The sequence below is a fragment of the Mercurialis annua genome, linkage group LG1-X, assembly GCF_937616625.2.
Source record: "Mercurialis annua linkage group LG1-X, ddMerAnnu1.2, whole genome shotgun sequence".
In the NCBI taxonomy this organism is placed as follows: domain Eukaryota; kingdom Viridiplantae; phylum Streptophyta; class Magnoliopsida; order Malpighiales; family Euphorbiaceae; genus Mercurialis; species Mercurialis annua.
This window is the reverse complement of record NC_065570.1, coordinates 47,938,327-48,003,138: the sequence shown is the minus strand read 5'-3', so window position 1 is coordinate 48,003,138 and position 64,812 is coordinate 47,938,327. Positions and strand designations below refer to the sequence as shown.

General features: G+C 36.5%; 3 protein-coding genes across 3 annotated transcripts; 1 reads left to right on the top strand and 2 right to left on the bottom strand.

Annotated features, from left to right (window-relative positions):
* Positions 1–17,712: 17,712 nt before the first annotated feature.
* Positions 17,713–19,151, bottom strand: LOC126666132 (F-box/kelch-repeat protein SKIP25). The gene has a single exon (XM_050359085.2). It carries the CDS (start codon positions 19,045–19,047, stop codon positions 17,866–17,868), a length of 1,182 nt encoding a protein of 393 aa, XP_050215042.1. The 5' UTR covers positions 19,048–19,151; the 3' UTR covers positions 17,713–17,865.
* Positions 19,152–41,712: 22,561 nt separating this feature from the next.
* On the top strand, positions 41,713–47,398 carry LOC126672084 (uncharacterized). The gene is made up of 3 exons (XM_050365989.1): positions 41,713–45,628; positions 45,692–46,598; positions 46,668–47,398. Exons 1-3 carry the CDS (start codon positions 41,713–41,715, stop codon positions 47,350–47,352), a joined length of 5,508 nt encoding a protein of 1,835 aa, XP_050221946.1. The 3' UTR covers positions 47,353–47,398.
* Positions 47,399–60,783: 13,385 nt separating this feature from the next.
* LOC126672024 (uncharacterized mitochondrial protein AtMg00820-like) lies at positions 60,784–61,101 on the bottom strand. The gene has a single exon (XM_050365914.1). The coding sequence runs from the start codon at positions 61,099–61,101 to the stop codon at positions 60,784–60,786; it is 318 nt and encodes a 105-aa protein (XP_050221871.1).
* Between the last annotated feature and the right edge of the window lie 3,711 nt (positions 61,102–64,812).

Below are 64,812 nucleotides of genomic sequence, written 5' to 3'. Positions count from 1 at the left end.
GAGAAGACAAGCTTTATAACCGACAGCGGCACATACTGCTACAAACAAATGCCATTCGGATTAAAAAATGCAGGAGAAACTTATCAGCGGTTAATGAACTTCGTGTTCAAAGACCAGATCGGTCGTAACATGGAAGTTTACGTCGACGACATCATCGTCAAGTCCAAAAAAGTAAAAGATCATGCGAAAGACCTGGAAGAAGTCTTCACAAAGCTTAAAAAATACAAACTCAAGCTAAATTTGGACAAATGCGCACTCGGGGTCCCAGCAGGAAAATTCCTCAGATATCTCATCTCCCATAAAGGTTTCGAAGTAAACCCGGAAAAAACAAAGGCAATTTTGGACATGAAGGCGCCAAAATCGGCTAAAGAAGTTCAGAAGCTAAACGGAAGAATCACGGCCCTCGGTCGATTCGTGTCTAACTCGGCCAAAAGATGTCTCCCGTTCTTCAAAACTTTAAGAAATGTGAAAAAATTTGAGTGGACCGAGGAATGTCAACAATCGTTCGAAGAACTCAAGAAATTCTTGAGTTCACCGCCATTACTTGGAAGACCTGAAACTGGAGAAGTGCTATACCTATACCTGAGCGTCACTAATGAAACAGTGGCATCGGTACTGGTAAAGGAAGAGCTGGCTGAGCAAAAACCGATATATTACACAAGCAAGGTGTTGAAAGGGCCCGAGCTCAGATATAGCAAAATCGAGAAATTTGCATTCGCATTGGTCTTAACAGTGGAAAAGCTAAAGAGGTACTTTCAGGCTCACACAGTAATAGTCCGAACAAACCAACCTCTGAGAAAAGCACTTGCAAGACCGGAAACATCAGGACGGCTATTCAACTTGTCGGTCATGGTAGGATCATATGATATCATATACGAACCACGAACAGCAATGAAAGCTCAGATCCTAGCCGATTTTGTAGCAGAAACAACAACACACGATCAACCTACCGAGGTAGACTAGGGTCTAGTCAGCTGGACGTTACAAGTCGATGGGGCATCAAACATGACCGGAGCAGGAGCGGGCATGATATTAAGAGGGCCACATAAGATAAAAATACAAAACTCGATCCATCTTAATTTTTCGACAACCAACAATGCAGCAGAATACGAAGCCCTGATAGGTGGATTAAGGATGGCAACGGTAGTCAAGACCGAGTACATCAAAATTCAGAGTGACTCTCAGCTGGTGGTTAATCAGGTACTTGGTCTGTACGAGGTAAAAGATCCAGAGATGAAAAAATACGTAGACCGAGTTAAAGAGCTGCTCGCAAAAATTACAGAAGAGGGCGGAAAATGGGAGTTAGAACAAATACCCAGAGAGGAAACACACAGAAGCAGATACATTGGCAAAAGCTGGAGCACCAAAAGAAACAATGCCGAGTATACCGTGCTCGGTTCAAAACTTCAGCAGTATCCAGAATCCCGAGGTAACGTTCCTCATCAACCCATTGGATCAGTGGATGGAACACATCATATCATACATTGAAAATGGAAGCCTGCCCGAAGATAACAAGGAAGCAAAGAAAGTAAAACACCGAGCAACACACTTCTCATACCGAGACGGCACACTATATAGAAAATCATTCTCACACCCCTGGTCCAGATGCCTCACAGTAGAAGAAGGGAAATATGTCTTAGCTGAGATACACGAAGGCATATGTGGCAGTCACATCTCACATCTAGCACTCTGTCGTAAAGCCGTCTTACAAGGTTATTATTGGCCAACACTAGCACAAGACGCAGCAAACTTGGTACAAAAATATGAGAAATGTCAGTACCACCAAAACGTACACCATCAGCCAACGGCCGAGCAAAATCCAATAATAAGTCCTTGGCCATTCAGCATGTGGGGAATAGACATCGTTGGACCTTTTCCAACGGCAAGTGGGCAGAGAAAATTCCTAATAGTAGCAGTTGACCACTTCTCGAAGTGGGTAGAAGCTGAAGCTGTCTCCACCATAACGGAAGCACGAGTGCGAAGCTTCGTCCGAAGAGAAATCATTTGTCGTTTCGGAATCCCGAAAATCATCATAACCGACAGTGGGAAGCAATTCGACAACAAAAACTTCAGAGATTTCTGCATCGAAAAAGGAATTGACCTAAGGTTCACCTCGGTCACCCACCCACAGAGCAACGGAATGACTGAAGTAACCAATCGAACCATTGTCAATGGTCTAAAGAAGCGCATGGACGAAGCAAAATGTCGATGGGCCGACGAGTTACATAGTGTGCTATGGTCATACAGAACCACGCCAAAAGCCGGCACAGGAAGAACACCATACAGTCTGACCTATGGGTGCAAAGCAATGGTACCAGTCGAAATGGGCATGCCTACCATCAGAGTACAATACTTCGACGAACAACAAAACGAAGAAAGCACCAGACTTTGCCTCGATTTACTAGAAGAGAGAAGAGAGCAAGCATTAATGCACATCGAAGCATACAAACAAAGGATGGCAACATATCATAACAAACGGGTCAAACCTCTAACATTTGAAGTAGGCGACCTAGTACTACGACGAGCTGATATAGCAAGGGGCAATGCAGGCGTCTCTAAGCTCGAAGCTAACTGGGAAGGACCCTACCAAGTAAAGAAAATAGGAAAAGGAGGAGCCTATTACTTAACCTATATGTCAGGACGAGACCTACCAAGAACCTGGAATGCCAGAGTTCTCAAAAGATTCTATCAGTAGACAACATTCAGGTTATCGAGTCTGTCAGGGGTTTTTTCACTTGCATTTAGGTCAAAGTCGGCTGTAGGCCCAAAATGCAAGTTTTTTCCCTATCAATAAAAGAAAAAACAAAAGAAACAAAGAGAGTCGAACCATAGCACAACAAAAGTTGAAGCTATTGCTTAAAACCGAGTTAAGCCATATCTTAACAAAATTTGAAGCTATCACTTAAAACCGAGTTAAGCCATAGCTTAACAGAATTTGAAGCTATTGCTTAAAACCGAGGTAAGCCATAGCTTAACAGAATTTGAAGCTATTGCTTAAAACCGAGTTAAGCCATAGCTTAACAAAATTTGAAGCTATTGCTTAAAACCGAGGTAAGCCATAGCTTAACAGAATTTGAAGCTATTGCTTAAAACCGAGTTAAGCCATAGCTTAACAAAATTTGAAGCTATTGCTTAAAACCGAGGTAAGCCATAGCTTAACAGAATTTGAAGCTATTGCTTAAAACCGAGTTAAGCCATAGCTTAACAAATTTGGAAGCTATTGCTTAAAACCGAGTTAATCCATAGCCTAATAAAATTCCAAGCTATTGCTTAAAATCGAGTTAAGCCATAGCTTAACGAAATTGGAGGCTATTGCTTAAAATCGACTTAAGCCATAGCTTAACAAAATTTGAAGCTATTGCTTAAAACCGACTTAAGCCACAGCTTAACACAATTAAAAGTAATAACTTAAAACCGAATACAGCAAAAGACAAATATAATAAACAATCCAAGCCGACATAAATCATGGATTCAAAATAAAACAAAGCACGATTCAACAAAAATCATACACACAGCAAGAAGGAGAAAAACCGATATATCACTTAATCAACATGTTTTTTACAAAAGAGACCAAATATTTAATCTATTACAGCATTGCTAACATGTTCGGGAACCGACAAAGCAGTCCCAGATGAAGTACCATCATTCTCACTCAGGCTAGCCTCCTCATAATGCCGAACCTCTAGAAGCAAAGTCGGAGACGAGGTAACTACACCATCAATCTCTTTCGGGGAGACAGCGCCAACCTCTTCAACCCCAGCCTCACCTACTCGCCCGGTCACAGCAACATCAACCTTCGCGATAATAACAGCATCGGTTTCCGGTGCCGGAATCTTCTCATCAACAGGAATGGCATCATCTTCAAGCTTTTTTCGCAGCTCGGCCGCAAAATCTTCGGCATTTCGCTCCTCAGCCTTCAAACCTTCAGCTTCTTCAGCAAGTTTCCGATCAGCTTGCAACTTTTGATACATACCATCCATATCGAGATACAAACACGATGGATCAACATCAGCTCGAAGAAGCGGCCCAACACGCTCTTTTAGATCATCTTCCATAGCATCGGTAAGACGAGCAAACTCCACCATCATATCATCACGCTGCGTCTCCACAATCTTAGTCGTATCATCGAGTATGTCATGTAGGCGCATATAACTCTGATGATGGCCATCAATAGTTTCCTGAAGAACAGCATTCTATTTGTTAAACGCCTCGGTCAACTGCACCCGTAGCTCCTCTTTCTCCTTATCAAAAACATCCTTGGCAAGAGCAAGCTCGGTCTTCTCCTTGTTCAGGATGGATATCTCTTCATTCAGCTTCTCAATCTTGGCATTAAACTTCTCAGTATTGCTCGCCAAGACGGACTCAACATTGGCCCTCTGAAGCTGCTCTTTCTCCAAATCGGCAAGAGACGTAGTCAACTTCTCACGATCCTCGGAAGCCTGAGCAGATAAATCATCTTGAAAGTCCCGGGCGCCCAAAAGATGGTTTATTAACTACACAAACCAACCAAAAACTTAGTAAAATAAATAAATCAAAAACAAAAAGGGAGAAGGGAAAAATAAGATGAAAGACGTACTTGGAAAGAAAGAGACACGCTGGTGTCAAGAAAATCCTTTGGCGATGTTACCTACAACGCCTCACGATCCTGAGGAAGGGATACCATCTTCCCTAGGAAAACCGAAGTCGACAGGGAATCAACGGTATCTTCCATCGACTTAGACTTCAAGTAGCGGGCAAGAAACCGAGGAGACAGTTTCACATCATCCGGTCCAACCGGGTTGACTCCCGAATCACCCAGCTTGGCTTTTTTATTCAGAGGAGACAACGTTTTCTCCATCCCGGGAACACCCAACCCCACGACAACTTCAGTACCACCGGGAAGGACTACTGCATCCTTTACATTAATAGCCGAGCAAGGCTCCTTCCCTTTATCCAAATTTTTTCTCTTCAGAGGTTTAGAAGGAGGAGGCACCGTAGCCAAGGGTTTAGCCTGGGTTATAGCCTGTGCCCTCGACACCACCTTCTCCACCGATTTAGGTTCACTTCCACCCTTAGCCGAAGACGGGTCCTTAGTAGCAACACCGCCACCTTTCCTCCGAGCAGCGTTAAAAGCACTCATGTTGAACACTAACAAACACAAAAAATCCATTAGCAAACCAAAAATAACAAACACATCAAAAATAAAGCAAAACAAAAAACCGAGAACAACCTTCCCTCTTCGGGTCAAACTTAACAATGGACAGTTTCAGTATAAGGGAGTAAGTATTTATTGGACCAGTCGTCTTCAAAACGTCCTGGAGAAGTCTATGGTTCTCAATCCCAGCAGCATCCCGCCTAAATAGAGTCACAGGAGAAGTACACAACCACCGCTTAGGCAGGTCGGCGAAGGCAGTAGGATGGTAAATCCGAAACCAATCTTCCCTAATCCTCTTAACCGAGGTAGACACTTTCTCTATAACATGCATAGGTTCCGACTTAAGAATTTTGAAAGAAGAAAAGTCATAAGCACCGCCAAATATAAGACCATAAATACTAGCAAAAAGTTCTACCGAGGAAGGAATTTTACGACGTCGGCATAGCCGACGAAGACATAAGAAATGCCTAATACCATTCGGGTGAAACTGGCTAAGAGGCATGTTATAAAATTTTAAGAAGGCCACTAAGTCGGATTGAAGAGGAATGCGAACACCCAAATGAAGGTGTTCTACGCTTACTACTATATAATCCGGTTCAGCCGGATGGTTTATGGTTAGACCAGGAGGGGACAGTTCAAACCGATACCCCTCACGCAAGTTTATTTGAGAAAGGAGATAATCTAAATATCCTTTGTTCAACTCGGCAAAGGCATTCTCCATCCTAATTCTCCGAGACTCAGCAGTTTTGCTACTCCTAGGTCTAATTCGTCTCGGTTTAACAAAAGAGGTTGCTTCCGAACAACCTACTTCCTCTACCTTACGAGGGACCTCAACGGATCGTCCCTTATCCGAGTCAGAAAGCTCGGCCTCCGATTTATTTCCCCCAGAGGTACACCCATCCGAGTTACCCTCCTCATCATCATAAATCTCCACAAAATCATTCTGGGAATCCTCCTCAGAAGACATTATTCAACAAAAACAATAAAAACACAAAATCAAATAATCAACTACCCACCTATACCAACCAAGAAGGAGAAAACTCAAGAACACGAAGGCTGATATAAAATGTTCGGCTGCCTCTCTTTTTGATTCCGACCCTTCGCTTGAGAAGCGTGCTAGAAGGGATGCTCCCCGTTCTCGCTTGGTTCTTAAGGGAGCAGCTGTGGATATGGATTGTTTTGTTCTGCCCAAGGGGCCCCCATTGGACGCTAGTCATGTGCATTCCTCCCTAAATCACTTCCTTGGTTGTCAGGTCCCAGCCTCTCCCTATGACAACATGTCTAGCAGGGATGTTGGTCCCTCTCTTTTCACCCAGATCCTTCGTGTTTTGGATGGCGTTCGCCGATTAGAGAGTGAGCATGCTCACTTGTCCTAGTGAGTTGATGATCATTCGGATCTTAATGCCCAATTAGAGGAGGCGTTTGGGGTCCTGATGAAATAAGACAAAATCTCACATGATGGAATAGGAAAAAACCTCACATGGCCACTTTGTACCAAATCCCACATTGCTACTTTATAAGGGAACTCACTCAACAAGTCTCTATATAAAGCCAAGCCAACCTATTACTAAAGCAAGTTAAGCTTTATTACCTCTTATATATAGTACTTTCTTATATTATATTGAGATGAGATAAATACTGACTTAAACTTCGGAGTGGATTTCGGACCAAGAGTCTGAAATCCTATCTTACCTTGTTTATCTTGTAGGACACAACTCGAAATTCACCTAAATATCAAGTTTGTCATAAAGCGACTAGGAAGACAAGACGGTCTCGGACTAGATCCATCATTTGGTGTCATCCGTGGGAAACAACTAACTTTCCTATAAATAAAGTTTTGATGTCTGGGTCCGTTTAGAGATCTACATCTTTTAGAAATCTTTAGAAAGCGGCAAGAGATTAGTAGATTTATTCGAGTACTTCCTTAAGTAAATCGTCTTATAGTAACATGATGTAGGAGATACGTCCAACGCATTAAATTTCAATAAAGAAGTATGAATATCATTTCATGTGAGACCAGTGATACATCTAGATTGTATAACGTTATTCACCTACATTTTTACGTTCGTCAATGGAAGATCGTGTATGGATATGGATACGCCTTACGCAAAACATAAATGCCCTGTAAAAAATTTATGGTATTCGCTTTTTAGAATTAAGTGTTAGAGGTGGTCATTTTGAGCACCACAAAATTATGATTCATGTTATATTATGAGTTGTTTTACGCTTGATCTACTATAAAGCACAGATCGACCAATTAGTTAGTAAACCAAATTCAAGATAATATTAGCTACCAACGGGCAATGTCTCGTACACAAGCGACACTCGATGAAAAAAAAGGAAAATTCTACAAATGGACAACGTCCCGTACACAAGCGACACTCGATGAAAAAAAAAGAAGGAAAATTCTACAAACGGACAACGTCCCGTACATAAGCGGCACTCGATGAAGAAAAAAGAAAATTCTAAAAAAGACAAAATTTATTGAAAAACCTTTCTCAAAAGGCAACGGCCAAAATTTATTAGAAAACATTTCTCAAAGGCAACGACAAAACTTATTGAGAAAGATTTCCCAAAAAAAAAATACAGCAAATGGGCCACGTTCCAAAATCAAGCGATAATTGATCCAGAAAAAGGAATAATGTCACAAACGGACCACGTCCTGAACTCAAGCATCAATCGATTAAGAAAAAGGCGTAATGCCACAAACGGGCCACATTCCAAACTAAAGTGACAAGCGATCATGAAAAGAACACATGCCATAAACAGGCCACGTCTCGAACTCAAGCGACACTAGATAAAGATAAAGACATTTGCCAAAAATGGGCAATGCCCCCAAATTTAAGAGACATCCCTGTAAAATAAAAAAGAACTGATAAAAAAACAGAAGAAGAAATAATGACAAAAGCTACATACGGGCACCGTCCAAACACAAGAGGAAACTCTAAAAAATATTAATGAAAAAACACATGCCACAAAAGTACCTCATGAATAGAAGAACCAGACATAAATATCTGCGCAATTCAGACTCCCTAGGTGGAGATTGAAACTCCTCGCTCAAGATTTGAGAACAAGATAGAGTAAGGCACATGCCCATAAAGATCGAATCTCTAAAATGATGAGAGATCTAGACATACAAAGAAATATCATATAAAGACCAGATCTCAAAGATGATGAAAGATCCGGACATGCAAAAAGATTATGTCATTGAAGACTGAATCTCCAAAGTAATAGGAGATCCAGACATGCAAGATTATATTGTATGAAAAAGTTGAAGACTGTATCTCCAAAATAATGAGAGATCCAGAAGTGCAAGTAAAATACTATATAAAGAAGTTGAAGACCGTATCTCCTCAATAATCAGAGATCCAGCCACACGCGAATAACGATGAAGAAGTTGAAGACCGAACCTCCAAAATAATGAGAGACTTGGACACATAAGAAGTCAAAGACCGTATCTCTTAGACAATGCGAGATCTGGATATAGAAAAAGATTATATGTCATTCTAGACCGAACGTCCGAAGTAATGAGAGATTCAGACACATAAGAAGTTGAAGACCGTATCTCTTAGACAATGAGAGATTTAGACATAGAAGAAGATTATTTGTCGTTGAAGACTAAAACTCAGAAGTAATGAGAGACTCGGACACATAAGAAGTTGAAGACTATATCTCTTAGAAAATGAGATATCCGGGACATAGAAGAAGATTACATGTCGTTGAAAAACGAACCTCCCAAGTGATGAGAGATTCAGACATGTGAAGTCAAAGACCGTATCTCCACAAGAATGAGTGATTTGGGCGTACAAGAACAATAATGAAGAAGTTGAAGACCAAACCTCCCAATTAATAGGAGATGAAGACATGTGAAGTCGAAAACCGTATCTCCATAAAGATGAAAGATTCAATCGTACTAGAACAACAACGAAGAAGTTGAAGAAAAAACCTCCTAAGCAATGAGAGATTAAGGTATATGAGAACAACAAGGAAGAAGAAGTTGAAGATCGAACCTCCCAAGTAATGAGAGATTCAGACATGTAAATTGGAAGACTATATTTCTATAATGATGAGAGATTTATAAGTACAAGTAAATTCTATATGAAGTTGAAGACCGTATCTCTAATGAGAGATCCGCCCATAAAAGGAAAATGTAAAGATATGGAAGACCGGACCTCCAAAATAAAGAAAGAATTGAGTATATACAAAGTTGAAGGCCATATATTTAAAATAATAGGAGATCCAGACATACGAAGAAATGATAAACCAGCGGCACGTCGTATCTCCAAAATTATGAGAGATCCGGATAAACAAGAAAATTATAAATGGAAGACTGAATCTCCGAGACAAAGTGAAATTTGAACAAGTATGTATCATAAATCAAACCAAACATAAATATTTGCATGATACGATATTGCGGGGGAATTAATGATGGAATAAGACAAAATCTCACATAATGAAATAGGACAAAACCTCACATGGCCACTTTGTACCAAAATCCCACATTGTTAGTTTATAAGGAAACTCACTTAACAAGTCTCTATATAAAGCTGAGCCAACCTACTATAGAAAGCTAAGTTTTATTACCTCTTATATATAGTACTTTCCTATATTATATTGAGATGAGATAAATACTGACATAAACTTCGGAGTGGATTTCAGACCAAGAGTCTGAAATCCTATCTAACCTTGTTTGTCTTGTAGGACACAAATCAGAATTCACGTAAATACCAAGTTTGTCACGAAACAACTCAGAAGACAAGACGATTTCAGACTAGATTCATCAGGTCCTAAACAAGATTCAAGATTTTCCCTGGAGTCAGGGGAGGAAATCACGTCCCTGAAGGCTGCCAACTAGCCTTCATGAGAGAACTGTTCTTGCTTCTTTCTTGGAGAAATAGCTCGGCCTTCACGACAAGCAAGTTGATGAGCTTTAAAAATCCGCCCATATCTAGGACGGCCATTTTATGGATATGGAGAAGGCGCTTAATAACTCCAACCTTGATAGGAGTAAGGCCGTTGCTGAGAAGGAGCGAATTGAGCTAGCTTTTCAGGCCATTGAGGGGCAGCTGAAGAAATCTACGGAGTTGGTTCCTCTAATGTTTCAACAATATCACCAAAATATTTGTTCATCCATTCTTTGGGCTCATCCAGGGATGAACGTGTCATTCCTGCAAGTTGATTTGGGTCAGTTTAAGAGCCAATATTTGTCAGCTCTTATCGAGTAGAGGCATCCCCTGTCTACTGGATCCTCCTCTTCTGCGGGAGTTATTGTTGCTGTCTCTTCTCGTCTCCCCGTGTCGGCTCCTATTTGTCCGCCTTCTTCCCATCCTCCAAAGGGCTCTTCCGTTTCTTCTGTTGGTCCTTTGGCCCGACTTCTGAAAGGTTCCACCGGCTCTCCCTCACAAGTTAAGAAGACATAGCTTGTGTTTCTTATTTGTTTTTTTTGTTTTATTACTATTATTATTTTTTAGATAAGGGATGGTGGCCCCTGTTTGTGCCGCACGTTTATCTCTTTTAACAAAATGATGGTTTTTCTTTTCTTTTACTTTTCTTTGCTGTTGTTTCTTGTATGACGTTTCTTTTTCTTCTTTTTGTACACATATTCTGTATAAGGTGCTTCTTCCATGCTTCACTTTTGCAAGTGATGGTTTTCCTCTTTATTTGAAGATCCAGAGTGATATAGACGGTTGGTGGATAAACTACTGTAAAGGCCAATGATGAGTAGCCACCATTGAAATAAATAGCCTCATATAAGGAAGCTTAGCAATAAGAGAAAAGGTTTCAAAGTAATCCACTCCATATGTCGGAGGATAACCTTTAGCCATAAGGCAAGCTTTTAACTTAGCAACAGAGCCATCAGGATTAACTTTAACAGCAAACACCCAAGACACTTGCCATGTGTGAGCGGAGCGGGGTTCGGGGGCCGCTCGCCCAAGTCTTATGGCTGACTTCTCGATCTGGAAATGGTTTGAAAAATGGAGTCGCCACCTAGTTCAACTAGGAAATGCCTTTTAACCGATTGGATAGCCTTACTCGCCTCCGGTAAGACTATCATGCATCGGACCAAAGACAAGGGTTCGTGGACCTCCCCGAGTCTCATGTTCTTGGCTTATCAGTTACCGGCTTTATTTTCTGGACATATTCGTTTTATATCTCATCTCAACAGTATATGCAATTCACAGGATATGAAAGCTGTAAATAAACAGTGATGAAAGAAGTAAACACGTTTGACGCGCATATGACTCGATCTGGACTGACATTTGAGGCAAGTAGCTGGTACTCCTAAGCATACATCTAACCTTAGAGGTTTCTAGCAAGTAGCATAAGTCTGGCTGGTCTGGATATTTTACATGCACAAAGCCTAAAACCGGATGTATAAGTGTGATTGATTGATTTTATTAGGTGATCTTGAAAAACCTATACAACCATTACTACTTTTTCATGTTAGTCCTACGATGTCTAAGTAATGGGCTGAATTTGCATTAATGGGCCAATTTTGAGAGATTAGTCCTTTAACCGGTTATTATTTGATTTGGATGCTTTTGGAAAGAAGTAAACAGTATCAGCATGCTCATGGGCAGTTGGATATACATACAAGGTTAGAGATACTTTTAAACCTCATTGACTTTGAGTGCCTGGCACTCGCGCGGATTTTGACTATCGGTCTGGTCAGAATGGGCTTTCGGTCAGATCACGAGAGTTGTGCGTCTCATCGATCCGGTTCTGCTGGTTCAATCCGGAGTCGATTCCGAGTTTGGGTTAGCCCGGAATCGGCTCTGAAAGTTGCTGGTTTGCTGGGCCTCAGACTCGTGGGCCCGGTTGGCTGGGCAGATTACAATAGCAGGCTTTGAGGCCCTAAAAACATCGGGTTAAGCCCATTTACTATTACATACATGTCATACAACTAAAACAATATTTCTGGAATCAAACTGAGCCTAATTCGGAGTCCGGATGAGCCCGAAAACGCGTCTGGAAGTTTGGATCGAAGTCTGGAAGATCTGGGAAGCAATCCTGGGGAGCTGAGGAGCCATGAACACGGCGCCAGTTTAACTTGGCGGCACCGGCAGTTCATTATGGCGGTGCAACCACTTTATCCCGGCGGCGCCGTCGGCTTCAGTGGCGGCGGCGGCGGTTCGTCGGCAGTTTCAGGGGTCGTTTTGTTTTGCTTCGTTCTCACTCGTTTTAACTCCGTTTTTCATGTAAAAGTAGTCAAAACAGCATAAAATCGAACAAGGAATCCAAAAAACACATAATCGAAGTGTTTAAAGCTCATATATGTAAAAATATTTTCTGGGCAGCAAGTACGATTTTATGGTTTTCATGGCAAAACTAGCTAAAATCTCCTAGAAACATGTATTCTAAGAGTTCTAAATTGATTGTTTTCTGGTATTGAACATTAAAATCAGATAATTACAATGATTAACATGCTTTTTCATCGAATTTTATGGTGGTTATTGAAAGCCTCGAATTAGTTGATTAAGGCTATTTAATGGCAAATAAGGAATCTTAAGCTAAACATGCATCCTAATGTTCACAAATACAACAATTATGACAATTATACATGCAAAATATGGCAAAATCAAAAGAACAATATTGAGGGTCTTCAGAAATACCGTTCTGAGTCCTTGGCTCGTTTTCTGGTGAAGTGGATGCGGAATCCAGCTTCGAATCTGTGCAGGGCTTGCGTTCTTGGAGAATCAACACGTGTTTAGTGTTTTCAGGACTGGATTTAGTGTGTGTGTGTGAGAGAGAGAGATGGCCGAATTCTACTTGTTATTTTTAGGGTTTGTGTGCCACCTGGTGTCTGATTTCTAGGGTTTGTCTGCCACCTTTAGCCAGGTTGGCTTAAGGCTGTATTTATAGGGATTAGGGTTGACCTAGGGTTTAGTTAGAGTCTTCTAGGTTTAAACTGTTAAATCATAAGTCATTAGGTATTAAGATTAGCATGAAACTCTATTTAATTAATTAAATTCTAATTTTGACTTGTTAGCTAAGTAAAAAGGTGCTAAAAGTCTATTTTGGTGCCTAAAAGTGCTAAAAAGGCTACTAAGGTCCTATGGGTTTGGTCAGGGTCAATTTCAGTCTGTCAAACTTGCAAATTGGCCCATAAACTTCTAAGATATGGCAATTAGTCCAATTTCTAGACTTAGATTACAATCTCTTTGGATTTTTATGGGCTATTCATGCCAAATTACATTTTAATCCTCCAAGTTTACAGCCATGCACAGATTACGCCTTCTTAGATTCCAGCAAGCCAATCAAAAGCTCGTCACCCGGACAGATTTCTCTGGAAATCATCATTGGACGCTTCAGTTCCTTATCACTTTTTACCTGTCCGAAAAATAGGTGTCTACATCATGATAAATAGTTTGATAATTAACATCTGTATTTTGACTTTTACATCAAATAGTCAATTGTTCCTGCAGCTAAATCAACTAAGGTCCAAGTACCATTAGTGTCCAAAGCATTCATCTCCTCAATCATAACTTTACGCCAGCCAGCGTGGGATAAAGCCTCTTTGACAGACTCAGGAACAGAAACAAAATCAAGAGACGCAATAAAAGAACAAGATGATGGTGATAAATGGTCATACCAAACAAAAGAAGACACAAGATAAGTACAAGTACGTTTACCTTTACGAAGAGCAATAGGAAGATCATCGCTCGGGGGCGGATTCGATGACGAAGATGCTGGTTCAGGACATGGAACTAGAGGATCCGGAGTAGGTGTAATAACATGATTAGACGGCTGTGTCCGACGAGAATATGTTTGAATTATTAGAGGCTTATCCGGAGCATGAGGAGGAGGTACAAAGCGCGATGTAACAATATAGATTAACAAATAATCCTCCCTTTGACTAGTAGGACCTGAAGATAAACAAAATGGAACATTTTTCAAGGAGGTGACATCAGCTGATATTAGGTACCTGCTAAGAGTATGACTATTCCACCTATATCCTTTTTGCACACGAGAATATCCAAGGAAAATGCACTTTAAAGATTTCGGATCAAGTTTCGATATCTAAGGATGAACATCTCTAACAAAACAAGTACAACCAAATATCCTAGGTTCAATAGGAAACAAAGTTTTATTAGGAAATAGAACTTGATAGGGAGTCTCACCAGATAATACCGTGAAAGGCATTCTATTGATAATACGTAGAAACAGTATCAGACCAAAAATATTTAAGAACCTGTGTTTGTAATAACAAAGCTTTAACCGTTTTAGGAAGATGTCTATTTTTTCTTTCTGCAACACCATTTTGGGATGGTGTGTCCACACAAAAAGTTTGGTGAAGATTATCTTGATTGAATATATAGTTTTGAAAGGTTTTTACCAGATATTCCTTAGCATTATCACGTCTCAAAATTTACACATGCATATTAAACTGAGTTCAAATTTCAACACAAAATTTTGAAAAATGAGAAAACAATTTCGAATGATTTTTCATCAAAGATGACCATGTCGTTCTAGAGAAATTGTCAACAAAGTGACAAAATATCCGATTCCTATTTTAGTTATAACTGGACTATGACCCCAAACATTAGAGTGTACTAATTCAAAAGGTGCACTAGCTCTCTCATTGATTCTTGGACTAGAACTAAGGCGGTGATGTTTTGCAAACTGACAAGACTCACAATCTAAATACGACATGCTGGAAAACTGAGGAAAAGTTTTCTTTAATAAAGGGAGGGAAGGATGACCAAACTGACAATGTGCTTCAAAAGGCATTACAATTCTGATGCAAGCAATAGACTTTGGTATTTCTGGGTTAAGGATATAGAGGCCTTCAGATTCATGTCCCTTACCAATAATCTTATTCTTCATAAGATCCTAAAACAAACAATAATCAGGAAAAGAAGTGACAAAACAATTCAAAGTATGAGTAAGTTTACTAACATACATCAAACTGAAAGATAATTGAGGTAAACTGAGAATAGATGATAAAGGTAATGATGAAGTGGGATTAATTTTTCTAAACCCAACAACACAAGCTTGTGACCCATCAGCTAAAGTAATAGAAGAACTAGACTGATGTGACTGAAATTTAGAGAAAAAACTAGATTACATGTCATATGATCTGTAGCACCTGAATCAATGACTCATTTTGAAGATGAGGAAACAAGACATGTATTAGATTTACTCGATTCAACAACAACATTAATTGGACTAGATTGAATGAGTCTGTCAGACTCATTTGCAGATATAGTAACCGTATTTGCAGAGGTTTTAACCATAGATGCGATAAGAATAAACTGAAATCTTTTAAGCTGTAACTTTCTGCAATCTCGCTTCATGTGACCCGAATTATAACAACAGTGACAGATCATAATTGTATTTTTTGTCATATTTCTCGCACTAAAAATAAAAAATAAAACTTTGAAATTGCAAAATTCAGAGATCAAACTAAATGGAAATTAACCCGTAAGAACCCTCACACCCGAGTATAAAAACTCACAACTGACCCAAAGTTCATGACCCAACAAAAAAATGCAACGTACTGCTGCCAAAAATATACGAACATACAATTGCTCTGAAAAACTCACTACTTCGTTAGGCAGAAATAATGCACTACTTCTTGAGGCAGCATTTTTTTTTATTTCTCACACACAACACTCAGAAATAATATTCTGATACCATGTTATGAAACACTTTAAGAACAATATGTTGTGTATAATGTTCAACAATTACAAGAATTTTTATACAAGTATAGAATCTCTATTCTAAGAAGGAAATCCTACTCTAAGAAATAATGAAACATAATCAATCATAATCAATTAACCTATAATTTAACTACTAATAGACTAATTAATTTTAATATATCCACATTCCTAATATGATTTAACAGAATTATATTAACGTGATTATTTAATTGATCCTGTTAATATTGGATTTAGACATACATTCAAAGAAATAAATATTTTAAAATGCTCAAAGTAGCAATTAGTACACATACAAGGTTTGAGATATTTCTAAACCTCATTCTAGAGTGTTCAGCTTTGAGTCCGTGCAAGCTGCGTTATTGGAGAATCAAAGCGTAGTTTAGTGTTTTAGGAATTTGATGCGATTTGTGTGTGTGTGTGTATGTGTGTGTGTGTGTGTGTGTGTGTGAGTGAGTGAATATTCGGCTAGGGTTTCTTTAGGGGATGTCAAATTCTTACTTCTAGGATTTTGTGTTTCTGGTCCGACCTTTGACTAAGCTGTGTTAATGGTCTATTTATAGAGGTTAGGGGTGATTTAGGATTAACTAGAGGTTCAAATAGTTTTAAATCACTATTTATCTCCTTAGGGTTTGTTTTAAAATTAAAAAAGTGTTAAGTGATGGATTTTTAGGATTAGGATTAGGTTTAAATTATTTATTTTACGTTTTTACATGTTAAATTCGTATTTACATTCGGTGGCTAAGTAAAATGTGCTCAAAGTTAGTTTTGGTGCCTAAAAGTATTAAAGAACGCTACTAAGACCATATAAATTTGGTTATGGTCAATTTCAATCTATGAAACTTGCAAATTGGCCTATAAACTTCTAATACATTGCAGTTAGTCCAATTGTTAGAATTAAACTACAATCTCTTTGGATTTTTATGGGCTATTTACGGCAATTGCGTTTTAATCCTTCAAGTTTGCAGATGTGCACAGATTACGTCTGATTGGATTCCAACAAACAAATCTGTAACTCGTCACACGAACGGATGTTTCCAGAAATCATCATTGGACACTTCAGTCTCTTACTCCCTCCGTCCCACAAAGATAGGCCGTTTGGACAAACACGGGAATTAAGAAAAAAGTAGTTAGATTAGTTAAAATTAGTTTATTTATGTACTTTTTCATTTTTAGCCTTTAATAATTTTTTAAATAAATCAATAATGTATTGATGACTAATTTTTGTATTAGTGTATTTTGCATTGGTATTAAAAAATGACATTTATTCCATATTGGAATATGGAGCAATTAATTAAATTGAAGATAATAGTGTACATTTATTAGGGGTAAGTAAGATTTTTAGGTTTAAAATTATTCATCAAAAATAAAAGGTGGCCTATAATTTAGACACTCAAAATAGAAAGGTGGTCTATCTTTGTGGGATAAAGGGAGTATTATCTTTTATTTGTCTGAAAAATAGGTGTCTGCATTAGACTTCACAAAAGCATTTTATCGATCAAATTTCTATCTATTTTGTTTTACAATTACGTAGTAGAGGGAAGAGATGTGATCTTAGCTTGAGTTATAATACGAGGCCAACCTTTTAAAGAGAGCGATATACATAGACCAGACGAGTAGGGATGTAACTTCGTAGTATCATATCCTTCTCAAAGGACTCATACATGACGTGATAAAATTGTTGGAATAATTTTTTCTTCCAATAGTAAAAAACTTTTCTAATTGTGTAAATAAATACACAAAAACTAAACAAATATTAATAAAAATTGATTAAGAACATGGTTAATAAAATACAAGTTTCATAAAGTTGAAGACAATTTAAAGTTTATTTTATATTAATCAATTACATGAATTTTTATCTTCCAATCTACTCCAATATACGAGTTTTAGGGAAAATTTAATTAATTAACAACAACATTAATAAAATAGTAATTAAATTAATACTTTAACAGAAACAAAACAACATTTTATCTGAAAAGGTTTAATCAATTTAATTTTCACTTAATTTGTATGAGAAACAATTAATGAAATAATTTTCAACTATGTAATTAACAAGAAATGTATATTAAGCTAAAGAGACACCGGAAAGTTAATCTCCGACTTACTCATCCTCGGTAATATATGAACAGTCACAGCCTCAAATCCATTCGGCGGATCCACCACCCATAGTTTCACCGGTTCCGCCGCAACATCCACCACCACAATCCCGCCACCACAAATAACACAAACTCTACCACCACCGGAACCAATTTGTTGTGCCCCTTTGAGATTATCCGATTCAATTACATTCTGCCAATCATCTCTAACCGGATCGTACTTTCTAAGTGCACCCTTTACTTCATCAACAACATACATTGTTTCTTCGTTCATCGCCGTCACCGGTCCTTTCCATCCGGCGAGCATTCCGTCCGGCATATCTTGCCACATGTTTTCTTCCGAATCGTAAATAATTCCTTCTTTTGCTGTATCTCCTTTCATATTAACCATACATAACTTCCCTCTCCAACCAACAGCGTCAATAGCATCTCTACTAAATTTCCCATCTTTTAGTCCTTCAACTTTTTCCCATTTTCCTTTTAGTCCTTCAACTTTTTCCCATTTCTCAACCGACTTTGCCACATCATCGAAAAATTCTGACCCGACTCCGCTAGCGACGTAGACTGTGTTATTATTGACAGTACCCGCAGCGCACCAGCGGCGCGGCGCCGTAAGCGGCGGCCCGAATGTCCATTTCCGCGATAACGGCTCAAAAATTAGAGGACGAGAAAGCGCGGGGGAGAAATTATCCGTCGTAGCAGCGAGTAAAACGAGACGGCCGGCGACGGAAACGGATTGAACCGGGAAGCGTCGGGAAATGAAAGAAGGATGACGTAGGATGAGGCGGAGAGGCGGATCTGCTGGCGGCGGAGGGAGAAGCTCCCATGATGAAGAGATGGGATCGAAACTGAAGAATTTGATTAGATTATTATCAGTTGATGATAAAATAGTGTAAAGTGAAAGAAACGGAGGGAACGACGGCGAATAAATTAACCGCCGCCATGAGTGGCAAACTGAGAAAAGTAGAGAAGGATTTACTAAGGAGAGACATATTTGAGCTATATGGTTAGGTAAACCTGGTAGCAGATCGACGGTGTTGTCATCGGTTTGTTGGTGCTCCGCCTTTTGGCGGTGGTTGTGGAGGTGGCCGGATAATCTTTGGCGTTTGGCGGTGTTTGTTGATGCGGTTTCAGACTGCTGGATAGGGTTTGCCATTCTAACGAAAGAAAAGAGAGGAGAGGAGCTTAGGTAATAAGGACAGTTTCTTGCTTTTTCTTGCAATTTTATATTTTGAATTCTTTAGTTTTTATTTTTATTTTTTTTGGCTAAAAAGATAAGAACTTTTAATGTAGTGGACAACTGGAGGATTTATGGCAGTGTCTTGAAATAAAATGCAAAAGCGGACAATTGGAGATTTGTGTCATAAAATATTCAAAATAACCCCGGTGCTCCCTCAAATTTCCTATATTTTTCTTTTGATTTGTGAGCTTTTTTTTAGCTTTTTTAAGACATACTCTCCTGTTCTAATCTGCTCGATTTTTTTTTCCACTGCACGCTATTTAAAATTTTACTTTTATGTTTTTTTATTAATTAAATATATCATACTCCCTCTGTCCCAAATTGATAGGCAGTTTAGGACAAATACAAGTCTTAAGAAATTGTACTTATCAAGATAAAATGAGTAAATTTATAAACAAATACCACACTTACCCTCATTTACTATAGTAGCAATGTTGTCTTTTAGCATCTTTTATGTTATTTTCAATGCAGTCAACTATAATTAATGAGGGTATATATGGCAATTAAACATTCAAGCAATAAATTACTGCCTATAATTTGGGACAAAGAAAATGCAAATAGTGCCTATCAATTTGGGACGGAGGGAGTATCTTTTTTTTTTTAAATCCATTAATTGTAGAAAATAAAAAAAAGTTAATATGAAAAATATTCTATAAATAAAAATTGTTAAATAAAATAGAACACTCAAAATAGAAACATTTTCAAATAGAAAGAGACTTTTATTTTCCAGCTACCGATATGCTAAAAAAATAAAATAATTCTCATTTTTACTTAAATTTATGCGTCATATCATTAAAAAAATATCATGATTGCATGTGTAACGATACACTTTTATGTAATACTAAAATGACGAATTATATCAATACATTTAAAAATAATATTTCGCTTTATTAGTAGCCGGTATCAGAAAAATAAATAAAAATATACGTTTGATATATTTTTAAGGCTAAACCCATCTAGAGGCTCTTGTACTATTATTTTGTTCTTCAGGTCCCTGTACTTGGCAAAATTCCGATTTTTAGATCCTTTTGAGGGACTGGAGGAACAAAAAAATTGTAAGTAAAGGGACTGGAAAAAACCAAAAAAGGACCTAAAAATCAAAAATTATGTAAGTAGAGGGACTTGAATAATAAAAAAATAGTATAGGGGCTTTTTGAACAAAAATGCTATAGTATAAGGGCCTCTAGATGGGTTTAGCCTATTTTTAAAAACCTGAGACACTGATACGAAATAAATATAAGTTCAGATATTAAAATATATGGTTTGGAAAATTAAGACACTATTTAAGTAATTTATCCCATAAAATAAAAACAAAACAGAAAAATGATTTTATATTGAAGATTTTCACTTTTTTTATTTATTAAAGGACAACGCTAAAATTTGCTGATAACTCACTATTGTTAGCTCTGCTTTTATCATCATTTCTTTGGATTCTGAAAAGGTATATGTCATTTCTTCCATTATAAGCTATGTATTGCTTTTGCTTTTGTTTGCTTGTCTGGATGCAAGATCTAAGAACAATATCTTTGTGAAATAGTACTATATTGCTAATCTATGATAGATTGTTGGTAGTAAAATGAGTTTTTTGTTTTTCTATTTTTTAATATATAAAAAAGGAAAAGAAGATATTTGAATTTGAAATTTATATACTTATATAATACTAAAATATTATTATCATAGTTGTTTTAAAAAATTGGTGGCTGATTCGATATTTAAAATCAATCAATTAAAAATTGATGTTTAGTTCGATTCAGTTGAAAGAAATTTTAAATTAATTTTACTCACTGCGTCATTATTAAATATAGTCAATCACATTACTTCACATTATTAAATAATAACAATAATATAATTTTATTTATTAGAACTCTTACATATCTAAATATGTTATAATGTGATTGTTTTTCTTTATAAATAGGGTGGTGAACACCAGTGATGGAGTTAAAATTTTAACATTAAAAGGGTCAAAATGCAATATGTATTGAACAAATGATCAATTCACCTCCTCAATTTGGCACGAAATATCAAATGAGCATTCTCGTCGCTTTTGGTACAAACAGATTCAAAACTTACGTCTCGTATTAAATCAGTCCTTTTTTCATTTTTGCCCACTCTCAACTCGCGTTTGAAACACACTCTTCTGATTAAAAGTCTAAAATAGTCCTTTTCACTTGCTGAGTTTAAGTCCAAGAGGCGAGACTTCATAATTTCTTAATGAACAAGATTCACTCTTGCTAAAATTAAAGATTGCATATGCAGATTGGGAAAGGCGAGTTGAGGTTCTTTAAGCTCAAACTTCTACCTCATCCCAAGAAATTGAGGGTTTCATTTCTTCCAATTCATATGTTACCGCTGAGGGATGTCGAATGAGAACTGAAGTAGAGAAGTTTCATCTTTAATTTTTTGGATACAAAATCTTTTCACTCGATGTTGATGGGCGAGCACATACTAGTTATTGGTGCAAAACTGCAACAGAAAAATCCTGAGATAGATCTCTCCGGTGTCAATCAGCTAGATCCCAAGGATTTAGCTAAATGACCAAGTTGGGAAATAAAAGGTTGATGCTCTAGCGAGGACTTCCTCTTTAGCGTAGATTATTTTCTTTATTAGGCGAGTCTACTTGTGATTTGCTTTGTAATTTTACGCTTTTTTATTAATCGAAGTACTTTTGTTATTTCACTTTTCCTTTCTTGTATTCCTGGGGCTAATCTAAACTCTAAGCTATTATGGTCTCCTCTTATTGTGACCACTCCCTTCTTTGTTGGGATTTTTATGGCTAGAGCCTTATGTTGGTTATAGTTGCTTAGTCGTGAAGAAAAGGCCTTCATAAGATGGCATTGTAATATCTTTCATATGTTAAATAGTGTGACAATCTTCTTGTTAATTTCTTTTTCTGGCCCTACCATTACGATTAAGGCCGCTGCTCTTAAATGGTTGATGGGTGGTTCATCGAGTCACGAAAGTGAAATGAAGACTTTTTGAAGTTTGGATAATGTTCATTCGAGCCTTTTGTAGGCTGCATTGATCATTAATTTCACCACGATTTCCTCATGTATCAAGACTCTTTCCATATTCTAGTTTCCAATTATTGTTGATACTACTAGAGCATCGTTGTCACGACCCATTTTCATAGATCGTGACCGGCGCTAGGGTATTGGAGTGGTAGCTTCAAAACCCGTATCTAGCCACGCGAATAACATACAAAACACATAACTGCATAAAACCAACGCTCGGGGGCAACCGAGACTTCAACCTAAGTCTATCAGTTATATAAACATTATATAAGTAATGCTCGGTTCAACTCTGAGTCTCCAACAACATGGCATAAATAATAATAATTCAAATTAATAGATATACCATGCCAATATAAATAAGCAACAGTCGGACCAATCCGACAAACCAACATATCTGTAAAAGTAATTAAAGATGATACTAGTAACAATACGGACTAAGAGTTGTAAAATAAGAAAAACCTTCTTTATTTAAAATCAAAAGTAGACCTCCACAGAATCAATGAAAGTTGGAGATCAATCAAATGTGCTTAAATCAAATAAACCTGGAAATGGGGAAAATAACAGGGTCAGATACTGGGATGAGTTCATATTACCATTTATATTTATTAAGTGAAAAACCTTTCAAACATTTATAAGGCATGGATAAGCATTAAAACCCCGAACCACAAATATCTAAATCCAATTGTTGTGCCGGTGATACGTATCTCCATAACCGAACCCCGACTGTCACTTAAATTATCATACCAGTGCGCACGCAGTCTCGATGATGCCCATCGAGTAGCTCGTTCCAATTCAGATCCATAATGTCAGAAAACAGCTCAAAAGTGTGTATACAATATATATAAAAAATATACAGTTTACTAAATAAAGCGGTAAATAGCAACATAACTCACTGCTTGCGAATCCCTCACAAAGCTCGGCAAGCACTAAACCTGGTCTGACTCCGACACACGAACAATCAACGAGTCTAGGCAAGCATAACCCAGAATTAAAACATATCCTAACTCTATGGAGTACTAGACACCACATAGGACTAGAACAACACCAAAATAAATGCCAACGCATAAGCCAAATAGTATAAATACACATACTCAAACCATAGCCAAAGTCATACAACAAGTTAAGTCCTATTGAGTTGCATTTGAAAACATAATCCGAAAAAACTTTTCGAACAACTTGATAAAACAAGTCAAAAATAAAAAATGGCACTTAGCCAAGTCAATCCAGACTTCCAAGCTTATCTCACATGTCGGGCGACACAAGTCTAACCAACCCAACATAACCAAGTTGTAAGCCAATGTTTAAAATTCAGAATCATTTAATAAATCAAAACCAAGTTTGAAAAGTAAAGGAACTCAATATCACTTAATTAACCAACATTTAATCAACACACATATAAGGTGTTTGATAAAAACCCATAATGATCCAATCATGCTTGAAATGACAATACGAGCCACAAAAATACCTTAGCAAACAAATTAACCATAAGCGTATCCATCATGTCCAAGTAATGCCAACAATCAAACTAAACATCAATCTCATACTAAAAAATAGAGCATGGCATAGCAGAACATTTCTTAGCTTAGTTTACACATAATTTCAACATGAAATGAACATCACAAACCAAGTACAACATTATCATAAAAATGTTATACAAAACAACCCTAACATTTAGATTAAGCTAAAACAGTTTATAGGTATTCATCAACATGCCAACTCAATTAACAATCACCAAACTTAAACTCCAAACAATAATAGATAGCTCAACATTTATAAATCGCAAAAACATGCAAAACGGCCATACTATGCTTGGACAAATCTAACTATCCAATCATTTGAAACGCGAAATAAAACCATAATCCAAACCACACATGAAATATGAATTTGACAACACAATTCGAATTCCAAGAAAAACAACCTAAGGCATACGAATCAAATGATATAAGGTACAACAATTTAATACATCAAATGTCGAATCTCATAAACTTTTAATCATGAATCTACAACATACAAATCAAACAATAATCTTATGAAAAATAAACTATGGGCATCCCTAACATTCAACCTTTATGAAATCCAAACAACAAATAACGAATCGAAATTAAAAGAGCATATCGATTACAAATATCCAACAAGTATTGACAATTGAATATGATATACTAATCATAAAACCAAATCAAAATAGCAGCTATAAATCTAACACATGCCACGACAATTGAAATCTCAAATCAAAATCCAAACGGTAACCATAACACCAACTATTCGAACCAAAAGAGAATGAAAGAGATTAATTACTTTAGCAATCCAAAAGAGCAAAGAAAACTCAGAATATATTGGATCTATTACTACAACAATAAAAATTCAAAGGACTAAATGAATACCCAAATGATTCAATCGCATAAACCAAGAATTGAAATGATGATATGAAGATTAGAACGCTTACCAAGTGTTTGAGGCACCAAGAAATGGTTGGGAATCATTTAGAAATGTTTAGAAATGAATATAGGGTTTGTGGAAACGAGTGGGGGCTGATTTGGTCGAGTAACAGAGGTTTTATAAGCAAACGGAGTGAACCGGCCCTACGTCCGGTTTTACTGGAAAGAAATGGTCATAGAACCGGTCCAGGTAAAAGTGAACCGACCCTATGTGTCACGACCCAATCTCATGGGCCGAGACCGGCGCTAGGAAATGGGAGTGGTTGCTCCGAAACCCGTAGCAACTCGTAGCAAGCCTAAAAACATAAAATAATTTTTCGCAAATATCACACATCAGGCATGACATACTCATACACGTGTCATGCTAAGAACATACTAGGTATACTTGTCCTCTAGCAATCACAAACATTAATAACGCAGAAAGCGTAAAACATTCATAACTTTAAAACGTTAAAGTTATATATACATAAAATCGTTTAATACAAACTAACATATAAACATCTATCTACTGCAGCTCTAAGAGTAAGTACTATTTCTTTACATACTTTTCAAAAATACAGACTTCTGGAAGTAGGATAGAAGTCCGTTGCTTCAAAAACGTCTTTCACATGAAAGGGAATCTGTGAGGGGTCAGTATATGGGGATATACTGAGTGAGTTCATATATCTACTAATAAGTATTCATATAAACACAAAATATTTTAATTTCATTCCATTCATATGTAGCCAAGTATAAGATCCGATTGAAACCCTAATCCTCGAACATGTTAAACATATGTATCCAAATCAAAACTCATCCAATAGTCCGACCCGGGAGTGTTCACACTCAACCACGTCAGTCGCGACAAATCTCTTAATTCCAATGGTGGGTCCAACCTACTAGATACGGGGCTCAGGTTACTCTAACCGAGTTCTCTCTCGTATCGCATTCGTATGTCCAACTTTGAAATTCGTATTCTTAATCGTATTCACAGCTGTATCAAATCAAAACTGGTGATCACACAGTCCTATTGCCGCTCAATAGGTAGCACGTTCCATCGGATCAATAATGGTTTCAAATCAAACGTATATGCAATACGTATAAAGAATTCGCATTACAAACATGCAAATCAAACATAAAGCAATATAAAATAATTGCTTGAGTAAATAGTTTAGAAGTAAACTTATATAAACTCACAGAAAACGCTTATCCAAAAATACGTCGAGGCTCAGAAACGTCAAGCTTCCCGAGCTCCTAGTCCAGCTTCTTCTTGCCTCGCGGATCTAAAATGATTTAAAACAATTGACTTTCGTCAGAATCCTTTTCTATGATTGACTATGGACTCGAGACACGACACACTACTCTTATTAATCGTCGTGCTTCTCACGTATATCCTGATAAACGGTTTCTAACTCGTTTATGGATCGAATATCTTTTCAAACTCAATTCACGTTTAACCTCATTAGGTTAACTATTCAAATTAATCGATAATCAATCGATTTCAATCTCGATATGCGAATGCAGAACGGGGTCTCAAAACAATACGATAGGGCAAAAGGATCCAGGTGCACATTCGTGCATTGGGGTGCACATTCGTGCATTGGGGTGCACATTCGTGCATGTCACGACCCAAATTATTGAGCCGAGACCGGCGCTAGGGAATGGGAGTGGTAGCTTCAAAACCCGTAGCAAGCCTAAAACCACTAATAATTTTTCGCATTTAAAAACATATTATTATATATATAGAATATTTTCAGAAAACTCTTTTAGATAACATACTTATATATATCAAAGTATTATATTAGAGTTTACATTCAAAATAAACTATTTGAAATTAAATCGCTATCCTTATACTGACACCTACTGACTACTGCAGCTCTAGGAACTCATACTTGTGCAAGTCCAATGACTTTTGGCACAATGGAGATGGCTTGTCTGATCCGACTTCTAATACCTGCAAACATCAGAGTGAGGGGTCAGTATTTGGGAAAATATTGAGTGAGTATGCAACTTATTATCGGTATTATCAAAATACACATCGCATACTCAAACATATATATATATATATTTATCTCGATATAATATGAAAATAACATAATATTCATAAATAGCAGATCCGACCGAAACCCTAATCTTAAACTCTGAACTTATCTCATTCCGAATACTCAAATTAAACTGATCCAAGTGGTCCGACCCGGGAGTGTTCACACTCAACCACGTCAGCCGCGACCAATCTCTTAATCTCAAAGTGTGAGTCCAACTCACTGGTGGGTCCAACCCACTAGATACGGGGCTCAGGTTACACCGTAACCGAGTTCTCACTCGTATCGCATTCATATCGTATGCGCATTTCATAATCTCATAGACAATCTAGACACGCTAGACTGACTCAAATATTGGTGATCACACAGCCTATTGACACCCAATAGGTAGTTGGTTTCTTCGGATCGCATGCTAGATACTCATATTCAAACAATGAATATAATGGCATTCATATAATCACATTCATCAAACATACCATCTAATTTAAGCAAATTATATAAATGCGACGTATTGATAATCATATTCATAATATATGAAAATAACTTTAATAATAATAATAATACGCGAAAGTAAATTGCCACTCACAGTGACCGCTATCCAAATATGCAATATTATAATCCCGCAAGCGTAAGCTCCATGCGTTGTCCGATCGCGTAGCCGCTCTAGCTAGACAGCTTGGTAGCTTGTCGGTACGTCAGTTACATAATCGAGTTACCTGTACGTTTAATCCATAAACGTAGGCTTAGCACTAAAACCCTAAGTTATAAACTTAGGTTATTCCAATTCGATCCTATTACGATTTGTAAACTTAAGAACTTTCAATCCCATTCTTACACTTGGTTAATACCCTTAGTGGTGTTCAACTAATCAACTAGGCCTTGCTTAATATACTTATTCCAAAAGCCTAGCTCAAAACGTCAAGTTTCATGTCCATTTCACGCTATCGGAAGCTATTTTTCGCTCACGGAAGTGCCCCGGAGATCGGGGTCGAAGTAGGGCACGTCGTGCCAGCTTGGCACATCGTGCCCTCCACTGGTGCACCCCTGTGGTGCACGTCGCGCACCAGCACGACGTGCTGAAGTGCAGCACGTCGTGCGCACTTCGGGAGCAACATTTTTTGACGTCTCCGGACCGTTTCCGATGCCCTAAAACACTCAAAATCCATATTAACATATACCCAATTCATTTAAACACAAAACGCATCAAGAATTCATACGAAAATGATGAAAAACGACACGTTTTCGGCGTTTCGATTCAAACGTGACGTTTTGTATCTAAACAGCCCATAACCTTCGATTTAACCACCCAAATCCGAAATCTTAACTTGAAATGAAGCTTAAGATTGATAGACCTTCCAATTCCGAAGAGTTTGCCGCGAAAATCGTCCGAAACGGACGCCGAACGGCGAAACGGCGGTGAAACGACGGTGAGGAACGATGAATGAATCGTTGTCTCTGGAGCCTTCTCTTTCTTTCTTACTCCTCTGATTTATTTCATACTCTAAGTCTTATATGTTATGGCCAATGTATCATTTTGATCCTTATCTTCTTTAACGAATACAATATGTTCTTTAAACTTTTCTTTTGTTCGATTTAGTCCATAACTAAATCAATTAACTCTTTAATCATAACTTATACGTATTATTTATATCTGATAAATAATACGAATCCCAATATTATTATTTTCCGTTAATGATATTTCAATTACTATTCTCGATATTTAATTGGCTAATTTGCACTTTGGTCCTTGAACTTTTCAAAAGTTGCAATTTAGCCCAAACGTACTCGCGTCCAAATTTTAAAAGGTCTCCAATTGACCCGAAACTTTTACCACTATTACTATAAAACATTTCGCGGACCTTGGCGAAATAATTATCTTTTTCGGGACTTGACTGGTTAAATTACCACTTTAGTCCCTGAACTCTAGTTTGGGACTTTTCTTGGCATTTTTCCTTTCAATTCAAATTCCAACTTTAGAATTGGAATATGATATTAAATTCCATATAATTACTTTAATTTCTTGGAAATTATTTTCCGATATCGCCATCCTGGCGAATCAGAACTGGACACGTGGTCCAATTAAATACTTAAATATTTTGGGGTGTTACAGTGCACACCCCATTGGTGCACGTTCGTGCACCTTGGTGTACGGTCGCGCACCTTGGTGGACGGTCGTGCACCATATGTAGGTGCACGTTCGTGCATCTCGTGTGAACGATCGTGCACGGCCCCGGAATCCGTTTTCCGGGGCTTTCTAACGTGCTATAGGCATAAAAACGCTCCTAACGCATCCAAAACGCTTAATCTAAACTCAAAACATCCAAATACGATTCTAAAACCATTTAAACGATAAAATCGTTTCGTGGCCTAAAATTTTAACTTGATATGTAATGAAATTAATCCATCCAAACGTTTACACGTCATACTTACCGTGATTTTCCACTGAAATACGATCGTTTCGAGTTATTAAACTTCGGAAACGGACGAGAAACGGAATCGAGCGATGAAAACGTAAAGGATCGTCAAAAATGAAATAAAGAAATTGATGTTTGATTTTGGAGGTTATATATCCTTCCTCATGAAGGATTCCTTATGTATATTGGTCAATTTGCAACTTGGTCCTTGAAACTTTTCAAAAGTTTCAATTTAGTCCAAAACCTATTCGCGTCCAAATTTTAAACAGTCTCCGATTGACTCGAGATTTTTTACCACAATTACTATAAAATATTTCGCGAACTTTGACGAATAAGTTCACGAAATAATTCTTATCTCGGGATTTATATTCTATTTTATATTAATTTTCGAAGTTATTTCTTTAAATTCCGCTAATCTGCTTAATAAAATTTATTTCAAATTGCCGATATAATTAAATTAAATTCTTCTTAATTTAATTTATCGGAATTAACGACAAGTGACACAACGTTATTATGTTAAAATATTTGAGGTATTACACTATCGCAGGTTCTACTGGGCAAAAGGTTGGTGAACCGGTATGCTCCCTACGTAGCAAAACAGAGCAAACCGGACCTCCGAACCGGTTCTACTTATTAGGACCGGTCGAGACCTAAAAACCAACTAAAATCATACCTGAACACGTCACAAAAGCCACCATATGATCTGTCAAAGTACACACAAGTTGTTAATCAACTAACACCAAACACGTGCACATGCCGAAGCAATAACACAACTAATGTCCAACATAAACCAAACTTTAACGGACAAACAAACCACTAAAATAAGTCATAAAAACACAAGGTATTACAATCTTTATGTGGTGCTTTGACGTGCTCATAATCTTCCATGTCAAAAATTACAGCTGGCATAAGAGATTGTCTTATGTTCAAAACCTATTTCCTCAGTTTTTTCCGATGGAAGAGTTGCTCGATCCTCCTTTATTGATCATGTGAAATGTTCCCATGATTATACTGGATCTCTCCTCGTCTTTTTTTGTCTATAAGCTTCTCATCTCTGTATCTTTTCTCCCTCTGGTGATTGTTGTTTTCGTTCTTTTTTATGACAAACCTTTTGAGTTTGCCTGCTTCAATCATTCTCTCCATTTCCATTTTGAGGTCTCGACATTTTTCCGTAGCATGCCGTGTACTTCATAGAATTTGTAGAATATCTTTATATCGCGTTCAAGTGCTCTATTCTTTGGGGTCCATTTCACATTTTGTGTGTTCTCTTTTATCAACATTAGGACCTCGGTCTTATTTGTGTTGAGTGGTGTGTAGTTTCTCTCATCTCCTTTACTATTAAACCTACTCTCTTATTTGTTGTATGGGGAAAATTGTCTACTATCATCCTGCCAGTGGCTCTTCTCTTCATGATTTGATTTTTGTTTTTCTTTAGGTTTCTCTTGCTTTGATTTCTTGGCATTCCCCTCCTTGCCCCATAGGTCTCTCCGACCTTCATCTAGCTCAAAATATTTCTAGCCGATTCCTATTAGGTTGAGAAGGATTTAGGCTTGTTTACTAGTAATTTGTCTATTAATTTCCCAAATCTGGTTCCTTCTCTAAGGTCTTAGATATCTATATCGACATTAAGATTGTCTATTTTCATAGCCTCTTTATTGAATCTTTTCACATAGCCCCGAGGAGTCTCTCCTTCCGCTTGTATGCATGCTCTAAGTATACTTGTAATTGTTTTAGAAAGTATATTGGTCAAGTATCTACTTATAAACTCATTAGATAGTGCAATGTAATTTCTAATGGAAGGAGCTGTTAATCTGTTGAATCATCATTGAGCAGTGCTTGTGAGAGTTGTGGGGAAGACTCGAGACATGCTAGCATTGGTTATGTTGAGCAATCTTATTATTTCATAAAATCCTGAAGCGTGATCTATGGCGTCCCCTTCTCTATTGAATGTTGGAAGAGTTGGTAATTCCATGTTAATTGAGATCGTCTCCTCTATTATCTCAACCTATAGGGGCTATCCATTCAATTTTAGATCATCTAGATCCAATTCCTCTGCCTTGATCTTTTTCAGGACTTCTGTAATTTTTCTTTTAGATCCTCTTCGACCACGTACATAGTCTTGCTTCTATGGGAGACTCAAAAGACTCTCCTTCATCTTCCTCCTTATTTTTCTTCTTTAGGTGGGATCTTTGTGATCCTTTCTCTGTTTGTTCTTCACAAGAATTTCTCTTCGTTGGCATGCTCCTATATGGTTCTCCTTTTCTTTTCTTGCATCATTTTGTTCTCCATTATTTCAGGTATTGTTCCCTAAATTTGCTCCATCTCCATTATTTCGGACGTCATTCCCTTGATTTTCTGGGTTTCTTCCTTCTTAGTTATTTATTCCAGGAGTTTCCAAGTTTTTCCTATGGCGATTAAGGGGTAGAGTCACAAACTCTGCTCTTTATAAATTGATATTTTCTATTGGGTTAATTCCATATAAAATCACCATCTTTACACGTCTTTTTTCATTTTAATCACATTCTTTAAAAGGTACCATATAAATTCACCACCATTTATTTTTTGCAATTCTATCACCGATGTGAAAATTCTGTGTATTTTTATTGACTTGACAACTGGAATTGACAAGAAAATAGAAAGAGGAAGGAGTTTTTTTGTTTTAACTAGGGCATTAGTAAGATTAGGACATTTATTTGGGAGGAGAAAGACACTGAATTTTGTCATTGGTGGATAGATTTGAAAAAAAATGAAAGATGGTGAATTTATATAAAATCTTTTAAAGGACGTGATTAAATGAAAGAACATATAAAGGTGGTGATGTTTATATGGAATTAACCTTATTCTATATAAACTTTCTTCGCATTTTTTTTACTACTTTGGCAATTATATCTAGATTAGCTTGGAATTTCATTAACATTTTTGCTAATGATTGGTGGTAGATTTTTGGGATGACCACTGTGGGGTCTAATCTTCCTCAATCATCGAGTGGAAGAAAAGCAATGGGATTCAACACTCGAGTGCGCTGAATTTGAAAATCATGAATTAAGTTGGTAGTTTGAGGATTGCTACCAGAACCTCCTTCCTCTAAGGTTACTCCGGTGATCTGCGATGTCTCATCTGCTGGTGGAATCAGCCCTAAGTTATTTGTCTCCGCTAGTTGTTAGTTCTTAGGGCTAATCCCCTCAGAAATCATCCTTCAATGATAATTTATTTTGTTCGTAGAAAGCTCCTTTGAAATAAAGTTTTTTTTTTAAAGCTTTTCCACAAATGGCTTCAATTGCTGGAGTAGGAAGAACAAGTTAACCTGCAAAACAGAGGTTAGAACGCTGATCAGACATTTTGTCGAATAAGCACTATGATTCTTAAGTCAATCTTTTGTGTGTATAAATTTGTTGAGTAATTGCAATGTCGTCGATTTAGGCAATACCTCAATATCCTTATATAGTCGTGGTGAACATGCCTAGTGGAGTCTAGATAGGAAAAAGATTCAACTAGGGATGTTATTATGAATAGGAATATGTTAACAAATAGGGATATGATTCCTAAATAGGAATACGTACCTAAATAGGAATATGATTTTGAATAGAAATATATTTCTTAGTCGTCTTCTAGAAGGTTCAAATTTTCTAGATGAATTCAGGACCTCATGGATTATCGGTATTGTATTTGGATTAAAAAATTTAAATTGATATTTCAGAATATCTATGCTTACCAAGTTTTGTTGGACTCGGTTGTCTTTACGGGGCAAACTCATAGGGGCTCCAGTTCCATGAGACATGTCTCCCTTTTTACGAGTTTTGAAGAGTCTATCCGCGAGTGGATCCCTTGTCTTTAACTTATTAATGTTAGGCGAGTCCTAAAAGTCCACTTCAGTGAGCGGATTTTAATGAGACTCGGTTTATTATATTATTATGTAGAATCGGGTTTCTATCAATTATTATTAAAAAAATATTATTAATAAATTTAAGATTATTAAAAAACAAAAATCACTACTTTATTATATAAGATTAAGCATGATAATTTTTATAAATGAGCTCAATTTGTTTAGATAAGCTAATATTTTTAATATTTATATCGTTTAAATTGCCGGTCAGTTTAGGGAAAAAATACAAATCAATGATTGATTTATCACTTGTTATAAGTAGAAAAGATCATTAATATGTTCATCTCAAATTAATATATTATTTAGGATACACACAAATATTAGTAAATTTAATTATTTAAATAAATTGAATTAATTTATAAAATACATCACACTTATTTTTATTTATAAATTAGATAATATTTTTACGTCTTAATTAAGCGACTATTTTGTTTTCTTATTTAATATAAAACTATAACGAAAAAAGATTATATTTGTCCCTAATGTTTGAAGTTATAAGGATCACCTATGCCCTCGTGGTTTGTAAATGTGCAAAATGATCACTTACGTTTTTAAATAGATCCTTTAGACCACTAATATTTTTTTTAAAAGATTCGTGTATTGCCCCCAACGGTGTTCAGTATGAGAGTATAAAAAAAAACCCCATTTAAAAGCGTTAGTAATCTATTTACATTTTTTCAAACCATAAATGCATAGGTGATCCTTTACCAAAACGTCAGGGGATATATATGTCCATATTTCGACTATAATTAGTAAAAATGTATAAATATATGATTGTTTAATTAATAATTGTGTATCTTTTTTTATTTGACAACTGTAAAGAAATACTCTAACATAAAATCTCAAATAATATAGCAACTAGATGAAGCCAAAATATTATAACTAGTAATTGTAATTTTTTTTGCCAAACGATAGACATTATTGATAGAAGTAACCGATTACACCTAACGTTGAAGTACATCGTAGATCGAAATTATAAAAATGAAAACAACTGAAACCTATAATCGATATACAAGAAGAAACTTTACAGCAATATAAATTTAAAGAAACAAATTTCACAGGTGACTAAAACAGGATAAATCAAGTATTAAGAATTTTAGACACCAATCACACCCTCATAACTTGTATTAACCACCGATTCCACTTCTAGTTACACTTCAAACGAGGGCAAAAAACCTTGAATCTTTAAAAACGTGAAGATGAAACTTGAACAAACGCTGATAAGTTTTGAACGAGGCAAGAATTTATACAAAGAAAACGGAAAACTAAAAAAAACACCCCAAAAACACACAAATTTTTCAGAAATAGAGCAGTTTATTAAAAAAAAACAACAAAAACATAAACAGAAACGAGCTAAGAGACGGTCATTTCCGGGTAAATTCCAAAAATCACTGTCTCCTATGCTCGAAATCGAAGAGAACCGAACTACTGCTCGCAAGAATTGTTTTTTCTCTCCCCCTCTCTAAGTTAGAGAGAAGGCAGATCACCTTTTTTAATTGTAATTATTACAAATTTATAGATTATGAACATATAACCATGAACCAACTTATAGAAATGAACAAAAGGATCAATTTGAAAAGGTTAATTATAGCAAAATGGGTAGATAAAACTCAAAATCATATTAGATATTCCCTCCGCTATTCGCACCCTGATCGATGATATACACGCTCGATTATGCAATGGAATTTTTTTAAAAAAATACCCTTCATATTATTCCATTCATCATATTGGCACTTAATAATTTCAAATTCCAATTATTATCCTCATAATTTTAAAAGTTAAAATATCATATAAATGTTTAAATAAAAGAACTTTATTTTTATTTTTAACCATTTCTGTTTTTCCATCACTAGCGGCAACCATCACCGTCAAACTGTAAATCCATCACCACCAAATTATGGATCCATAATCACCGCACTACAATTCCATATTTCACTACGACGACGAACGACAAACAAACAAACCGTTGTTCCTTCACCAACGAATGATGAAGTCGAACTCAAATAGGTTCGTTTGAATTGAACAACAAACCTAGCTGTTGCTAACATTGATTTCAACTGTTACAGGTGTTCTTCCCTCGTGGCTGGAGGAAAGGTTTTAGTTAGGTTTAATTAGGGATAACTAGAATTAGCTAGATTTTAATTAGAATTAAATAAAATTTTAACTAGAATTAATTAGGGTTTATTAAAATTAATTAGGGATAGTTAGGTATCAGTCCCTTTTTTTGACAAAAAGTGAATTTAATACGGTTTGACAAAGGTTAAAATTCCTTTAACAAAATTTTATAGAAATAATCTTTTAAATAGTTCGTGCCAACTTGAGGGGTTAATTGACCCTTTTTTCATATAGAAACAGTAGTGTTTAGTTTTTTCCCCTTCCATGCAACTGCTTGGGGTCCCTCGTGTTAGGATGGATGAAGGGCGGCTGCCTCTTTAATGGCTAACATTGAATATGCAAACCTAATTTGTTAGTGTTTCAATTAATTTTCTAATTTTTGGTTTGATTGATTGATTTATGTAGTCCATGCATTTGTAGATGAAGTGGGATCCAACATGCTAACGTTTCTTTATTTTACCGATACTATTATACAATAATATTAAATGAAGGCTTAATTTCTTAAAAAACCCTTATTTTATACTTTTTTTTCGTTTATACCCTGATTTTGTAAAAACATCATTTGTATCTAATTTTGGGTTTTTATATTTCATCCATACGCAAAAATATTAAATTGTACTATTTTTTTATAGAAAAGAATTTAAAACATACTTTTTCTATTTTAAAAAGTACAAACAAATCCTTAAATTTAAAAAATAATCAAATATATCCAAATAATTAATTAATTTTTTTAATTTTATAATATAATAAAATAAATTAAAAAAATTAAAAAAAATCTAGAACCAACGAGGAGCCGCCGCCGCTCCTTCTCCAGCAGTTCCTGAAATAATTTAAAAAAAAACTAATAAAAATTGTTATTATTTTTAATTTTTTTAAACAGATGGCATTTTTGTACTATTAATAACATTAATATCTAATTAGTATATAGGTTAAAAATGAAGAATTATTTTAAACTCTTTTTTAAATGAAAAGAGTATAATTTAATATTTTTGGGTAGAGATGAAACATAAAAACTCAAAATTGGATACAAATGGTGTTTTTATAAGGTCAGAATATAAACGAAAAAAAATACAAGGCAGAGAATTTTTAAAAAATTAAGCCTTAAATGAATTTATACATTATTTAATTTTTTTTCAATTTAATCATAAATTTTAAACTATGCCAATTGTACGTAAAAAATGGTATAATTTCTCCAGACTTATGTTTATCAAAATCCTTAGCCAAACGCATAAATGGGGCAGTCTCATATTTTGAATTTTGTCCACATTCTTGTGTGCTCCTTATGAATTTAGCTTATTATGAACTAGTTAGTTATAAAATTCCATATACATTTATTGATTATAAGTTTTTTTAAATATTGATTATAAAATTTATTTAAAAATCTTTTATTATTTTTTCCATTAAATGGCGATTTCTTTAAAAAACACTCGTTCTGTTCTATATCTAAAAACTCTAACATATAGTTGTTTCACATGGTTTAGAAAATGAATAACGATAATTGATGGAGTCTGCCTTCTCAATGGAGATGAAACATGAAAAAGGGAGTAGACGACTTATCGGACGGTGGTTGCCGATCAGCGCTCCGATACTGAAGTCAGAATTGAGATTAAGAGAGTATTGTATTGAATCTAGTTCTAAAATATCTAAGAGGAAGGTGAATTAGTTTTAATGACTAACTAAAAATAAGTTTGAGAAAAGATTAGAGAAGGTAAAGGTTTAGGAGAAGAATACAAAGCAATTTTAGAGTGGTTCGGATAAAAACACTATCCTACATCTACTACTCAATCAATGATTAAGATTTCCACTAAATAAAACTTGATTACAAGTTATAAAAATGGTGCTTTAAAATTTAACACCCAACTTGGAGATTTTCCAAAGATAAACCCCTAGCTTACAAGAACTTAATTTTTTCAAGGCTAAATCAAATAACCATAAAAGGAAACCAATAAAAAGCAATCAATGATTAACACAACTGATGCACAATAAAGAGGAATTGACAAAAGTAATGAATTTTTGTAGAAAGCTTTTACTTTTTGCTATATTTGTTCTATCTTTCCTAAGGGGAAAGAGATAGAACTCATATATAAGGGCTTCTTGCCAATGTCGATAAGTCCCATAGGTCCAATGATGAATAATTCCGTTATTTTGTGTTTGAAGAACTCAAAATCAGCTTTGCAAAACCCGACAGATGATTGTCTAAATCAGACAGACGATCGTCTGTCTCCAACGGCTAAAAGGAATTCAAAAACTTGCTGGAATGGACGGTCGTCTTTCTCATATAGACGATCGACTAATAGGTAGACGGTCGTCTACTTTATCGTCTAACCCCCCGTCTATCCTTTGCACTTTTCTAAATTGTTGCAGCTCAAAATAGTGACAGACGATCGTCTGTTACTTAAAAAAAACATAAAAACACTTTGTAAACTGTCTATAAACTGCATATAAACTTGGAGCAATATTAGAAACGATTATACGCCAATTGATTGTTTATATCAAAATTAAAAATGTTAAGACGTATAGTCTAACAAGTTCTATATAGGCATATCTTAAGTTTTTTATATAGTGAGCATGATGAATATCTTTTAAAGTTGAAATATGAAAAGAATTTTATTTAGTTGTATTAATCTAAATAGAAAAAGGATTCTTATTCAACAAGAGTTCCATTTAGGAATGTTTTCCTAAATGGTATTATCCTTTCAGATAGGAATATATTTTCAAATAGAAAAGTGATTGCGCGAAATCTGATATGATTTACTAAGATTTACCGAATCCTATGGGATTTGGCCTTTTGATGAATTCAGGCGAATCTTTTTGGATTGTCTTTATTTATGGTGAGTCCTCCATAATTCGGACGCAGCTAGCTTGGGACGAGTCCTTGAATTAGCTCTAGCAAGCGGAACCTATATATCTTGATTTATTATATTACTCTCGAGTATAATTTTTATCAATAATAAATAATTTTTGCTGATCCAGCTAACAATTAATCTAGAGTATAAAAAGAAACATGTAGTTATCAGTAATTATGTTAGGAAGTTTAGGAAAATACTAGTCTAATTGATATGTTCACTCTAAATTTATCAAACTTTTTTATATTTTGATGTATATTAAAAAATTAATTTATATTTCAAATTAACATAAATTAAAAATTTATGTTTAAAATTACTAAAATTAAAAATTAATTTTATAATAATACAATACACTGAAATTTGTGGTTTTCTTTATAATTAACCTAATTAACTATAGTAAAATGCACTAAACAAATTTAAAGATATAAAGTTAATATTTGATCAAATAAAATTATTATGGTATTTGTTATAAATTAACTCATTTTAATCATTTATTAAGAATTATATTATTTTTATTATTTAATGCATAAAATTAAAAATCAAATACCTGAAAAGTTTAAATGCAAACAAAACAAAATTATCATTACTTCCCTAATAGACTAATTGATTCTGAATGTATTCAAACTATCAATTTTTGTTCATTTTGGTATTTAGATTTTAATTTTTTCATTTTAATTACTAAATTTTAATTTTATTTTAAATGAGATTTTTCCAGCCAAATTGCATACATGGCAGCCATATCTTGACATGTGGCAATTTGATATTACTAGTTTTATCTTAAAAACTTGTCACATATGTGTAATTTCATGTTGTAGGAAGTTACTAGGATAAATTATACACACATGATAAATTTTCAAGTAAAACCTAAAAAGATTTGGCTGCCACATGCATTTTTGCCGGAAAAACTACTCTTTAAAAAAAATAAAGTTTAATAGCTAAAATAAAAAAATGAAGGATTAATCACTAAAAATGCCAAAAAAAATAAAGGATTAATCACTAAAAAATTCAAATAAAGTAATATAAGAGATTTATTTGAATTTTTTGCCACTAATTCGGACAATGTGTACAACTGAAAGTAAAAATTGACAAATGGGTAAAATTGAAAATTTTGAAATGGCCATAAATGAAAAAAATCGTAAATATGAGGGATTTTTGAGTAATTAAGCCAAAAATTAAAGTTTGATAATCAAATGAAAAAAAAATCCCGATATTTGAATACATAATCAATTACCCTCTTTAATATTTAAGTTGACGAGTAATTTTTTTCTTTCCGAAAAAACATACTTTTCAGGAAGTATATAATTTAATAATTACAAATCAAGTGAGTCCTACATTAATTATTAATTTAAAATAAAAGAGAGTATTAATTATTATTATTATTATTATTATTATTATTATAATAGAAGGTGCTTTTTTATGCTAGAATAATGGAAGAGTGTGCTTATTTTGTCTAATTATATTTTATTGAAATATTACTAAATGTTGTTTCATTATGCGAGCATAAAATATCTCTCATCAATGCAAGGATCGTTATCAGAAGTCATAAAATATCTCTCACCTCCATACATTTTGCTCAAACAACATGTTAATATGACAAGGTTCAACACCTCAAACACTAATTCTTTTAAGATATTTAAAAGGCTGTGATAGCTGAAAATTACCAACTTTACATATGACAAAATAAGAAAATAAAATAACAACTTATATAAGAATAGAAAAGTATTGTATGTATTATGTCCTTTTTACTCATTTTATTCCCCAACTTTCATCTATTTGACATTCCAACTTTAATTTATTTATAGAACATAATTTTTATGGAAATTAATTAACTCTCTATTTTATATAATTAATGAATTTTAAATTTTTAGAATAAATTGTTTTTTAAAATTTTAAGAAAATAACTTTTTTTACCTTTTCAAAAAAGAGAAGATAAAAAAATAAAAAAAAAGTTAAAATTAAAGTATTAGTTAAAAAAATTTAAAAATTTAAAAACTTATAAATTTAATTTTTATTTTTACTTTTTTATATGAAAAAAAAAAAATCAACTCTAAAAATAGAAACACTTAATATATAATTTTTAAACTACAAATAAAAAAGGCTTAAACGCACTAAAAATCACAATCTTTCGCGTGTTTTTGGTATTTAACATAGTCTTTTGATTTTGGCATAATATTTAACATGAACTTTCCATTTTTTTTTTGCAATTAACACCATATGCGTTTTCCTTTAAAAAAAATAGTGTCATTTTACATCCAAAACGGCGCCGTTTTAATCTAAAACTGTGTCAGTGTCTTTAATTGTAAAATTTTGAAAGTTCATGTATTTTTTTCCCAAAATTAAAAGATTATGTTAAATACCAAAAACACGCACAAGTTGGTGATTTTTGGTGCATTTAAGCCAATAAAAAATATGTTGTCAATTATTTTTCTAAAAAAATTGCATATAATTTTAAACTCTTATACTTATGAGGGTTTTTTTGTTAAAAATTATAAGTTTGATTTTTTTATGCTTTCACCTATTTGAACCCTATGTTTTCTAGTTTAATCCATTTGATCCTTCTTTTACGAGTTTTATGGCTTGTATAGCTAGGTGGCAGCACAATCAGCATTTTTTGCCATATTAACGCATGCGTGCCTCACTCTCCTTTTCAGAGGTTAAACAAGCAAAATCTACAACACGATAAGAGGTGGAACCTTAGCCATGTCAGCAACAACCACCATGTCCCGAGCATCACCAGCAACCACATCCGTCAGGCTCTGATCATCAGCATCAATTCAACATTCCCAGTCCTTAGCAATTGTCCCATCACTTTGGTTAACCATCGTGCAACCAAACCTGTCAACCCTAGCTTGAACCCTAACCCTCCATGTATGGATACAATCATCCCTGATGCCAGACTTTTTGCAGAGAATTTGTACGATCGTCATGATTCGAAGATGGAGAATTCAAGACTGATTTATTTTGAGAATTTCCACAAAACTTGGAGGTTTCGAGACTTGGAAAAAGTATTCGCGAGATATGGAGTTATTGATAAGGTTTCTTTGGCAACTAGGCTTACCAAACGTAATTGTAGTTTTGAATTTCTCAGACTAGACTCAATTAAACCTATGTCATGGATTCTCATAGGACAAGACTCACTACAACGGCCCTGAATATGGACCCAGAGACTGATCTATTCAGGTCCCTGACCCAGTACGCAGCTATAACAGCTGAAGATATCAAGATAACACCGAAATCCCTTAAGATCAGGGATAGAGGCGAATCTCAAAGAGATAACTGAGACAAATAGAGAAACAATCCTATTACGATACAAAGACTATACAATATATATATAGACGAAGCCTAAGCCAGGTGGAGGATATATTCACTTCTCATCATTACTTTCACTGATACCTCACCAGAGACTGACTTAGGCATCGGAGGGTGTTCGAGCCAACACCGGCTCGAATCCTTCTAACCTGTTGATCTTAGCAGGGGGGAGCTCAGCGACAATAGTGACAAAGACGATCATCAAGACCATCATTTGGCGCCGTCTGTGGGAACGACATTCGTTTCTAATATAAGTTTTAATCTTGGTTTTGAAGACGGAATGGAGGGAAGAGAAGAACCACCACCGCCGGGAGTGGTCGTGACAACAACAGGCTTACCAGCAAGCAGTGGTCCGATCATCCCACCCCTGATACCCGAAGGAGGAATCAGAATTAGCGTTCCGATCTCCAGTGGGACCATACCAGCAACCACGGGGGTCGCGTACGACATCACACCACCACCCATGATGAGAAACGTTCAGGGCATACACCCACTGAGGAACACAACCTCGCCGTAGGGATATTATACTCCGCAATACCAGCCACATATGACCTATCAGCAACAGGCAGGAGGATGGTATCCAGGTTACTATCCGTGGAGTCAACCTAACCAACCAGGGTATCCGCGACCCGTCCAGCCTATTCCTTTCCCGTCTCTGGACACAGAAGGGACAGTGACGTCAGCGGCGCAGATACCCCCATACGTACCCCAGGGGGTGCCTATGCCACCCCTCTATCATGAGGCAGTAATGAAGAGCATCAATGACTTCCAGGACCACCTGATAGGACTAGCAAGAGATCAGGAGAAATTCGCAGAAAAGCAGTCCCAGGGAGTTGACGTAGGGACCAGACGTGGAAAGGACCCCCCAGTCAACAAGGAAAAAGAAAGAGGAAGCGCACCGAGAAGAGGACAATCGGAGCCCATACTACAAAAGGAGAAGGAGCAGCTAGACAAGGGACCAGGAGCAGTCCCACTCCTGGGAGATAAGACGCCCCAGGAGAAGGTCGCAGAAGCAGCGGTGCGGAATAGCGGTCGAATTCATGTAATCGAAGACGACAAATCAAAAGGAACCAAGATGCCAGGGAAGCACAGCAAAGACGCAGAAAGCCATTCATCCAACAAGAGGAGGGGAGCAGAAGAAAGGAGCAACATTGACGAGAAAATTAAGAACGCCATGAAGAAATATCAGAAAGAAGGCAAGGGAGCAGAGGAAGAGCGAGAGGACGAAGATTCCCCACTTAACTCAGAGATACAGTCGGTAAGGTTCCCTTCGAGGTTTAAACTACCAATTTTTGAGCCCTTTGATGGAACAGGAGATCCGAAAAGCCACATCTCAAAGTTCAAAACGATCATGATGCTACAAGATGTGACTGATCCCATGCTCTGTAGAGTGTTCCCTGCGACGTTAAAAGCATCGGCGCAAAAATGGTACTCATGTCTTAAGGCAGGGTCAATAAGTTCCTTCTCCGACTTAGCATCGGCATTCAAAGCAAGGTTCAGGACAAATATCCCCATGCAGAAGAGTTCCAGCGACTTGAGGAAGTGCAAGCAAGGAGAGCAGGAGACCCTCAAAAATTTCGTAGAAAGATTCAACAAGGAAGCAGTGCAAATCGAAAACCTGAACCATGACACAGCCATCGAAGCAATGAAGATGGGAACAAAGTTTGAAGAACTCCGTGACAAGATCCTGATGAAAAAGCCAACCACTTTTCAAGACTTAATGCTGATCGCTCATAAATATGTAGAACTAGACGAAGCCAGACGAACCCTCACGAAACAACATGAGCACACCAAGCAGGATAGTTCCAGATATCGAGGGAAGAAGGAGGAAGAACGGCCACGGACTCAGCGATACGGCGCAGGGCACAGACCCTACGACTTCACCCCGTTGAATAAAGCCCCAGTGTACATACTCGGCTGGATGAAACAGAATCGAGTGATGTTCAACACACCCCGGAAGATGGACCCGGACATCCAGAGAGACAAGAGCAAATACTGTCGCTTCCATGAGGGCTATGGCCACGACACGGACAGATGTTGGGACCTCAAAAGAGAAATAGAGCAGCTAATCCAGTCTGGACTCTTGAAGAAGTTTGTCAACGACAGACCAGGAGACAAAAGAAAAGGGGAGTCAACAGAAAAGGAGGAACAAAACAAGAAGCAGAAAGAGGTCGCAGGCGTAGTAAACGTGATAGAAGGAGGAGAGCCCTACAGCAATAATCAAAAAAAGAAAAGAAACAGAAGAGGGGCGGCCACGGTGTTCACAATTGAAAGAGAAGTAATCCCAGAGATATCGTTCGGACCAGACGATGGACATCACGTGAAGGGACCACACAATGACGCGTTGGTGATAGAAGCCATAATCAGGAATCACCTAGTAAAACGGATACTAGTAGATGAAGGCAGTTCCGTGAACTTATTAACCTTGGAGGCATTCAAAGAGATGAAAGGCTCAACAACAGACCTGCGGAAGTCCTCAGTCCCACTAGTAGGCCTGGGAGGAGCACCAATACGTCCAGAAGGGACAGTAAGTTTATATGTAGAATTGGGAAATAGAAGTGAAGGGCCAGTCAAAAAGATGCATGCTCAGTTTAATGTGGTAGACCTTCCACTGGCCTACAACAGCATACTGGGCAGACCATTCTTGTACCAGACAGGAGCAGTAACTAGCATCAGGCTGCTAACCCTGAAAATGCCAACACCATCTGGGATAGTAGTGGTCAGAGGAGACCAGGAGATGGCCAAGGAATGCTGCTTGGTAACAACAAAGGAAGATGAAAGTTTGACTATTGAGGCGTTCCCAGGAGACGTAGTAGAAGAGGAGGAGTCACAAGGAGCAGAACCAGTAGGCGTCATGAAAGAGCTTCACCTAACTGAGACCAAGATGGTCAAAGTAGGCACAGAAGTACCAGAAAAGGTAGCACATGAAATAACAGAGATACTGGAAAAGAACGTGGAATCTTTCGCTACGGAACCAACGGAGATCGTGGGAATCAATCCCAAAGTAGCGTCGCACAAACTGAACGTGATCCCAGGCAGTGTACCCAAAGTCCAGAAGAAGAGGAGGTTCACTGAGGAGAGGCAGAAGATAATCGCAGACGAAGTAAACATTTTGGAGGCAGCAGATTTTATCCGCGAAGTTTTCTACCCTGAATGGGTGGCAAACGTCGTCCTAGTAAAGAAGGCAAACGGGAAGTACAGGATGTGTGTCGATTTCACAGACTTGAACAAGGCCTGCCCAAAGGACAGCTATCCGCTCCCCAACATAGACCAGTTAGTGGACTCAACAGCTTGTTATCTCCTATATAGCTTCGTAGACGCAGCGCAGGGGTATCATCAAATACCGATGGAGGAGAAGGATCAAGAGAAAACATCATTCGTCACAGACCGAGGGACATACTGTTACAAAGTCATGCCGTTTGGATTAAAGAACGCAGGAGCCACCTATCAACGTCTGGTCAACTTCATGTTCCAAGACCAGCTGGGGAGGAATGTAGAAGCCTACGTGGACGACATAATTGTGAAGAGCCTAACAGCAGAGGAACACGCCCAAGACTTAGAAGAAACCTTCAAAGTCCTGAACAAGTTCGGAATGAAACTCAACCCGGCAAAATGTGCTTTCGGTGTTAAAGCAGGAAAATTCCTAGGCTATCTGATCAGCCAACGAGGAATAGAAGCAAACCCAGAAAAGATCCAAGCAGTGATAGATATGAAGGCCCCCCAGAGTGTGAGGGACGTACAGAAGTTGAATGGCAGAGTCACGGCACTGGGACGTTTCATTTCTTCCTCAGCCAAAAAATGCCTGCCGTTTTTCAAACAACTCCGGAACATGAAAAAATTCAAATGGGATGAAGACTGTCAAGTCGCATTCGAAGAATTAAAGGCATTCTTGACCAACCCGCCCCTACTGAGTAGGCCCGTAGCCGGGGAGACCCTGTACCTGTACTTATCGGTAGGGAGAGAGACCATCGCCTCAGTACTGGTACGGGAGGAAGAGGAGGAGCAGTGGCCGATATACTATATAAGCAGAACGCTAAAAGGGGCAGAGCTCAATTACCCAACCATAGACAAACTTGCACTTGCCGTCGTCGTAACCACCAAAAAGCTCAAGCCGTATTTCCAAGGGCACACAGTCATAGTGCGCACAAACCAGCCTTTGAGGAAAGCATTGCACCGACCTGAGACTTCAGGACGATTGGTCAGTTGGTCAGTACAACTAGGAGAGCACGACATCAGGTACGAGCCAAGGACAACTTTGAAAGCCCAGGCACTTGCGGACTTCGTGGCAGAGATGACAGAGAAACCATGTGACTCAGCAACCGAGGAGTTGACATGGAACCTATTCGTAGACGGAGCCTCTAGTGACCAAGGAGCAGGAGCAGGTGTAGTCCTATTAGGACCTCACAAAATCACAATTGAGTATGCAGTACACCTAAGCTTCAAGGCTACCAACAATGTGGCAGGTACAAATATGTTTTATTCATTTCTCAGACAAATATTTCTGCCATATGCTAACAATGTAGCAGAATATGAGGCCCTCTTAACAGGACTCGAAATCGCGACTGAAGTAAAGGCAGAAAAGCTAAAAATCCATAGTGATTCCCAACTAGTCACTAGCCAGGTGTTGGGACAATTCCAAACCAAGGACCAAAACATGGCGAAATACATGGCAAGAGCAAAGGAACAACTCAAGAAGATCGAAAAAAATGGAGGACAGTGGGAAATCATACCCATCCCCAGAGAAGAGAACACTAGAGCAGACGCAATAGCCAAGGCAGCCGCAGTGAAAAGCCAGCTATATGTATCACTCCAAATGAAGGAGGAGCGGTTAACACCAACGGTAGAGGAGCAGCAGGTGTTACCAGTCGCAGTCCTAGATCCATGGATGCAACCCATAGTGGCATATTTAGCGGACAGAGTCCTACCTGAAGGACGTACCGAAGCGGCTAAGCTAGTTCGAATTTCCTCCGCCTATTCACTAATAGAAGGAGCACTGTACCGGACCTCAGCCACACACCCATGGTCTAAGTGCATATCACTAGAAGAAGGAAGCTACGTCCTTCGGGAAATCCATGAAGGAGAATGCGGAGCTCACGAGGGCGCAGTAACCTTATACAGAAAAGCGATGTTACAGGGATTTTATTGGCCCACGATGAAAAAAGACGCTGAAGAAATGGTCAAGAAGTGCGATAAATGCCAGAGATTTGGGTCGCTCATCAGAACCCCAGCCGCTCACCAGTCAACTATTGGAAGCCCTTGGCCCTTCATGATCTGGGGAGTAGACATACTGGGACCTTTTGTCCCAGCGAGAGGACAAGTAAAGTTTATAGTAGTCGCAGTCGACCATTTCACCAAGTGGATAGAGGTACAACCCATGAGCACCATAACAAGTAAGAAAATCCAGAAGTGGTTATCAAACGAAGTCATGAGCAGGTATTTGGTATTTTTCATTTTTTCCTTTAAGTCAAAAGCAAAACAGAACCACACATTAACATGTCACAGGTTCGGCACTCCACATGCCCTAGTCACAGACAACGGGAAGCAATTCGACTGCGCCAGCTTCAGAGATTTTTGCGCTGAACTAGGAATTCTCTTAAAATTCTCCTCAGTAGCTCACCCGCAAACCAACGGACTAACAGAGGTCACCAACCGCACCATCCTTTCTGGAATAAAGAAGAGGCTAGGAGACTTAAAAGGGAGATGGGTTGATGAGCTTTATCATGTGGTCTGGGCCTATCGAACTACCCCCAGGAAAGCAACAGGGGAAACCCCATTTCGCCTCACATATGGCACCGAAGCCGTTCTCCCAGTAGAACTGGGAATGCCAACCTTACGAGTCCAGGTCTTAGACGAAGATCGCAATGAAGAGTCCCTAAGGCTTTGCCTGGACCTCCTCGAAGAGAGAAGACAGCAGGTAGCAATCCGAGCTGAGGCATATCGCAGACAGATGACCAAGTATCACAACGCCCGAGTCAAAGAAAGAAAATTCGAAGAAGGAGACTTAGTCCTGAAAAAGGCAGAAATTGGAAGAGGAGCCGCCGGAGTTGGAAAGTTAGAGGCCAACTGGGACGGTCCATATCGCGTAGTAGCAGTAGTCGGCAAGGGCGCATACAAAATAGCTCACCTAGATGGGACTCCATTACCTCGCACTTGGAATATTGAAAATCTGAAGCTATACCTTCAGTAAAAGATGTAACCACCATTCATTAATAAAGTTACTTCTTTTCTTCTCACTTTATTTAAATTTATTCATTTATGTCAGCCATATGAGTATAACCAGTAGTATGACGAAGACACAGGACGCAGCCACACATGTATAAAAAAAAAAAAGAAGAAAAGAGAGAGAGGAACGCAATCGAAGCATATGACACAACAAGACGACTCTGCAACCAGTCGCCAACACTTGAAATACGAAAATACAAATTGTTCAGTTAACCAAAAGAAGGGAGTCTACTATAAAGACTCCCCAACTACGTACAAAAGCTACCTAACAAGTAGCAAGAAAAACGAAACGGCCAAACACACGGCCTACACATCTTCCTCTGGCAGGGTCGCTCCCTCCTTTGGACCAACCGCATCTCCTACGGGAAGCAAAATGTCAATTGGGTCCACGTCACCCGGCCCTTGGTCTGAGGCACTAACTTCAGCTTCAGGGGTCAACTCAGTAGATGGCGCAATCACCTCAGTCCCAGCAAGAATTTCAGAAGAAGGCGTCACTTCCTTCTTCTCAGCACCCGTGACATTCTCCTCGGACCCAATCGCATCAATAGCCCCATCATTAACTGCATCCGACGGAAGAATAGGAGAAACACTACGCCCGGCTTTCTTCGCAGCCACCTTGGCCGCAACACGCTGACCCAGCGCGCGGAGATCAATGGACAGAAACTTACTTATATCATACTCTGGGTAGTCTGCACGAACAATCTTAATAACGGTAGAGCAGAAATCAGTCAAACACCCACTTACGTACACATTAGCATCCTGTTTGCTACTTCTCTGCTCCTGCAACAACTTGTCATAGGAGAGCCTCAATTCCATCAAAGCATTCTCACGATCAGAGACCTTTTTCTCCATAATTTTCAGGCGATCAGCAGCCGTCTGACTCAGCTTGGATAACCTGACCTTCTCCGCAGCCGCAGTAGCCCGAAGGGAAGCCATTTCCTTTTCATGCTTGTGGCTCAAGGACACCATCTCATCCCGGTGACGACGCATCAAAGCATTCCCTTGCAAAAGCTAACAGAACACGAAACAAATAAACAAAAAAAGAAGAAAAGAAGAAAGAAAAGACAAGGAGGGGAGCATTATTTCAAACCTGAAGTAAAGCGATGTCAACCCGGTCGCAGGCATCATTCTCCGAGAGATTGGTCCAGGACTCCATATCTTGAGGGAATTGGACAAACTGCGAGAAAAGAGACGCAATACCAGGAGAGGTCACAGTCACACTGTCCACGTTTCGCTCCAACCACTCCCTGGGACTGGGGCAAGCATCTAGGTTCATTTTCAGTCGCTTGGCAGAGCCCTGTTTGGCTTTGTCACGACCATCACGGTTCTTTTTAGCAGAAGGGGCAGCCAAGGTAGCATCCATGTTTTTCTCCAACTTCACCACAGGCTTAGGAGGGAGAGAAGTAGACGCTGGAACAACACCAGTAATCACAGGGACATCTTCATCAAAGGACAATTTCAACGAATCCAGATAGTTCTCACCCATATCTGCAGTTGCCGAAAAACAAACAAATCAAAAAATCATGAATCAACATCAAGTCAAAGAAAACGAGACAAATTAAAGCATACCATGAGAGGCAGTCAGATCTACGTAAGATCCAGTAGGAGAATTATGGCAAGATTGAGATAGGGTACCCTCACTCTCTAGAGGACCCTCAGTCACAGCACGAAGGGGCAACTCAAGATGAGGAAACTCTCGCAGAAGGTATTTATCTACTAAATCACAACAATCGTACATACAACTTTTGGCGTCATCAATAAGAGAATCTACTACCTCCAACTCAGTAGCAGAAAGGGGAGAGAAAGCCAACGAGGCTGCATCATCAACCCACTCAGTAGGAAAATCAACAAAAGCTTCATCATGACTGACAACAAAAAATGACCGTTGCCAACGCTTAGTGATCTTAGGGAGACCTTCAACTACCCTCTTACCCCTATGAGCAACTAAACGAACGTAAAACTCATTGTTGCGACGAGACACGAAGAACAGTTGGCTAAGGAGACCTAGAGAAGGGACTAAGCCCCGTTCGTGAGACAACTCAACGAAGCAACAAAGGGTCCTAATGGCGTTAGGGTGGATTTGAACCAGAGGAACTTGATAGTCCACAATAAAGGCTTTGATCAGAGGATCCAAAGGAAAACGCAAGCCACAACGCAATTGCTCTTTATAAACAATAACCTTGCCGTCACCGACGAAGGTGTTAGCAGCAACTCGAGAACCGCAGACAGAAAGGGAATAGCTAAGAGGAATACCATACTCTTCACGAAATTCAGCCAAAATCTCTTTATCAACATTGGAGGTAAAAGTATCAAGAGAATTCCTATATTCTACAGCCGTACCAGACGAGGGAAGAGAGACAGAAGACCTAGTCCGAGGCATTGAATCAATTACACTACTAATAAAGCAGATAATAGAGATTTACCTGATAAAAGGAGGGAGAAAACACCCAAAGATTGAAGGAAATGAAGCCGAAGCAAGAGCAGATCAGAGGAGGAAGAAGGAGCAGTTAAGCCGAAGTAAGAGCAGATCAGAGGAGAAAGAAGGAGCAGTTAAAAGAAAACAAAAATGAAATTTGAAAAAGCATTTAAAGAAGCAACTAGAGAACCGTTAAGCGGTTACCTGCGTGAAACGTGGCGACAGGCGGAAGTCCAGGGGATTTCAAATGATTACAATTTTGAAATTTTAAAAATTAAACCAGCTCCATAAACGCCCAAGTAAAAACAACGGGCTGGGCCTAGGTAATTTTTTCTAAAGCAAGCACGCTGACAACCAAGCCCGACAAAGTAACGGCCCCAACAAGCAGTCGCACAAACAAGCATAAATACTTGGTCAAACTGTTTTCCGGGAGGGGCTAATGATGGATAAAGGACCAGAACAAAGGACAAGACTCACTACAACGGCCCTGAATATGGACCCAGAGACTGATCTATTCAGGTCCCTGACCCAGTACGCAGCTATAACAGCTGAAGATATCAAGATAACACCGAAATCCCTTAAGATCAGGGATAGAGGCGAATCTCAAAGAGATAACTGAGACAAATAGAGAAACAATCCTATTACGATACAAAGACTATACAATATATATATAGACGAAGCCTAAGCCAGGTGGAGGATATATTCACTTCTCATCATTACTTTCACTGATACCTCACCAGAGACTGACTTAGGCATCGGAGGGTGTTCGAGCCAACACCGGCTCGAATCCTTCTAACCTGTTGATCTTAGCAGGGGGGAGCTCAGCGACAATAGTGACAAAGACGATCATCAAGACCATCATTTGGCAACTAGGCTTACCAAACGTAATTGTAGTTTTGAATTTCTCAGACTAGACTCAATTAAACCTATGTCATGGATTCTCAGTCAATTGAATATGGTGGTAATTAGAAAGTTAGAACTTAGAGCTTTCTTTTCTAAGTTTCCTAAAAATAAGTTGATTAACAATCCTAGACCAGAGAGGAAAATTTTACTACCAATAATAATAAGCTCACCTTCCTTCAAAGATGAGAGAACGTTTAAGGAAGTGGCTTCTAGAGGATTGTTGTATCTGGAGAAGTCGAGAGCTCCAGTCAAAAATCAGCACCAAATACTAGGGATTTGGAATGATAACGTGGCTTTGGCAAATATGAAATGGATGCTGAGATTTATTGTGGAAAGGGTAAATGACATACATTCTATTCTTCAATTGAATAAATTTCAGTCTGAAAGGAATATTAGCGTTGAGAATGTATCGTTGATGGGAGGCAACTTAGTTCTTCTTACGTTTATTTCGATTATTGAGGCGGAGGACTTCATTGCGAATGTTGGACCAACCCTCTATGATTATTTTCACTCATTTTATAACCATGCTTATTTGCATTTGGTTTGGGTGATATTTTCGGGTATTCCTATTCCACTTTGGTCTTCAAATGTGTTTAATGAAGTTGGTGATTCCGTTGGTAAAGCTATTTTAGTTCATCCGACGGTGGATTGTGGGATCGCATGGATATGGGCCTTGTGCTAATCTCAACTACATGTTGTTTTATAAATCATTTGGCTGATTTAAAATTTGGAAATGAAACCGTTTCGGTTTTTTTTGTTGAATCAATCTTACCAGTTCAGTTTGATGGAATTAGAGAAGCTTCTGGTTCAGTAGACTCTAGAGAGGAAGTGGATTCTATCAAGGTAAGGACAAGTTCCGCAAAAAATGATACCTCTTATATGGGAGGTACTAACATCTTGAGCTCATTCAATACAATGGTTGCAAACTCGATTGAAGAGGAAGACAAGAATGTTAGTTTTGGCGAGCAACGCTTAGGGGGTGTTGTGATCTCAAGGTATCAAACGAATATTGCTCCAACATTTCAGATGGACAATATGAACCAGATTTTAGTTGAGCACCGTTCGATGGTGAATCGTTGAATAAAGAAGGCCGCGACTCAGGATCAACAACATGACGTTATTCAAACAGAAGTAGTTTAAAATTGTTCACCATTGTTGTGCCAAAATGGGGAGGAACAAACTAACAAATCAGAGAAGAAGGGAACAACTCTGCCCAGAATATTCAGTAGTTGCCCATGGTGTTTTCTTTGTTGAATGAAGCAAGTAGCATTTCACAAGAACAACAGATTACAGTTCATTTCCTAGTTCAGGATAAATCCTCCTATCGACCTCTAAAGAAGATCGATCCATTGTGAAGTATACTATCTTTCTCTAATTCACAAGTGGAAGACGAGAATGAATTTTCATATGCAGACATTGCAAATATGAGTCGTTTGAATGACAGAAATAAGGCTATTTCATCAACTCCGGAAGATGAAGCTAGCAAGACTTGGCAGATCAGACATGACTTGGGCATTTTTGATAAAAAGCCAAAATCAGCAATGTTCCAAAAGTTGTCTAAGAAATTGGCACTGAAATCTAACAGACAATAACTTTTTTTATTTCAAGGTTTTTTAAGTTTCTATGTCTACGCCTTTGTGTTTCTCGGAATTGTAAAGGTTGTTTTCTTTCAATAGGAAACATAATTTATTAAAAACACGGTGTCTACTCTTAACTTGTCGTTTATTGGTTTAATTGAGTCTAAGGAGGAAATTGTGGATGACTATCTTATTAAAAATCTTTGGCTTAACTTGGATTATAAGTTTGTTTTTGTTCCTTCTATTGGTGCTTCGGGTGGTTTGATGCTCATTTGGAATTTAGAGCTTCTTTAAAATGTTGTTATTTCCAAGAGTCCTCATTATATTGTTATGGATTTTTTGTATGATTATAACCCTTGCCGTCACATCTTGATTTATACTAGCAATGTGGCCGCAGAGAGTGCTGTTTTTTTAGAGAGATTTAAGATGTTTTCTGGGTTTGATTGGCATTATCTTTATTAGCGGTAATTTTAATGAAACTCCATTTCTAGAGGAAAGATTGAATGGCTTGGGTTTTACCCCATCCATGTTGGCTCTTCGTGATTTTATTAAGAATGAAGAGATGTTAGATTTTCTGCTTCAAGGAAGGGGTTTTACATGGCAAAACTCTTTTTTCTAGATCTTGTATCAAAAGTTGCTTGATTTCTATAACTGCTAGTTCGCTTTGGCCGAATATGTATTTATCTGTTTTTCCCAGAGGACAATCTGATCATGTTCCTATTTGCTTTTGTTTTGCATATAAAGTTGATTGAGATCCTAAACCATTTCACTTGATTGATACTTGATGGGACTAGTGGCGGAGCCACATACATGATAAGTGGGTCATTTGCCCCTCTTTTTTCAAAAATTGCTAGAACTATGTAATGTTAGTTTTTATTTGTATTTGTTACCTAGAAAATATTATATATTGACCCCTTAATTTTAATAAATCTTAAATTTTACATTTATATAAGAAAGTAGTATATTTTTCCCCTCTTAATTTTAATTTCTAGCTACGCTCCTAGGTGGGACCATGAGGATTTTAGCAATTTTGTGGCTGCCAACTAGAGTACAGTCTACTTGAATTCTACTAATCTCATTCAAAGGTTAAAGGATTTGAGGCATCATATTAAGGTCTTGATTTAGAGGTGTTTGGTGATAAAAAAAAAACAAAGAGCTTTCAGAATAGATTCTTATAAAAGAAGAAGCAGGGGACTCAGGGTTGATTTTAGATGTCAAGGAAAAGGAGATGTCGAAGTTGAAAGAAGAGCTTTGGGCGGCAGAGAAGAATATGAAATCTCTATGGATTCAGAAATCTAAGCTTAAATGGAATGTGGCATGCGAGAAAAATACTAAGTTTTTCATAGTATGACCTTTTTTTTATTACAGAAACGATCATATTTCTTTTATTCAAATAAAGGATGAAGTCTTTTTTGAGCCAAAAGACACCATGTTTCATATCTGAGAATTTTATAGAACTTTGTATAATCGAGGAGATAGAGTTGAGTATGATATCCTTGGGTTAGATTCCAAGAGACTGACGAATTCTCTGGAAGATTCTCTAGTGTTCACTTTTGCAAAGTCCGAGATTTTTTATGCTCTCTCCTCGTGTGGTGAGAGAAAGGCCCTGGTCCTAACAGCTTTAACTTCTATTATTGTAGGAGAGCTTGGCCTTTTATGAAGGATGTTTTATTGAGTTTTTTTTGCCAATTTTCACATATTTAATACCTTATTTAAAGGTATTAATACATCCTTTATGTTTCTGGTCCTGAAAGTGGAAGGCTCAGACAACATTACAGATTATCGTCCTATTAGTCTAGCAAATGGTTTTTTTTCAACTTCTTTCTAAGGATCTTTCTTGGAGATTAGCACATTTACTTACTAATGTGGTTTTTGATAATTAGCATGCTTTCCTAAAAGGTAGAAGTATTCAGGAATGTCTGATGATAGCTAATGAGTATGTTCATTTAGCTAACAGAAAAAGGAAAAATTGCTTGTTTTAAAGCTTGACTAAGCTTGACTTCCATAAGGCTTTTGACAACATCGGTTGGGAGTACTTATTCTCTATGATGAAATCTATGAATTTGCTTGCGAAGTAGATGGATTGGATGTCCTGTTGCTCATCTTCAGCAACCACGTCTATCCTTGTTAATCATAGTTCGGTTGATCTAATTGGCTTAAAAAGAGGTGTGCATCAGGGTGACCCTATTTTGATTTATCTGTTTGTGTTAGTTGTAGAGGGTCTGGAATTCATGCTGGATAGATCGTTGGAGTTGGGGTTCACTCAAGGGTTTTCTTTTTCAGAAGATCATTAACCAATCTCGATGCTTCAATTTGCGGATGACACCATTTTATATATTTCCTACAATATTGAGCAGTTAAAAAATATGACGCGTATTCTCGGATATCTTGAGTTGATTTTGGGCTTAACTATTAATTTCCATAAGAGCTCCATTATGGCAATTAATATTAATGAGGTTGATTATTGTAAGCTGCAGGATATATTATTTTCCTATCAAATATTTGAGTCTTCCGCTTTCAAACAAGAAGCTTTCTTGCGGTTCTTGAGATTATTTTATTGAGCGGTTCAAATCTCGGTTGAATTTATGGAAAGGTACTCTGCTTTCTCTTGTAAGAAGGTTAGTTCTTATCAAGTCTGTCTTGTTCAGTGTCCTTGTGTATTTTATGTCAATTTTCAATATGCCTATCTTAGTCCAACCACAACTAGAATCATATATGGTGTGCTTTCTTTGGAAAGAAGATGTTAATTCTCCGGTTTTTAGTAAAGTTTCTTGGAGGGTTATTTTTCAAGATTTTAATGAATTAGGTCTAGGAATTTCTAAGCTGTACATTAAAAATCTGAGTCTTTTATTTAAATGGATCTGGAAATTAAGGATGAAGAATGCAAACCCGCTTTGGTTTAATGTCATTTCTTGTTGCTTGAATGTTTTTGATTGAAATTGCTTACTGCATAAGGATGTTAAAAAATGTCTTTTATTTGGAAAGGAATTAAGTATTCATGTTACCAAGATATTAATTTTTGGAATTTTTATAGCTAATATCAAATATATTGTTGGAGTGGGAGATACTGTTTCTCTTTGGCATGATAATTGGATGTGTGATGGTCTGGCTTTGAAGTTGTATCCGAGACTTTATAATCTTTCAAACCAAAAGCGAGTTACAATTAGTGTTATTTGGAATGAGGGTTGAAGATGGAGGCGTCAGTTGAGAGGTTCAGAATTGTTGTTATTGAGAGATTTTCAAACTATTTTTAGTCGATTATCTCCTCGTTTGGGTATATTGGATGAGGTTTCTTGGGTTTCTAACTCTCAGATCTATACCTCTACTTTGTTTTGTAAGCTGTTGGTTGTCAATCCAGGGAATATTATGGGTGATAGAATGGATGAGAGATAGACCTTGGTTGGGACTGATTTAGGCGTCATTTTAGCTCATGTCAATCATGGTTAGAATGGGACTGATCTTGCTCCTTCAAATCTGGTGGTCGTCCAAGCAGAGCTGCTCTTCACGTTATTGATGAAGTTGAAGTAATAGCTCCGGTACTAATAGAGAATGAGCAAGGTGAACATCTTCAAGATGTTAGTATTTTTGACGGGACTGCTGATATTTTTGACAGTGTTGGGACTGCTCATAATGTTGGAAATTTGAGAAGAGATTGTGTTGTTGCAAATCCTTTTTCACTGGTCTGGAAATCTCGGACTTCTCTTAGAGTTAAGTTTTTTTATTTGGTTAGCTATTCATAATAGAGTTCCATCACAAGAATTTATGTCTAGGTGTTCTATTATCAGTTTGGATAACTCTTTATGTTCTCTTTAAGGAGTTATTGAAACACATGATCATATTTTTATTCACTGTGTTTTTATGAGAAGGTTTTAGTGTTGTATTCTTCAGAAGATTGGCTTGATTTGGTGCTTCCCAAGTTTGTTTATCGACTTCATGATACAGTGGAAATATGCTATTTTGAGGGGTCCTTACTTGATATTATGGAGGATCTTATATTTCCTCTTAATTTAAAAAATTTGAAAATGTAGAAATAAGAGAGTTTTTCAAAGTAAGGAGTATGACATAAAACACTGGTTTTCAACAATTTTTCTAAAGCTGTTTTTCTTTTTAAAATTTGTAATAGAGATTTTATTTGCTCGGGTTTGGACTTCTTTTAGAATCCGACATGTATCTTATTTTTTGGATTGTGATATTTTTTTCCTTTTCTCTTGATCGTAGCCTCTAGTGTGTCATCTTGAGTGTGTCATTTTTTGTGCGAAAACTTTAAGTTGAGGTTTTGCCACTTCTTGTGACGTTTAACATATTTATAATTCATCCAAATGAAAAAAAAACAAATAAAATATACAAGTTGAAATGTCAAATAGGTTAAACCGAAAAATGAAGAGCATATGAATAAATGGATACAAGTTCAGGAATCAAAAAATATATTAATCCAGCTAACAATCCTTTCATGTCAATTTGTTTCAATAGGTAAATAAATTTTTTAATGTATTATATTTAAATTTCTTTTTCTATACTAAGAAGAAAAAAATATAACAAAATAATAGTGTGAACTTTTTTAATTATTAATATATTTTTGAAATTAAATTTAGACTTATTCACTAAAAAAATATCCAACTTTTTATAGTTTGCTATTTATGATCTAACTTTTCAAAACTATCAATTTTGACTTAAATTCGATAAGAAACATTTCGACTGTAGCTAATGTAAGTATATTTACATGTAAATAAATCTTAAACTTTCTAATTCTACTTATGATGAAAATCGAAAAATACTTATCAAAATTAGGTTACAATTGACTAAATAAAAATGTATGATTATAAATAATACAAAAATCAAAAAAATGAATATCTTTTAAAACATCAAATAACAAGCTACAATTAAACCAATGAGCTATAACTCAAATGTTATGAGCGTTGAACAACAATCTATTAGGTCGTGAGATCATTTTCTTTCACAAACGCTTTCTCTCCTCTAATTATCAAAAAAAAAACAAGCTACAATTAAAATATATTTGTTAAAATTAGATCAAAATTTACGCTTTATAATAATTGGGACATGAATAAATAATAAATATGTTTAGTCATCAAAATTTATAATAATATCTATATATTTAATTTTGAAATTAGATGAAAGAAACTCATTTAAAAATGATCTGAATTATATGTATGAGAAATATAAAGATCATGAAAAATGCGACCATCGTACAAAATCAAACCCTCATTCATAAAATAAAATGAACAAAGGGTTAACGCGCCCCCTAAACTTATAACACATAATCGTTTAACCCAATTTTAACTTGTTTGAGCAACTAACCTCAACACTCGTTATTTTTGGATCAAATTACCCCACAATTTATATTTTTATTGTAAAAATTAAGTTTACGATAATTTTATCGCAACAATTAGTAAACTTTTTATTTTTTTTTTCGCATCCCTCGCCTTTAATTTATATTTTACGTATTTCAGAAATACAATTATGGGGCAATTTGACCTAAAAATGCAAAATTTTAGGGTCAATTGCTTAAACAAATTAAAATTGGGTTAAATAATTCTGTGTTATAAGTTTAGGGGGGTGGGTTGACCCTTTGTTCAAAATACAATGTAATTCAGTATAGATTATTTTTTCAGCTTAATTAGTTGTATATTATATTTATTTTATGACTATTTTAAGAGTCATGATTTATATACTCATGTGATATAATACAAGTAACTTTTTTTGGTGTGGTTGGTAAATAGTACTCACTCAAACTCTGAAAGGACAACCTGTTATGGGTGAAAAGGCAGGACATGAAAGCAGTATTTTATGAATCCGGCTGTTAAGACCGTAAATGAAAAGTCAGTCCAATTTGATTTATTAAAAAAATAAAATATTATTTAATCTTTTTGAATTAAAAATAAATAAAATAAAATGGATTAAATTGATTAAACGATAAAATTGTACGGTCTGAATAAATTAAAATTGCTGTGGATATTTAAATGAAGATAAAATCATAAAATTTTAAAATTTCAATTTATAATTATTAAAATTGTAAAATTTATATTTCTTAATTTATTAAGGCAAAAGAAAAAAAATTATTTGAAAAATGAAAGAACAAAGGGTTAATGCGCCCCTGAACTTGTGACACGCGATCATCTAATCCAATTTACACTTTTTTGAGCAATTAACCTCAAAATTTTTTATTTTTGGGTCTAATAACTCCATAATTTATATTTTTATTTTAAAAAATAGATTTAGAATTATTATATCGCAACAATTAGGGAAATACTAATTACTTTTTTGCATTTCTTGCCTCCGATTTATATTTTACACATTTTAAAAATATAATTATGGGTTATTTGATCTAAAATTAAAGAGTTTTGGATTAGTTGCTCAAAAAAATATAAATTGTGTTAAATGATCCCATGTCACAAGTTTAGAGGGCGCGTTGACCTTCTATTCAATAACGAAATGTGGTAGCAACGCTACCAAAGTAAAATTAATAGAAACATCTAAAAGATGAGGATGAGCAACAAGTAATGGACACATAAAGGTGTTTGGTTGGACTTTAGCAATGAATGCATAAAGACAAGTAATGAATGGGAAAAGGCAGGAAAAGGGAGTTATGAGTTGCTTCTATAAATTTAATAATAGACTTTTGAAGATAGAGATTAGATTACATTTAGATTTTTTTCTAATTTTTTAATATGAGTGGTTGTCAAGGCTAGCCTTTTTGCTACGCATTGATTTACAAAAGCTTTTTAAATGAGCAAAAGCATCATTTCACCCCTTTAACTCATAATCAAAAAAGTTATTTTTAAGTAAAGCGGACCATTTCAATCTAAAAGTTGGTACAACCAGATCATTTCAATCCAAAAATTGGCAAAATCGAACTAAAAATATTCCTTTGACAAAAAAAAAGGAATATTTGATTTAACTTAATTAATTATAATTAATTCAAATTAATTTTAATTTAATTTATAATTAAAATCCTAATTAATTCTCATAAACCTTAACAAAATTTTGAGAAAAAGAGGATTTTTATTAATCATTAGAAAAATGAATACAATCTGATAAATCAATTATTGACATCTATTTATACTAGTTCTAAGACTTGTGAACTAAGCTATCTAAAACACACAACATTTCCATGTATTGAGAAAAACAACTGCTGCCAGATCAGCTAAACAGAAGATCTACATGTGACTTAAGCTGCTGCCATCTGCATGTTCAAGGAGAAGAATCAACTGCTGCCAGGTTAGCAATCTGCATAACAACTTTGTAACAACTTCTTTAAAATTATAATCTGATGTGTGCAGCACCAGAATAAAGAAGCAGTGTCCCCCCCCCCCCTTAAAATTAGGCCATATATATATTACATAGGCCAAGCTTGGAGATAAAAGTCTGAAAAATGGAAGGTGGCAATGCCTTGGTGAAATAATTTGTTAACTGGTTTGCAGATGGAACTGAAAGTAAATGTAACAAACCAGAATTTAGCTTTTCTCTGATGATATGGCAGTCTATTTTTATGTGTTTTGACCTCTCATGAAACACATGGTTATGAGCTAGCTGAATTGCTGAATTATTGTCATAATATATTGGAGCTGGGAAAGAACAGGATTGATGCAAATCTTGTAATAAGTAGAATAACCACTGGAGTTCACATGTCAATGCAGATAAAGACCTGTATTCTGCCTCTGAACTGGACATGGAAACAGAATTTTGTTTTTTTAGATCTCCATGAGATTAGAGAGTCACCAAGAAAAATATAATTGCTTGAGATTGATTTTCTTGTATCTAGACAAGTGGCCCAGTCAACATCAACAAAAGCTTTCAGTTGTAACTGAGAGGAAGAAGAAAAGAATAAACCTTTGCCTTGGGAACCTTTGAGATATCTAAGTACTCTATGTGCTCCATGAAGAAGAGTTTTTGTAGGACAATCAAGGAACCGTGAGAGTTGCTGCACAACAAATGACAAATCTGGTTTAGTTGTACATAGGTATAGAAGCTTTCCCACCAGTTTTATGTAATCAGAGTTATCTGACATGAGGTCTTGATCATCCTTGATCAATCTATTGGAGGTGATCATAGGGTTTGATACAGGTTTGGCGTCCAATAAACCTGTTTCAGTCAACAAATCGATAGTGTACTTCCTTTGGGATAAGTTGATGCATGTAGTTGACCTTGCAACTTCCAAACCCAAGAAGTACTTGGGAATGCCAAGGTCATTGATGTTGAATTCAAAACGCAGAAAAGTTTTGATGGAGGAAATTTCTGAAAGAGAATCACTGGCTAAGATCTCATCAACATAAACCAGTAAAGCAATGAAGGTGGAATTTGTTCTTTTAATACGCAAAGATGGATAAGATGTTGCTTGTTCAAAGCCTTTGGATAAGAGAGCTACTGTGAGCTTTGAATTCCACTCTTTACTAGCCTGTTTCAAGCCATACAGAGATTTCTGCAATTTGTAGACTTGGTTTATTTTGTCTGAAATAAAGCCAGGAGGAAGAGACATGTAGATTTATTCATGAAGATGCCCATGCAAGAATGCATTGTTGATATCAAGCTGATGCAAGTGCCAATTTTGAACAGCAGCAAGAGCAATGAGGGTTCTAACAGTTGTCATTTTTGCAACTGGACTAAATGTGTCAATAAAGTCCAATCCTTCCTGTTGTGTATACCCTTTTGCCACTAGTCTGGCTTTGTACCTTTCAACTGTACCATTGAAATTATATTTGATCTTGTAGACCCATTTGCAACCTATTGGCTTCTTATTTGCTGGTAGCTGTGTGAGAATCCATGTATTGCTTATTTTTAATGAATTTAACTCTACTTGCATGGCCTCTTGCCAACACTTATGTTTGATTGCTACATTATATGTCTGTGGTTCTGTGTGAGTATGTTGAATGCAAATGCTTTATGAGAAGGGAATAATTTGTTGTAAGTAACAATATTAGTAATAGGATGTAGGGATGTGGTATGTTAAGAAAAAGAAGGAGGTAAAGAACAAGAATAATCCTTTATATAAGAAGCTAAGTGTGTTTGTCTGGTGGTTCTTCTTAATTCAGGGAAATCTTTTACCTAAAATAAGGTAGAGGGAACAAAAAAAGTATGCAGTGAATGTGTTTCTGCATTTTGCCAAAGAGATGATGAACTGATACCAGGAGACAAAGGATTGGTTGCAGGAATAAGTGGTTCTTCTAAAAGAAGAAATAAAAAATTAGTGTGTTTTGTGGAGGCATGAGAAGGATCACATAACTCATCCTTTTGTTTGTATAGAAAGATAGTTTCATAGAAAATAACATTTCTAGAAACTATTATTTGCCTTGTCTCTTAGCAATATACAGAATATCCTTTTGTGTTGGGTGGTAGTCCCAAAAGAATGCACTTTAATGCTTTAATGCTCTCTTATCAAACTTATTTTTGTGAATGTCATCATTTCCAGCAAAGCACAGGCAACCAAATACTTTTAAACTATTAAAATTTGATAACTTATCATGTAGAAGCTTATATGGTGTACTATCATCAATAATTGTTTATTAAAAACACAGCATGAAGAATGCAGTATCCCTATAATTTCATTGGTAAAGAAGACTGAAATCTAAGAACATTGAGAATATATTGTTGCTTTCTCTCAACAGTGATGTTTCGCTCAGGTGTATAAATACATCTAGTTTGATGGATAATACAATGAAGATTGTATAATTCTGTATAAGCAAACTCGTCACTATTATTTGTTCCGATTGTCTTGATCCTTTGTAAAAATTGAGTTTGAACATAGGCAAAAAATTTGTTCATGAGAGGTCTCACTTCTAACTTGTGTTTTAATAAGAAAATCCAGGTCTATCTACTACAATCATCCACCATAGTTAGAAAGTATTTTTGTCAATGCATAGTTATTGTTGGAAAAGGCCCCCAAATATCCATATGGATCAAATCAAAAATGCTTTCTGTAATTGAAAAACTTACAGGAAAAGTTAACTTTTTCTGTTTTGCATAATGACAAACTTCACAAACAGAATGAGAAGGAGATTTTTTTGCTTAAATCTAGCCTCTACAAGAACTTGATTCTATTATTTGATAAATGGCCTAATCTGTAATACTAAACATCCTTATTCTCAATGTTTCCTTATCTAGATTGAACTGAATTATAAGCATGCTTAGCAGCAGAAACAAACTTGTATAATCCTTCCTTCTTTTAAACTGAACCAATCATTCTCCAAATGTCCATGTCCTGAATGGTACATGAAATATGATAAATGATTAAGCATAACCTTCTATCATCAGTCATTTTGCTTGTTGAGATCATATTAAAGTTAAAGACAGGAACATATAGCACATTATATAATATCAAGTCATCTGTAAGCTGCATAAAACCAGTTTGAGTGACACTTATGAATTGTCCAGTTGGAAGTTTAACATGAACATTGGTCACTGGTTCACGCTCCTTGAAAAGAGAATATTTGCGAATAATGTGGTCAGTAGCACCAGTGTCAAGGATCCAAGAATTTTTATATGTTTTAGAAGAAAAGAAGCAAGCATGTACTATACCTTTTTCTTCTGGTACTGGTTTGAAAGAAGTTGACATTGGTTTGTATGAAGTAGTAAGAGAATTAACATATGAATTATCCCTCTCATCATATATTTCTCCTTGAATTAAAGCCATCAATTGTTGACATTGTTCAGGAGTGAATGGAAAGACTTTGCCTGTTTGAACATTAGGAGCAGGGTTAGGCACATTGTTAGTATTCATAGTTTCATGTTTGAAATATTTGTTCTCAATAGATCTTTAAGTCTTGATAATCACATTCTTCATATTGGACATGATTAGCATAGCTGGATTCTCCTTTGTATTTTGGTTGAAAGCCTGGTGGAAAACCATGCTTTTTGTAGCAATAATCCACAGTATGGCCAGAGTTGCCATAGTGAGAGCAAAGTTTTTGCTTGAATCCTGGATTCATTTTAAAAGCACCTCTTCTAAAACCTCCTCTGTAATTATGCCTCTTGCATAACAGGTATTTGACTCATAACCAGCATCATATTGTTCATCAAAGTTGCCTTTGCCATTAACACGCTAGAATCAACTCCTTGCTACACATTGGTTAGAGATAATTGTCTCTCATACTGAATTACCATGGAAAAAGCCTGATTTATCACAAGAAGATGCTCAGACATCAAGATCTGAGTTTTAAAAACTGAATAAGAGTCATTCAGTCCTCTAACAAATTTGATGACATGATCATTATATTGATTGATTTTCACAGCATTCAAAGCACCACAATTGCACTTGGGTTAACAGATACAAATTGGTAATGCTTTGAAATTTGACAGTCCATTGTTGGTAAAGATACGCAAGCGTACGTAGCCAACTTGTAATACAGACTATGAAGTCCGGATATCGTACCCACAGAGAAAGCTCTAAAGACAACTAGTTAAGAAACTTGATTTGAATAGCCGAAAAGAAAATTTTTGTTGGTTTTCTAAATTAAAAGACAAATATTGATAAATGTAGATTTAAAGTAAACTAAAGCTGTAATTCAAATGGTGTTTTAACAATAATGGGAAAAGCAGGGATTATTAATCTTCGTTATGCTGTTTACTTGATTCAGGTTATGGATTGTATTGTTCTGATGAGGTTCGAACTAATCTAAGGCACCTAAAATTCTCTCTCGAGCAATTACAGGCAAAAGTATTAAACTCACTAATACTAGGTTAATTATTCACTCTCGCACAATGATTAACCTATGTATAAATCAATTTAATAGTTGTTAAGAAAATTCAAAGAACCCGCACTCGTCAATTCACTCTCGCACAATTAACTCCTGCGTTCTTAATTATACTGTTCTATTCCAATTTTACTCTCTCGAGCTAAAATTAAAACAAATGGCATAGACTAAGTGATCAATTTAGGCTAAGCGTTAAGCACAATAATTAAAATCCATCAAGAACAAAAACCCATAAATCCAATTCAATTAGACAGACATAATTGCAATTAATAATCCCCAATGAAGGGTTTAGCTAGACATAATAATGAAATAACTAAAAACAATAAGTGAAGAATTCATTCTATGATTAAATAAAATACTAAATATAAATTTGATGTCAATCGTACCTTGTTCGAAGTAAACTAATAATAATTGCAGTAGAAAATAATAATCAACGATGAATCCAATTGCGAAAACGAATAGAAAACTAAGAACTAGGGTTTGTTGTCTAATACCAAAAATTACGCGAACCCTATTACAATGACTAAGTCTCCTATTTATACAGCTCCCAATATTGCTGATGTAGTTAGGTTGAGCGGTGATGAAATCCCAGAAATACCCTCGAAACTTGTTTAGAAATTGTTGACAAACAGGGGCATTTTTGTCCGATTAGAACCAATCCTGCGCGTAATGTGCGTTCGCACATAAGGGAGTGTGCGAACGCACACTCTTCTTTTTCTTGGGAGTGTGCGAACGCACACTCCCTTTCTCTCATGGGGTGTGCGAACGCACACCCCTTGCCTTGGCCAATTCCTTTTCTTCTTTTCTATCCATCAACTTCTGTG

What these genes read in the sequence shown, in the direction of transcription:
- LOC126672084 (XM_050365989.1), top strand. Translation starts at nt 41,713, where the DNA reads ATGACCTATCAGCAACAGGCAGGAGGATGGTATCCAGGTTACTATCCG. An exon ending in GGCTACCAACAATGTGGCAG is followed by an intron (nt 45,629 to 45,691) that starts GTACAAATATGT and finishes ACAATGTAGCAG; the next exon opens with AATATGAGGCCCTCTTAACA. An exon ending in TCAAACGAAGTCATGAGCAG is followed by an intron (nt 46,599 to 46,667) that starts GTATTTGGTATT and finishes AACATGTCACAG; the next exon opens with GTTCGGCACTCCACATGCCC.
- LOC126666132 (XM_050359085.2), bottom strand. Translation starts at nt 19,047, where the DNA reads ATGGCAAACCCTATCCAGCAGTCTGAAACCGCATCAACAAACACCGCC.
- LOC126672024 (XM_050365914.1), bottom strand. Translation starts at nt 61,101, where the DNA reads ATGCAAGTAGAGTTAAATTCATTAAAAATAAGCAATACATGGATTCTC.